This window comes from Nyctibius grandis, chromosome 5 (assembly GCF_013368605.1).
Source record: "Nyctibius grandis isolate bNycGra1 chromosome 5, bNycGra1.pri, whole genome shotgun sequence".
NCBI lineage: Eukaryota > Metazoa > Chordata > Aves > Nyctibiiformes > Nyctibiidae > Nyctibius > Nyctibius grandis.
Window position 1 is genome coordinate 41929766 of NC_090662.1, and position 72089 is coordinate 42001854.

The 72089-nt window shown below is 41.9% G+C and overlaps 2 protein-coding genes across 4 annotated transcripts; both read right to left on the bottom strand.

Moving 5' to 3' along the window:
- Window positions 1-5507: 5507 nt before the first annotated feature.
- On the bottom strand, window positions 5508-7608 carry IL22 (interleukin 22). Its single transcript, XM_068402334.1, has 5 exons — window positions 7408-7608; window positions 6569-6634; window positions 6329-6472; window positions 6042-6107; window positions 5508-5621 (listed from the first exon to the last, which is right to left on the bottom strand). Exons 1-5 carry the CDS (start codon window positions 7606-7608, stop codon window positions 5508-5510), a joined length of 591 nt encoding a protein of 196 aa, XP_068258435.1.
- Window positions 7609-23638: 16030 nt separating this feature from the next.
- On the bottom strand, window positions 23639-49918 carry MDM1 (Mdm1 nuclear protein). 3 transcript variants are annotated; one of them, XM_068400830.1, is made up of 15 exons: window positions 49828-49918; window positions 49160-49265; window positions 46437-46798; window positions 45867-46001; window positions 43634-43774; window positions 40681-40814; window positions 38882-38981; window positions 34036-34074; window positions 33496-33671; window positions 31792-32070; window positions 29892-30040; window positions 29640-29770; window positions 28443-28701; window positions 27231-27299; window positions 23639-24981 (listed from the first exon to the last, which is right to left on the bottom strand). In XM_068400830.1, the coding sequence occupies exons 1-15, from the start codon at window positions 49843-49845 to the stop codon at window positions 24875-24877; spliced, it is 2205 nt and encodes a 734-aa protein (XP_068256931.1). In that variant the 5' UTR covers window positions 49846-49918; the 3' UTR covers window positions 23639-24874. The 3 variants fall into 3 exon arrangements, with proteins under 3 accessions (XP_068256931.1, XP_068256929.1, XP_068256932.1); XM_068400828.1 differs by having other exon boundaries at window positions 43622-43774; XM_068400831.1 differs by lacking the exon at window positions 28443-28701 and having other exon boundaries at window positions 43622-43774.
- Between the last annotated feature and the right edge of the window lie 22171 nt (window positions 49919-72089).

A 72089-nucleotide genomic window follows, 5' to 3' on the forward strand; every position in this document is an offset into this window, starting at 1 on the left:
CTGGATACTTTTAGACCAACAAAAGGTCACCACGATGACAAGCAGTGTCTAATCTTTATTTTGGAATCTGCTTCCAAATCTATTCCAGTGTCAATACATCGGATTTTCTGGAACAAGCCTTTCATCAGAGCAGTCCAATTCATCTCTTCCATCTTAACATCTGTGTCAAAATCTTCCATCTTTTCTTTGTAATATTGACTTGATATATGTACAAACTACAAGCCTGACCTTATATACTTCGAAGCCATTAGGAGTTTTCTTTCTGTCTTCTGTGGAGCAGGATGAGATACATGATGAGCTAATGCATTGGGGAGCTCCTATGTCTCAAGGCCAAACGCAAAAGACAAATCAGAAAGTCAATCCTAACGACTGTATAGCTTTTAGACTTTACCACAGATACATGATTGCCCCATTACTTTCACAGTTTAACGAACGTCATCATCACTCCTTCAACGTGCTGTAAGAGTCAGAAGCGACTCTCTTTTGGAAAACTATAGGACAAAATAAAATTTAATCAGTGAAATTTTGCAGGTTTTGGGAAACAATATCATTTTGCATTCAGTCATTTGAAACTAGGGCTACAATTTCCATTGAAGAACCTTACTGGTTCTTACAGAAACAACCATACCACAGTTTCAAGTCAGCTAGTAAAAGACACATTTTTCAGTCTGTTTTTTCAAAATATTTCAATTCATGTTGCCCTGAGCAAAACAGAAAATGTTTTTAGTTTAGAAGATTTGCCCTTTCTCTTTACTCAATACTAGAGAAGAAAAATGGCCTGATCTTGGAAATATTTAATGCTGTGTCTTAATCCTTCATACTCAAAAAATGTTTACATTTGGGTCTCATGAGTTAATTTGCTGGACAGTTCTCAAAATAATTTTTTTTAATTTCTCCTTAGAAGAGGAAAGATGTAGAAATATCTTCTTTTCTAAACCATTCATCAGTGAATTCCAGACTAAATTATAGCAATTGATATCTGTGAATTTGGCCAGGGATTTGGAATTTAAAGGTTAAACAGAGAGAGTGGTTTCCTAGACTTCAGAAGAAATCTTTTCACTTACATAGTTGTTTAACACTTTTTCTTGTGGTGAAATTCATACAGTTCATCTGATAAGGTCTGCAGCTGCATGTTAACCAAGAAAAAAGTGTTACAAATTGATATGTGTTAAGAAGCACGTGTAGCCCCAGAAATGCCATCAACCTTAGCATGGTTTATATTGTGTAATTTTCTTCACCCAAATAAGACTTCCTGACAAATTCTTGAACAGTATAGGATCCTGGTCTGGATCCCCAAAAGGCTGTATTACTTTTCATCCTAAATATGTTGTTTTATGTAACATGTCATTGAGTAGTGGACTGCCAAAAATACCCTGGGACCCACAGAACCGCATTGTAGGTTTTCCTACTTTCCATGGTCATTTTCTTCTTCCTGGCAACATCATTCATAAGCCTGAGAGTGACTGTAATGTCTCTGCCAATTCTGCTTCACATTAGCAGGCCAGTTTTGCTCCAGGTTACACCAGTTTTACAAACATCCATTGGGTACTGATGATAGCTGTGACTGAAAAGGTTGTCAGGCATTTACTGTTGTTCAGTGCAGTCCACACCTTCTTCAAAGCAGCTAATTGTTTAGCTAATTGTGCTTTAAAGCACAGGCTGACATAAACACATGCCACTGGTTTACCAACAGGATAGCTTCAGCTCTTTGCATTGTCTAGAATATACTTTCAGCAGCAAATTGGAAATATCAACGCTTTATTATTCTAGGTCACTTAAAGAGTATATATTCAGAAATTGAATATGTATATCTCATAACTGAGTAACATTCCATGCAATGCATTTAAGAGACGTTTCTTAAACTGTCACCAATACTTACTCAGCAGGATGTGGAAACTTCTGTTCATTCTTTGGGTTCCCCTGCCTTCACAATATGAAGTTTCAGAGGTAGTTTAAATGTTTTATAATTTTCTATGTAGCAAAAAAAAAAGCGCCTGTTCTGGTCACCTAATGTTATCGAAGGGGAGGAAGAGCCAATGAAATGCAAATTTGGCAGTAGGCAGCTCTGTCAATTTTTGCTCAGGAAGAGGTCCTCCAGCCTCTATAATGGACGTGTCCTTGATGAAGGATGTGGAGTAGGTGCCTTCCCTAACAGCACTAGGTCGAGGACCTCTGGGAATTACAAGTAGTCCATGACTTGAAGGTGAGGTGAGGAAAGGAAAATAGGGCAACGGAAATTAGAATTACATGAACAAGAGGGTTTCCCTTTGGTGACACAACTGAAAAATTAAACCAAAAAAATCCATTTTGGGTCAGCCCAAAGCTCTTTTCCAACTCAAAATGAAACAGCTTGTTTTGCTTTCAAATCTCTTTTCAAGCTTTGAAAGAAAATGTACATAAAATTCTAAACCAAAACACTGTTTTGAAGTGTAAAACTGAAATATTTTATTTAGAAAATGTCAGAACAAAACATTTCAGCATTATTTTCTTTTTTTGATCTGTAACTATTGATTGAATTGAAATCTTGTGTGCCTGACTGAAAGTATGTCTTTATTTTATTTTTGTCAATAATTGATTGTCCCAGACATTTCCCCTGGTTGTAAGGGAAACTTCCTCAGACTTCTACTTCCTTTGTCTGTTCAAAAGTGACCATCATCCGTCATCCTTCACACACCCACAAGTCACACATACCCTGCAAGAAAACCCATGAAGGAAATTCTGCAAAATGTGCTGTGCGGCATTTCCAGGGCTCCAGTTCACGAGGTTTCCATGGCATAGTCCTCCAGCTGGTGGTTTTCAAGGTTGGAGGAGTTAATATTTGACTTTGGTTTTACATTTTTATGGACAGATGGGTTTTTATCTGGGTTTAGCCCCAGCGTGGAAAGTTTGAGAGATTTATTTCACCTTTCTGGGTGGGGCAGTTCAACAAGGACAATGTGGAAGAGGCCTAAACGACATAGAAAAAGGAAATAAGTTAATTATCCATTTGTGAAGAAATGATATCAACGAGGAACAGCATGTGTGTGGTTCATGGTCTACTCTCTATTTATAATCAAGGAAGAAAACAGGTATTTTTAGGGCAAAGTCATGTTATTCTGTCCAAAGGCACAATCTTTATAAACCTCTGATGCAGATCAGATGAATGGCACCTGGATAATTCTTATTACCCTCCATTGACTATAAAGGGAGCTGGGTATAGCTTGGGGATAGACTGCATCTGTCCAAGGTCAGTGAGATGAATTACTTATTTGGTGCTTAACCTCCCTCCCTTTGCTGTGAGCTGTCACAAGTTTGAGTGATAAGAGAAAGGATGTCAGCCAACAGCTCTTGACAGCATCATTGCTTAACCCACAAGAAAGAAAAGAAGTATCCTACTGAATATAGTAAAAGGTTAAACCCCAACACTGTAATGTGGTACCAAAGCCTGTCTGGCTGTCACTGTTGGGTCACTTCTGCCTTGACTGTGAACAGGCATGTAATTCATATGTTGTGAGATGCAAATGAGAGTGTGAAGCAGAATAAACCATGTTGTTTGCATCTAGTTTGACAGGTAACAGGCATCCATCACCCAGATCGATCTGTCTAGTCTGTATGTTCTCTGTGATAGTCCAGTATGTGAGTTCCCACAAGAAAGTGTTATAATTTCAGTTCACATAAACCTCATTCAAATTAGGTATGGATGGACACTTTTATCTCAAAATCCCTCCCTCTGGTTCAGGAGCAACATGGGACAGTTTAGTCCCACTTCAGTGCCATCTAACTTCAACAGCTGATGTAAGACATGTTGAAATTAACTATTTTTGGACTAACTTTGATTTCTTTTTGAATTTAATTGATGAAGCTACCAAGGCAGATCAAGGTAGATTTCCTGCCAACATTTTTCACATATTACAGTACCTCTTCATGGGATGTCTTCTAGATATCCTTTTAGCAAGCATTTTTGCATATGAATGTCCCTGATATGCTGTGTTTGCAAAACTTCTCCCCCCTTCTCTGCACTGCAACCCCGAGTCTTTTATTTGAGGACTTTCATGCCTGTTGCCCTGATGAACAAATGGTAAAGCCTTGCTCAATAAGTTTTCACCAGTTGCTGACAATCCACTATTACATATTTCCTCTGGCTTTCTCACTATTTGGATGCTTTTCACCTCTTTAACCTTGGTCCAGCCACCGATGTCCCTGGCTGCACCAGAGCAGCTCCTCTGTCTTTGCCCAGGAGACATTGCTGAAGGACATGATAACGATGGATTAAACTGCTCCACAGTGACTTGTTTTTTTTTCTGTCTGGGAGCTTGCATCGAGAGTAGGCACCAAGCACTTCTCTTCTGAAGCTGCAGAAATGATGCTGCAGCTCAAATCCCTGATGCTGCAGAACACCGTTTGTGCTCAGCATGCCTATGGGGCAGTGAGAACACAGAGCTCTGAGTTTTCAGGAGCAACTGCTGCTGAACTGTTTGTTGCCATCTCATCTGACCCAGGGGGGACAGTTTGGGTCTTTTGACCAGCAGCTATTCAAGATGGGATCCTGTCTACAGGCGTACTGAGACAGAATCAATGCACCAAACCAATGACTCTCATGAGTGATGCTATTTTTCTTACCTGCCCCCTGCAAGAAATGCTAATCCACAAGCTGCCCACTAAGCCCTGGCTTGTCATAAATTGAAATTGTAGCCTTATGGTGAAGAAGCATGTTCCCAGACCAAGCCTGCATCCTTTCTGGATACAAGAATACAGCCACTGGCCCAGAAGCCCCACAGGCACAATATGTGTTATCTCCCATGCGTTTGAGGAGTAAAAGAGAAAAGCTCTGTAAATAGCCATATTTGAGGATCAAGATATTTATTATAATAAATTAAAGAGTAAGCATTTGTAACACAATCCATCTGATATAAATATCACACAGCAGTTTTAATTTCATAGTTCACTTAAAAGCCTCTAGTACAGCTTCATAAATACATTTCCTTGGATATTTTTAATTAATCTTTATAAATAAAAGTACTGTATAATTATTACCTTAAAATAAGTTACCATTAAATATGAATGACAAAAATAATTTCTGAATTAGTCTGAAATACCAACTTCTCAGGTCAATGTCAGAAGGGGGCAACATATGCAAGAGAGATTTCCAGGTAAAAGGCTCAAAACATCCTGGCTACATATCCCTGCCTACCTTGACCAAAGCTGATTCACAGTTGTCAAATCTCAGCACATAAAATACAGAAACAGTTGCCTTATTCCTATGAAGATGAGGAGGACAGGAGCGTGCCTTCGAAAATAACTAATGCCCTGCGTTGAAATGGAGCTGCAAACTCTGTCCTGGAGTTTTCATTTTCAAAGGCGGCAGCAATATGCATCCTGTCTGTGCCCACTGAGTTTGCTAGTTTTGGCACAGGTGAAAAATATACTGCATCCATGGGTCGGGGGTATTTTTTCCACAATAGTTAATCAATTTGAGTAATAGTCAGAGTTTTTTGGCGACATCTCTTCAAGCCTGATCTGAAATTCTTTCAGTTTTTCTTCTTGTTCCCTCCTTTCTTTGGGGCATCAGTACAGGCATTTTCTATGTAGTCAAACAGTAAATCCAGTTCTCCAATGGCTTTAGTCTTTCCATTCTCTCCTAACTAGAAAAGAGCAGAATGTAAGTTTCAGCATCTTGTTATTTCTCAGAAGATTGAAATTAGGCTTCTCACAGAAACTGAACCAAGAATTTACTCTCCTTTTTCTTTCAAGTAGTTCTATTAGACTCATCATACCGTAATGGTCTAATAAACTGGCTCATTCAAATCCAGACTAGCATAGACAGTTACCTGCAACCTGACTTCTGGAGGACAATTTTAAATAACCATAACACGTGCACAGAGTTAGCAGGAGGAGTGAAGGAGCGCTGGAAGTGGAAACATCACTAATCTCCTCTTTAATGGCCCTTCAGGCTTCACCTCCTAAATAATCTCCAGAGTTTGTTTCATAATTAGGTCAGCCTTAATCCAACCAAACAACTGGGGTTTGGAACTGCTCTTTTTAAGTGTTGGGAAAAAATGTACCTTTTCCATTTTGCTCTTCATTTCTTCCAGGTTCTTTTCAATGTGCTCTCTGTGTCCTGAGAATTTCTAAAAATGGAAAACATCCAGACATAATATTGACAGCTGTATGCAACAATGTGCTTTTTTTTTCTTTTTCACACCTTTCTATCAACCTTGAGTTTGATATCTTTGATCTGGAGTTTCCTTTCATATCACTGCCTTCTGCTGCTGTTTGCAGCACTCTGAGATTCAGGAGCACTGACAAGAGTCACAACTCAGAGAAGGGAAAGAAACTCCAAGCTACTCACACATCTGCTCAGTTCCGAGGTCAAGGATGCCAAGAACTGTGCCACCTCCTCAGCGTATGGGTACTGGTCCTTGGCCTCGGTGAGGAGGACATCTTTCACTACAATCTCCGCAATCCTCTTCATCATGTAGCAGCGGTTGTTTTCCTATGTATGCAAGTAAGAGGTCACGCTAAATCACAGCAAGAGATCAATGAGGACTGCAGAAGGATGAAAAGAGCAACCTCCTGGTGTAAGGCTTACCTTGATGTTAACATAGAGCTGCTGCCCAATGAGCCTGTTGTCTGTGTCATGGTCTGAGACCCTGGCCTGAGAGTTAAAAAAATGAAATGTCAGCTGGGGATGGGAACCTTACTTAAAAATTAATAATAAACCCTCAGGTTTTCATCAATAATAGTGCAGGTGAAACGAGGGAATGGACACCATAGACAGCCTGTTACAGGTGGATAAGCTTGGACATTGTGTCTGTTTCTTCCCCTAACTGGATGAAATTCAAGGTCAGTATCACCGGAAAATAAATAAGCAGAAGTCTGAATTCCTGTCGCCCTCTTAAATGTCAGATGTCGTAGTGGTTACGATGACTAAACCAGATGCCACAGGTGGCCAACCTCACGGTGGCCCACAGCACTGCTTGGAGGTGCTGCAGCACCCGATGGCATACACCAGGAGGGACCCACCCATGGTAAGAGCAGCCAAGAAACCTGCCCAAGCAGAGAACTGTAAGATGCATGTGGAGCTGCCTGGCCATGGCTGGAGTCACAGACAGGCCCAGATCCGAATGGACTGGGCAAACAGAGAAATTTAACCTCATGTTTCACAATTGTCCCAGTCTAGCAGCAGCCACTTGAGAGAAGGAACTGTGTTGTGCCAGGGGCTGCCTTTCCCTTGGGGAGCAGGAGGAGGTGAGGCAGCAGCTTCCCCTGGCTACACAACCAGTGGACAACAGACCCCCTCCACATGCCCAAGCTCTGCCTTACTGCAAATACATGTTTTTTCTGGAGAAAGGCATGAGAAAGAGAGAGAGAACTGGCAGAGGAGAAGGTCCTCAGATCCTGACATGAATGACACGTGGGTTACCGTACCATTTTAGCCAAGGTGTAGGTGCGATTCCTGATGTAGGGCTGCTGGAAGTTGGTCTTCCTGAGCCTGCAGGCATGATAGGTGGTAGAAGCCACCCCTGCCCCTTTTGGAGGCAGAGGGCTGGTGAGAAGAGGGAGACAGAAACAGCAGCAGCAGAAGACCCATCCTGAGAAGCTCTTGGTCAAGGTTTGTAGGGAGGCCATGGCTCACGGTCCAAAGTTGTCCGCCCCAGCAGGTTGCAGCTACAACACTCAGCACTGATGAGAGACAGTAGTGTTAGCATCAAGGAGAGTGGACAAGGCAAAGTGAGAGAGGCACAAAGGCTGCAAGCCTTACCTTTGCTGTGATTCTTGATGTGCTCTGCAGGAGGTGAGGTGCACCTTATATAGTGCCACCAACATCTCTCAGCTTTTTTTTTTTTTTGAGTACTGGTGGTGAATTAAAAATGACATCAGCAAGTCTCTTACTTTCCGGTATCCTCTTCTGAGAACTGCCTAACCACTATAAAACCCACAAATACAACTTCAAGGCCATAGTAATCTTTAGTTTCTTATAAAATAAACCAGATTTTAATGCGGGGCAAAGGAGGGGCTTTTACTGGGGCAGGAATCCTGGATTCTTTTTGCATAAAAATATTTGAGAAGTTTATGGGTTTGTGCCTTCTGTCCTGATTGTACACACTAATTGGACTGGCAATTTGATTGCAGATAATGTAATTTAGATAATTTTTTGTTCGTCTTCTGTGGTAAAAGACTGGTGCTCCACTGGTGCTGACTGGTATAGACAGAATCACAGAATCAATCAGGTTGGAAGAGACCTCTGGGATCATCGAGTCCAACCATTGCCCTGACACCACCATGTCAATAAATGGTCAGAGACTGCACCAGACCCAAGGCATTGACCACCCTGCAAATGTTCCTACCCTGCAAATACCCTTTCCCACTCAGTGGCACACTGGAGTCACCGGCCATCTGCCCATCATTGTGCAATCCTCTCTGAGAGATCAGTAACTGGGTAGAATCAATACTGCATTTATCACATCCCTGATCTCCAGATTCCCATTTTCTAAAAAATTGTCCATGTTCCAGGCTGTAACCGGGTGTAATGACCACAGCTGTGGTCATGCACTTACTTATCCAGGTGATTTCCGAGTTCCTGAACCCATTCTGCTAACGTAAAGCAGTGCTGCACCTTCAGCCTGAAATATTATGCAGGGTGCTAAAGGGAAACTGTGCTCTCTTTAGAGAGTAATTTGCAACCCAGCTGAGATGGTAATGCATGGGGACACAGAACTGGAACAAATGCAAACTCCTCGTTGTCTAATGCCACAGGGCACACAGGTGACCAATGCAAGAAATCTGACCTGGAAGACCAAGGCTTCAGCTCTGCCTCTGAGAGTGAACAGGGGCAACCCTGGGGCTGGGCTTCACCCCTCGTGGATGAGGCTCTCGGGGCAAAAGCCATAATCAGCTTTACCTTGCGGGCTGAAATGCCCAGCTCTTTTGCTTATGCAAATGGAAAGGAAGCAGTTAAAGACTGGCTGGCACCAGGTTTATGCTTTAGCCTCCCCTGAGGCATCCGCGGCATGAATTCATCTCTCCATGCCTCAGTCCTTATTCAGTTGCCCTCAGATACCTGCCACATCAGCTCTGCACAGCTCTGTGCCCTTGAAGCTGCACTCTCACCCTGAAGCCATCATCACCACATCCCTTTCCATGCCCCTCTCAGAGTATCCCACCCCTTCCCGTGACCAGCCTCCAACAGCATCCTGACTGCAGCGGGCAGCAGAAAGCAAGTCTGGACCCAGGATGTCGACAACCTAGTTCACACCTCAAATGTACCACAAAGTTGTTCAAGAACATGTTTATAAACTCTTTTCCGTAAATTTTTCATTTGCCAGGCTAATAGGCCCAGTGGGGGAGCAGGTTAATGAGAAGATGGGAGTTATACTTAGCCAGAAGACAGACATTAAAGACCAAACTGAGAGAAATCCGGACAGAGAGGCTGTTTTGAAGGATTGGCCTCCCCTGAAGTGTAATCCCATGAACTTCTCTCTGGGTGTTAAACACAGTCTGATAACCAAAGTCTGCGTCTAATTGAGGTTTCTCGCACTTCTCCACCAGCTCATCCAGCAGAAGTCCCGATCTCAGAACAAAAGCTGTGAATGGGCATTCAGACCCTCCCTGAGGAGGGATCTCAGCCCCCCCTCCTGGTCCAGACCCCTGTCCACCTGCCCTTCCATATCCCACCTCTCTGTCCCTTTGGTCACTTACTCTTGTCAGACACAGATCCAGCTTGCTTGACCTCTTCTTGTGGCTCTGATCCCATGGAAAGGGTTCATGACCTGGGTAAGCAGGTGCAGTGCCACTTGCATCTGTTCAAACGGCTGCAAGGAGCCCACCCGGTCCCAAGCTTCCCACAACTTCCTGACGGGTATTTAAACAACTTCAGGCAGAGAGATGAGAAATTAGATGCTGAATCTTTCTTCTGCTCTCTTCTATGCAGTGATTGCAGGATCTCTTCTCTCCTTCTCTAGTATTAGAAACTGGGACATACCTATTTTCACAGAAAACTTTGTTAGTCTCGATAAGGATCTCTTTCTCCCATCTATGTTGTTGGCCACCTCTCTCAGTCATACTACTTTTTGTCTGTGCCATGATGTTCCCCTTCTGAAGCTTTAAAAAAGCTTGATTTCACTTTAGTTTACCTCCCTGCCTCTGGTATGACATTGAAATGCTGAAATGCCTGTTGTAAGTTTGTTAATTCATATTTCACAAATTCCCTTTTTCTGACATTCCTAAAGCTTTCACATTATTTAACCTTTTGTTTGCAGTTGTGACTTATAACCATCTATCTTCCATCCCTCTAGCTTGGTGTGAGTATGGTCCAGCCCAAAAATGAATGCTCAAAATCTTGCTGGACATTAATTTTAGCAGACTGTATGGTTCCCCTGCTTATCAGTCTGCTCCTGGCCTCTTCCCAACCACCTTCCACCAGATGACTTCTGGTCCTGGATGTACCACTGAGGTACAGTGTAGCTACAGTTGTGGCTGCAGTTATTCCCTGTAACATGTCAAGAGAATTTCTTTGGAAGTGGAGATCACAGAATCACAGAATCACAGAATCACAGAATGTTAGGGATTGGAAGGGACCTCGAAAGATCATCTAGTCCAATCCCCCTGCCGGAGCAGGATTGCCTAGACCATATCACACAGGAACACGTCCAGGCGGGTTTTGAATATCTCCAGAGAAAGAGACTCCACAACCTCTCTGGGCAGCCTGTTCCAGTGTTCGGTCACCCTCACCGTAAAGAAGTTTTTCCTCATATTTATGTGGAACCTCCTGTGTTCCAGCTTGCACCCATTGCCCCTTGTCCTGTCAAGGGATGTCACTGAGAAGAGCCTGGATCCATCCTCATGACACTTGCCCTTTACATATTTATAAACATTAATGAGGTCACCCCTCAGTCTCCTCTTCTCTAAGCTAAAGAGACCCAGCTCCCTCAGCCTCTCCTCATAAGGGAGATGTTCCACTCCCTTCATCATCTTCGTGGCTCTGCGCTGGACTCTCTCTAGCAGTTCCCTGTCCTTCTTGAACCGAGGGGCCCAGAACTGGACACAATATTCCAGATGGGGCCTCACCAGGGCAGAGTAGAGGGGGAGGAGAACCTCTCTTGACCTGCTAACCACACCCCTTCTAATCCACCCCAGGATGCCATCGGCCTTCTTGGCCACAAGGGCACACTGCTGGCTCATGGTCATCCTGCTGTCCACTAGGACCCCCAGGTCCCTTTCCCCTACGCTGCTCTCCAACAGGTCTGCCCCCAACTTGTACTGGTACATGGAGTTGTTCTTGCCCAGATGCAGGACTCTACACTTGCCCTTGTTATATTTCATTAAATTTCTCCCCGCCCAACTCTCCAGCCTGTCCAGGTCCCTCTGAATGGCTGCGCAGCCTTCCGTTGTGTCAGCCATTCCTCCCAGTTTTGTGTCATCAGCGAACTTGCTGACAATGCACTCTATTCCCTCATCCAAGTCATTAATGAATATATTGAATAGAACTGGTCCCAGTACCGACCCTTGAGGGACTCCGCTAGACACAGGCCTCCAACTGGACTCTGTCCCATTGACCACCACTCTCTGGCTTCTTTCCTTCAGCCAGTTCACAATCCACCTCACTACCCGATCATCCAGACCACGCTTCCTCAGTTTAGCTGCGAGGATGCTGTGGGAGACCGTGTCAAACGCTTTACTGAAATCAAGATAGACCACATCCACAGCTTTACCATCATCTATCCACCAGGTTATGTCCTCATAAAAGGCTATCAAGTTGGTTGAGCATGACTTCCCCTTGGTGAAGCCATGCTGAGTGCCCCTAATGATCCCCCTATCCTTGATGTGCCTAGAGACAGCACCAAGGACAAGTTGTTCCATCACCTTTCCGGGGATGGAGGTGAGGCTGACTGCTCTATAGTTACCCGGGTCCTCCTTCTTGCCCTTTTTGAAGACTGGAGTGACATTCGCTTTTCTCCAGTCCTCAGGCACCTCTCCCTTTCCCCACGACTTAGTAAAGATGATGGAGAGTGGCCTAGCAATGACTTCCGCCAGCTCCCTCAGCACCCGCGGGTGCATCCCATCAGGGCCCATGGATTTATGGACGTCCAGATTGCTTAATTGGTCCCTGACCCAGCCCTCATCTACCAAGACAGATTCCTCCTCTATCCTGACTTCTTCTGGGGCCTCAGGGGTCCGGGGCTCCTCAGGACAGCCTCCAGCAGTATAGACAGAGGCAAAGAAGGCATTCAGTAACTCCGCCTTCTTTTTTATCCTCTGTCTCCAGGGCCCCCACCTCATTCATCAGTGGGCCTACATTGCCTCTAGTGTTGGCTTTACCTGCAATGTATTTGAAGAAGCCCTTTCTGTTGTCCTTGACCTCTCTTGCAAGGTTTAATTCCAAGGAGGCCTTAGCTTTCCTAGTTGCCTCCCTACATCCTCTGACAACAGACTTATATTCCTCCCAAGTGGCCAGCCCCTCCTTCCACGATCTGTACACCCTCTTCTTCCACTTGAGTTTGCCCAGCACTTCCCTGTTTAACCATGCAGGTCTCCTGGTACCCTTCCTTGACTTCCTACCTGCTGGGATGCTCTGATCTTGAGCTCGGAAGAAGCAGTCCTTGAATGCTAACCAACTATCTTGGGCCCCCTTACCTTCTAGTACCCTGTCCCATGGGATTTCCCCTAGCAATTGCTTGAAAAGGCCAAAGTTGGCCCTCCTGAAGGCCAGGGTTGTGATTCTGCTAGCTATTCTGGTCCTGCCACATGAGATCCTGAACTCTACCATCTCATGGTCACTACAACCAAGGCTGCCCTCAACCTTCACCTCTTCAACCAGACCCTCCTTGTTAGTGAGGATAAGATCCAGCAGCGCTCCTCTCCTAGTTGGCTCATCCACCATTTGCATCAGAAAGTTATCATCAATGCACTGGAGGAACCTCCTGGACTGAGGATGGCTGGCTGAGTAGGCCTCCCAGCAAATATCAGGGTAGTTGAAATCCCCCACAACAACCAGGCCCTGTAATTGCGAGACTGCTCTCAGCTGCCTGTAGAAGGCCTCATCACCCTCCTCATCCTGATCTGGTGGCCTGTAATAGACACCCACAACAGTATCACCCCTGCCAGCCTGCCCCTTAATTCGCACCCACAAACCCTCAACTCGCTCCTGATCCGCCCCTGGACAGAACTCAATACATTCTAGCTGCTCACTCACATAAAGAGCAACTCCACCACCTCTCCTTAGTGGCCTGTCTTTTCTGAACAGGACATAGCCATCCATGACCACATTCCAGTCATGCGAGGCGTCCCACCAAGTCTCTGTAATTGCCACTAGATCATAGCCCCCTGACCGAACACGGATTTCCAACTCCTCCTGTTTATTCCCCATGCTGCGTGCATTGGTGTACAGGCATTTCAGGGAGCAAGCTGAGCACACCGATTTCACCCCAGGGGGATGGGAGGCCTCCTGGTCTACCTCAACACTAGAGCGTTGCCCCAGTGGTGCAAGCCCAGCTACTACCCCATCCCCCTTCGAATCTAGTTTAAAGCTCTCCGAATGAGCCCTGCTAATTCCTGTCCCAGAACCCTTTTGCCCCTACGACATAAACCTTTCCCATGTATTACCATCACGCCTGGTGTCTTATAAAACCAGACATTATCAAAGAACCCAAAGCCCTGCCTGTAGCACCAGTCTCGTAGCCAGGCATTAATAGAGAGAATCCTACTATTCCATCCCATGTCATCACCTGAAAATGGAAGGAGGGAGGAGAAAACAACTTGTGCCCCAGACTCTTTCACCAACCGTCCTAGGGCCTTGTAGTCTTTCTTCATCCCCCTCAGACTACGGGATGCAGCTTCTTCCCCACCTGTCTGGAAGATCAGCAGGGGGTAGTAGTCTGTGGCCTTCAACAGGTTGGGGAGTTGCCTGGTGATATCCCTGATTCGGGCTCCAGGCAGGCTGCAGACCTCCCTGTGATGGGGGTCAGCTCTGCATATTGGGCCCTCAGATCCCTTTAGGAAGGAGTCTCCAACCACTAAAACTCTTCTCTTCTTCCTTGTGGAGGAGGTAGCTATACGCCTGTCAGGTTTTTCTGACTGTGGTGGGACCTCTGATATAGGTTGTTTCTCCACCACATCCCCATTGGACTGGCTGTATTCCACTAGGGCTTCATATCTATTGCTCAGAGGCACCTACGGAGGCAAAGTAGGCAAGGAGGGCACTCGTCTTTTGCCACGGCCATAGACTTGCCTCCACTCACTCCTCTCCTCTAAGTTACTGTTTTCCACCTGGGAGGGGCAGAGTACAGTTGTCCCTCAATCCTGGGAGCTCTCCGGCAGGTGCTCCCGTTTTTGTTGCAGGGAGGGCAAAGCCTGGCTCCACCAGTCTATCTCCATTTCAGCCTCCCGAATGCTCGTAAGCCTTTCTACTTCGGCTTGAAGCCTTTCAACCTGGCTTTGCAGCTGTGCCGCTCGGCCGAGCAGATCATCTACCTGCTCACAGTGCACACAGCCCCCTGACACCACAGAGACACTGTAGCATTCCCTGCAGCCGGCAATCTGCACCATCGCCTCCTTCCGTGGGAGCTCTGTCTGGGTTCCCACATCCATTTTGGTCTTCTTCCGCTGGGTAGATACCATTGTTCTTTCACTGAGCTGGGAAATACCTGATGGTGACACCCCTGGTTCACAGCTCCTTGGCACCTTCCTCACCTTGTGCACTGGGAGGGAGTCAGCGCCCTCCCCAACGAGCTGCAAACGACTGCAGCCTCTCCTGCCCTGGGACACACCCAGTCACTGCTGACTCACACAGTCACTGCTGACTCTCCCTCTCCCCCCTGGCCAGGGACTAGGCTGTGCCCTCCAGGAGACTTTTTATCACCCAATCAATCAATCAGTCACCCAATCAGGAGGGGGTGGTGCGTTTAAATCGCTCAAATCGCCCGCGGTGCCTCCGGCAACGCCTTCTCCTTTCCTGATTTGTTGCTGGGAACCTCCGGGTCCGGGGTGGGAGGGAAGCAGCTCGGGGCTGCTGCTCCCGAGATACGCCTCCCATTCCCAGGGTCTGCTATTTCTGTTACGAGATTGCATTGAACAAGGATGTGGCTAGTCACTACTATCACCTCTTACTAGCTCACCACACACTGGATGGGAGATACATGTCTGGCATTACACCCTACAGAAAGATGGGGCTGAAAACCTGCACTACCACTGGATCTTAGTCCTCAGCTGAAGTCCGGAGGGAGAGGAAGGAATCAGAGGCTTTTCTGCTGTAGTTGAGAAGAATTTCTTCTTGTTTGAGGAGGAAATACAAGCCTTTAAAAAATAAGGGCTTGAGCCAGCACTGAAGGTGAACCTCAGGGAAATTTCTTACCTAGACACCCCTCCCCAAACAGCCTGCTCTGAATAGTAGAGTTGGCAGAAGAGATCAGTGGAAGGAAAGCTGCAGTTAATTTAAAATGTGGTACCCTAGCTGAAACCATCACTGGCAGGTCCTACTTTGGGGAAAAAGAATAAAGTGGAAAAAAAGTGTCTGAAGAACATGTCTTAAAAGAGCAGCCTTTCTTGCTAATTCTTTCCTATGTTAACATGGTCAAGTATTCTAGCAAGCAGTATGGGAACTGGTAATTTGCCTCTGAGCCTGAACTGCTGATGTCTTACAATACATGATAGTGCCAAGCTTTTCTTTATAAAACAATGTACTCTTGGAAAAAGAGAAGAAAATAAAAAAACAAAAACCAAACAAAAACCCAACCCAAAACAAAAAAGATTTCTCCAAGTTCAGGGGGTAAAGAAGAGGGGAAGGAGAAAAAGTAATTTTCCTTTTTAATTTTACAACTTTTTCTAGGTTTAATGTTATTTTTAATGTTTGATGCTATTAACACTGTTTAAAATACAAAATTCTTACAAGAAAACATACCTACTATACTTTTATTTTAATTAAAAACTACCAAAGACCTCTGAACACTGCATTGTTTTTTAAGTATAATTAATTTTAAAAATTACTTTGAAATTGTTCACAGACTGTATTTTCTCCCTGGTGCTGTCCCAAGAGTTAAACGTCTATCCTGTCCCCGACCTCAGCAATAAACTTTTAAAGTGTAATTACATGGAGTTTCCCTAATTCATTAAGAAACTATAGCGGTTGAATATTCTCGACAATGACTTCTTGACCCATATTGAAGACAGAGGATTTTTTGAGGAGGACTGGAACTCTACATCACGTCTGCCTCAAAAGCCACAGACGCTTCCTTCTTACTTTGAATGAGGCCACAGGTGAATAACCAATACTGTACTTTGATGTTCATCTGTTGTGTACCATCACCAGCACGCTGGCATGCAGGAATTTTCTTGAACTTTAATACGTTTTCAGTCAGCTAGGTTTATATTGCATTATTAGAAACATCTTCAGGATTGGACACTGGGCTAGAAACGTTGTCAAGAGTAGGCATGTAGAAAAGCGAGCCTGTGTGTCCTCCTCTTGGGTCTTTTACCTGGTGATGGAATTCTCCCCCCCTTAAACAAACATCTGTATGAATGAACACATAGTGCCTAAAACTGAACAGGCAGTCTATCTGGAGACATCCTCAACTTCCAGGTCACCCTCATCCCCTTCACTTTGTTCCAGCTCATTTGTGAGCTAGTTCATTGTGCTTTATCTCAGTTCTTCTCTGCTTCTGCCTAGGCTTTCAAGCTTGAAAAGATTAAAGCAGGTTTAAAACATGTTTCAGCTCAAGCTCCAGCAGAGCCTTATTTTAGTCAGCTCTCTGCCTAGCAATGAAAACATCAGTAATGAAAGTTGATTCTTCTTTACAAAACTTGGAAATAAGCTTTTCTGTAATTCAGCTATTCATTATGGAAACATCCTAGTACAGAGACAAGTGTCTTCTGGGCATAATTTTAGGAACAGCAGAAGGGATTAATTGTCTATGGAGGAAATTATATCAACACCGATATTGGGAGAGAACTTATAGCATTTGACAGTTATATTTTGGGGTTTTTTATGGTAGGTTTGATATTGTGTAAGACACTGTGAATCTTTTGGAAGAAGAAGTAGTATTACTATTAAAATTGCTTAGCCTGGGAGTGTTAGGTGAGTTTAGAAAAGACCCTTGTGTCAGTCTCAGTACAGACAGTGCTGACTCAGACTTTTTGCAGAGGATGTGCAATTCACCTACCTCCCCTGAGAGTAACACTTTTGTTACACAGCGAGTAACACATTTCCTCTGACGGTAACACTTTTGCTTATTTATCTGATATTTCCTCAAACATCTTTGTTTCTGACCTTCACTTGATTCTGTTACATAATTTCTGGGTCTCCTAAGCGTAAGAAGCTATATAATAAACTTCATAAAATTGGTATTTCTTATCATAAAAAATCTAAGTGGAAGGGAACTAATAGTTCATTGTGGTCTCAATTTTAAATTACATTCCGGGACAAAAAAAAAGCTTGGTTTAAGTAACTTTAAGTAACTTTATTCTCACCTCAGAAACATTCATGCAGTGAAGCTCCAAGACAAAGCCACTCAGAGACACATTGAGACAACATTATACAGCTGCTACCAACGCTACTGTTACCACAGGACCACTGATGGGGTAACTTTTATTGCAGTGTCAGGAGGATTCTGTGATTAATATGAAAACAAAAAAAAAAACCAAACCCCAAAACAAAAAGCACACGCAAAACCAGTGTCAATGGAAATGCAATAGAGGTTAGTCCAGTGGTTCTGCCTCTGCAGACTGCTGCCAACATCAGTAAAGCATAAACAAAAGTTTTAATAAGACTTGCCAATAGGAGCCATCATTTAGCTCACACAGAGGGGAGAAAAGATAATTCAGACCATCTCAGTGCATGCAGCCTCATGCCACCAAAGGCACCACTATTAACCCTTCCACCAGACGGCTAGTTCTTTTAATTCAGAGTATAAAATCACGTATGCATTACGAGACTCCGTCACTTTATATAGTGACCTACATATATCCCACTATGTCTAGTGAACAGTCAGATCAGGTGAACTGAAACTTCTGTGCTTCCTGTTAATGTGGTGTGGTTGCACAGCAGTGACTCAGTGACATGGCAAAGTGGAATTACTGACATAGTGTATCTTAAAGAAAACCACTCTAACTGGGAACAGAATTTTGCAAGCTGGCTTACAATCCAAAATTCAGTGACAAACAGTTACTCGGTAAGAAATAACACCACCATTATGCACCTTGATTTACCATCAGTTTTATCATGTAATAAATCCACACCATCTTGAGTAACTAAATAAAGCCCTTTTGAAGGGAAGTAACATTATTTAAGGTGAAGTACTTGTGCCCAGAAACTGCCCACACACCAGCACTTCCACTGGGGCTCTGAGCTCAGTGTCATCTCCTGAAGGTGAGCCCCTGGCCGCTCAGTTATCCTCTATAACAGGGCTGCTAGAGAAAGAGGTGGCAGTTCCCGTGTTGTTAACTGTAGTCTTCTAGTTAGTATCTGTCCCTAGGAAGTCAACAGCCCATGCCCCAGCCCTTCCCCAGCCCGAGGTTATGCTATTGCCCATCTCCCAGGAGAGCCTCTGAGTCAGCCAGTTTCCTGTTGGAGTGGGACTATTGTCAAGAATGTGAGATTTATGGGGCCAAAAGGAGACCAAACAAAATAGCAACAGCCTAGCAATTAGGATGCTGTTTTCCTGGGTTATCTGTTTTTAGCCACATGTCGTGTAAGCTAAAATACATAAACAGGTTGGAGCCAGCTTCCCACTGGAAACACAAAGAGCGCACTCCTCACGAGAGCACTGTCCTGGGAACTCACGGACCCACTAAAGCCAGGGGGGACTGAGCCTCGGCAGCTTTCCCCCGTCTGCAACAAGAGACCTCAGGGCGAGACCTGGGCACCCAGCTCTCCAGAACAGGGTGCATCCACCTGTGCCTGTACATGTGTGGCACATGAACCCAGCAACTAGAAAGGGAACTAGGAAGGGAGAAATCCAGAAGTACAGACTTTCTGGATCCCATCAGCCATTCCTGTTCTACTTCAGGTCTTAAAGTAGGTGCTTTGGAGACACCCCAGCACATGACAGTACCAAAAAAAGTCACCTTGAGCAAAAAAAAAAAATTTATATACACACACATACATATATACACACATATATAGAGACACATACAATATGTGTGTATAGCAGATACAAACACAGTTAAAAGGAAAAGCTTTGAGGCCCACTTGAAACCATCACAGGTCACTGCCTTGGTTACCTCAGGAAAGGAAAAAAGGGAATAAGAAATGTTCAAGACCAGGTTGGATGGGGCTTTGAGCAACCTGGTCTAGTGGAAAGGTGTCCCTGCCCATGGCAGGGGGGTTGGAACTAGATGATCTTTAAGGTCCCTTCCAAATCAAACCATTCTATGGTTCTATGATTCTACAAATGTAAATCAGTCACATTTACAAAGCTGACGTACTTTACCAGAAGACCTTATCAAGACCTTTGAAGAAAGTGGGGAGTAAGAAGCTTCAGTTGTCCTTTTCCCCTCCACTGAAGAACTGCCTGCACTAATGAGGATTTGCTGCCATGACTGTACCATCAAACTCTCCCTGCAAAGAGTAAGCTCACAGCAGCAAATGAGTGCTTTTGCTCTTACACTTTTAATCCAGCCCCATGAATGGAACAAACGATTCAACAAAAGGCGTGTAAGCTGTAAACGCTATCAGGCCTTGCTCGCTTTTCCAAAGGACTGCCAGTCTCCAGGTGAACCTTCTGCAGTTCTCAGTCCTCCACCCTAACAAGACACTGCAGGACCACCAAGCACTGTCCTTCAGTTTCTCAGGACTCTTCTCATGCACAGCATGGTCACCACGCTGAGCTGAGATCTGCTAGACAGGGCTCAGTCACTCCACAAGGTTCTCTAGAACACAGCCTGCGAAACACAAACCTCACAAGGTCAGCTCACATCTGACACAGACGAACTGTAGTAAAAAACAGAATATTTAGGAATCTCATTCACATTTTAACATGGAACTCCAGATGTCTTTCTTTAAGGCAATATTAAACTCAGATCAAAAAGCAAAACAAAACTTGGATTTCTATGAAACTGGAGTTTTCTGGCTACCTACCATCCACTGTCTGCTCTCCAGGTTTTGCTTTCAGTGTGATCACTGCTGTGTGATTAACATTTTCCCACCGGGTTTCGGTGCAGAGCAAAGCCAAACAACTGACTGTGCCCCAAAGAGTTAACCACAGCGCCATCATCCTCCCCTCTCTTCCGGAGGCTCCTGTCTGCAGGTTTGAATAACTGCTGGAATCAGGACCGTTCGGCTTGTTTTCTTTATCATACAGTTGTGTGCATCTGGGTAATAGAACAATTTTGCTTCAGGCTATACTAAAAATTGGTCAATGAGGGCATAGCAGAACTCCCACTTGCATCAGATGGTGATGGGGCTCTTGCTGACAAATTTTACAGACCTCTGTAAGTCTACAGCTCTGATACCAGAACATTAAGTGCCAGCTCAGCCCTGCAGGAACGGGCAGATGTAATGAAGCAATATGACATTATGCAAATAAGCACACACTAAATTGTTCAAAGAAGCTGTGCTTCCTGCCCCATCTTCAAGTACTACAAATTTGCTCATTGAGTATTATGGATAGTATTTCGAAATCCCTTTTTCCTCCGCTGCTACCTGCCAGAAAGCGATGACACTAAGAGTCAGATAATGAAAACATCTTAGTACCTGGACTGGAAGAATTTGTAAGTGAAGGAGAATGTTGGTGGCCAGTAAGTAACTTCGCTTCCTTTCACCTTTCTGCAACATACACTGGGTTTCAGACTGTGGCCCTTAGGTGCAGGGGGAACTCAGACTACCTGCAAGGCATCAGTGAAGGCAAACCGGGTTTCAGGAGGTTGTTACTCACTACATGGGGATACACATGAACAATACAGAAGACATATGGATCTATTCATTGAAAAAGGCTGAAAAATCCCTATACAACAACATACCCATAGTGACTTAAGTATCACTGGAAGAGCACTGGGCAGCCTTGGGACTTAATCCAGACTGTATGTCCCAAAAACATGCCTTGTTGCCTACACCTTCCTTAAAAGCAATCTAGCTCTGATGGCTAAAGAAACTTGACTGCTTACATTTGTAAGGTTAACGACATTTATATATTTCACATTATGTTTCAGAACTCACCTCGGTAAGGTATTAAAATTTGAAAGTAACAATAAAATATTATTGCAAAACTAACGCATTTTAGCAGGATTTTTTAACTGGAGGGGATCATCCACAGTCCCAGATGTTCTCCCAAACTTCCCTGAAGAGCTGGAAAACCCGAACTGATTCTTCTCAAACCGTTCAATCCAGGGTTTCAGCATTTTAGGTACAGAAGACTGATGCATCATGAAAGGCACTGGAAATTGAGACTCTGAAAAGAAACGGAAGCCCAGAGCCATAAAAGGGTGCAAGTGCCTAAATACTATCTCACTGCTACTGTAAGCATTTAGCTAAATCCTCAAAACTCTCCTCCTGCCCAGGGGCATCCAAACTTCCCTGAAGGAACCACCTGAGTGCTGATAAAGGTGTTTCATCCCTCCCGCTGAAGTCATTCCATGAGTGGTTTGGCCAGAGAGAAGAGCAGGAGGATGCTAGAGTGAGCACAGCTTTGGGAATAGGTTGGACTTTATGATCTTAAAGGTCCTTTCCAACCAAAACAATTCTATGATTCTATGATCTTTGTTCCAACCCCTAGGCCACCAACCATTTTTATCCAAAAAAAGATTCAGTAGAAGAATCTGAGAGTTCGCTTCTCATTCCCACAGACTGGCAAGAGGCTTCTTATCTGGCAAGATGGGAAGTTTTTGAGAAGTGACAGACTGGAATCAAGTCTGCTTTTTGTGGGCTTGCTGGCGGAACGCTGCTTTATTGGCAGGAATACTGGGTACAGGAAGGCCTTTTCCCAGCTGGCACCGGTCAGTGAGGAAGAGCTGGCTTGTTTACTGGTACAGGTGGTTGAGAGCTGTGAACCTCCAGCAGCGAGATCCACCCAGCAGCTCTACCCAACTTGGGAACAGCAGCTGAAGACATTCCATTCAACACTTATGGTCTGGGTCCATTATTAATGTGCTGGTTTTGTAAATCTTGACCTTAAGTCGACAAGCTCCCAAAGCTGTTTATTCCTTAGATGTATCTCCTATTGGCAACTGCCTTCCTCCTTGTTTATCATCTACTTGGTCTCTCCACTTCAAGGCTTCTACGATTTCCTTGACAGAAAACAATACACACTCACTGTACAGCACGCACTTGTAATTATTAATAAAGGGTGCACTTTTGAACCTTTTTTCCATGTTCAGGTTACTGGAAAACACAACAGGAAACATGTTTGAAGGTTGGTCTGAAACATTCAGAAAAACAAAACAAAACGCCCTCTTGAACTAGATAAACAACAATAGCAGAAAGCAGGCATAAAGAATTTTACGTCTGCCTTGGACTACAGAAGAGCACCCTTCAGAAGCTTTGCACTAGCATTACTCAAAAAAGGTATTTTGTCTATATTTCCCTTAAATACTTCTGTCCAAAAGTAAATTCAAGTAGAACATTTCACGCAAAAGCTGAAATTTGTTCAGGTGGGAAATAGTGACATGGTGATGTGTGGGACACCAGGGGCTTCCATTCTCATCTCTAATTTGGGTTTTTTCCCCCCATGCAACAAAAACATCTCCCTCGTTTACCACATCTATTGTCTCCCCAGCAGAAATCAACATACGCGCACCATACAGCACACATCTAACAAACTCAGAGATACCCAGATGCACCAGACTCATGGTGCAATGCTGTAAGCAAAATTGGCACATACGCTGTTATAGTATCTACGACTTAACAGGCCTCAAAATCAGGCCTGCACAAAAACGCTGATAGAGCTGTCAGATAGCCAGGAATCCCTGGCAAAAGCTAGAAAAAACAAAAATAAAAGATTTAAAAAGAGGACACTGTTCATAAAACTCAAACTACAAGTACCTCAGAGAAGAAGTAATGGATGAAGAGAGCTCTTGGCCATAAGAACCATGCGAACATGTTGAACCATATGAAGAATGTGGACAGAAGACACCCAAATTAACCCACCAACAATACATTGCAGCAACATACCCTTCCAAACAAAAATATTTCCATCTTTAGCCACTAAGTTTTCCACTACAAAACTACAATTTTAGAGGAAAACCAGCAATTTTCATAAAGGTTCTTGCACACAAATACAGTTTCCCTTTCAGAAACTTTCTGACCAACTATAACTGATGTATTAAGTGCATGCCACAAAATAATCCCCAAAGGCCTTGAGATAAAATAAAATACCTTGATTTGTTTCAAACAACTCCACCGGTAGGAAGCTACTGCAATGCACAATTTCTGGAAGAAGTGGACTGTTTTCTAACACGATCAGTGCTGGATAGCACTCTTTAAATCAACACCTCATTTGTTGGGGACATGCCCTTTGGGCATTGCAGCCTTCCAGCTTGTGTAGCACCCATCTGCTCTGGGTCACAATTCCAAGTATCTGTAGCCAGTCACGATTCCAAGTATCAACACATCTAGCTTGGTTAACTTATTCTTTCTGAAGATCAGTTCTGAGGTAACATCTTGTCTTTCAAAAGTCCACAGATGTTCCAGCTGAACAGGCGAAACAGAGAACTAAACAGAGAAGTGCCAACATAATAGGCTCGACCAATTTATCTGGCATAACTTGAACAGAAACAAATCAAACAACCTTTTTTATTTTCAGTAATATGTGTACATAATTGCATACAAAATTGAAATGTAAGCAAATGTGTACAAAATTCAAATTGTTCTTGCATAAAACTTCCAAATGAAGTAATATTAAAACTTGAAGCCACACAAGAAGAACCAAACTGCCTGCTAGCCACTGATTTCCTCTACTTCATGTTAACTTGCTTGCATCGCTTGGAAAGATTAAACAAGCTGTCAGCATAAACCACAAACATTTTTTACTGTGACAATCGTAACAGTATGCCAGTCTCCCAGAAACAGGCAAGTAGGAGGAGAGGTAATTAAAATTTCAAAGTCAAGAAAAAACATTCTTCTGAGTTTACTTTAAGAGATCAACTACTTACTCCTAAATACCTGAGTTTGAAGTGAGGCTGGGGAAGGCCACTGTTTAAGGTAGCTGAGGTTGCTTTTTCTAGAGAAATTGAAATTAACACTAAACATGGGTCTTCCCACAAAAAGCAAATGTTCACATCGGTACATCTGACAAACTGCAGTACTGTACACACTAAACTCTTTAATAGTCATGTTGGCCAAAAAACTGGACAGCGAACAAACCCTAAAGCTTAATGTCCTTTTCTGAAACTTCTGTATGTTCCATGTTAGCTTCATTAAGAAATAAGAATTTTTTGGTAACAGGTTAAAAGAAGTAAGTAGAAAAAGTAACTTTTTTTTACTGCAATGTGTTGTACTGACAATTCATACAGTAACATAAACAAATATACCACAATTGCCTTTAAAATAGCTGGTTACAATCAAGCAGCTGAGGTGTTTGGTGAATAATGGTATTGCCCCTGTATACTGTCCCAGGTCACACTCATGACCGCAGCAGAATACCTTGAAAAGTAACACACAGATTGCATAAAAAAATAATCGTCTCCGTTTCAAAAGGTGCCACTGTAAACAAAAAAATAAAACCCCACATGGCTGTTGTGACATAGTGAATTAAGACATAACTCCTGGATATAAAGGACCTACATTTTCAACACTGGTTTAAATACTGACATTTTAAATTGGGATGGCAAGTTGTAAAATTTGGGCCATATTAGTGATAAGTGAAAGGATGCTGCATGGTATCTACAATCACAATTTTTTTAAATGTACACTACAAACTATAAAAAAATAAATCATTTTACAGAACAGTTTCTATACAACAGGTGGGAGAGATTATGTCTTGCCCCAGAAATCCTTCCTCTTCTGAGCTCGTTCCAGTATCTGAGATGCAAGCGAACTAGATGCTGCCGAGCGAGCAGAAATCTGAGACAACCTGTCATCTGTGGGGAAAGCAACAAGGGACAAACTAAATAGGAAGATTAAATATACACTTTAAAACACAGTTGACATTCATGGCAAACTTTGAAAGTACAAATATTTTTATGCCCTCTTTCACAGTGGATGCTAAAATAGTGCCACAATACACTTTAATTCTATTACTTGGTAACTGACATGCTGGAGAAGAATCTCACTAGAAAGCTACTGGGATGCTAGGTAAGTTTGAGAGCTACATGCCCAACTCAACAAACTCCAGAATGAGATCCCTGCTGTCACCTGGGAATTGCCCAATTCTCCAAGTCATCTTTACACTTATTTTCCTGTGTCAGAAGACCTCAGAAATTGTTCCTCTGCCACTGAACTCTGTATAGACTAGACTCTCATAATAACATATTCATGAAAGCAACCCACCGCTTCAAGCAAAGCAGACAACCTTAGAATAACACAACTAAAATATCAGAACCTATGTTGCTGAAAGAGCTCTTCTGTGCCAAAACCAGCTAGTGTGCCACAAGCTGTTAAAAGAAATGTGTCTTCTGAAGAAAACAGGATGTTTAACACAAAGACAACAAGAAGCATGCTTTAAAAATGTACTTTTGAAAGGTCTTCCTTTTGAATACAGGATCCACTTCACACCCAGCAGAACTCTCAAAATTAAGCAGCCTGGATGCTGCTCCTCTGATAAAGCACAACATTATACTTCTTTAACATCATTATTAAAATGTTGCTACAGCTCTGTCAAGATGCTCTCTATGAAAAGTGACCTTAATTACACCCATTCTCCTGCAATGAATTAAGAACTGTACCGCTACTTTCCAGCCCCTCCTACCAACAAAAAAACAACAAAAAGTTCCACAACTCAATCCTAACAGGACCTGTACTTTGTCAGTGTTTCAATTAACTTTTCAGCAGCATTTCTAAATTCTTGAAACACAGTGACCCGAACAGCCTGTAAAAGGATCACACACTAGACGTAACAACTATATTCCCATGCATGAGAAAACTGCTAACTGCACTTCTGCAAATAGACATGTCATGGAGTAACTCCCAGGTTTGTATGTTCATGCACAAATATGGACATATGAAATATCTGTGAGCTGGCACACTGCACCTGTTTCTGAAAGCTCATACATCATCCCTCAGCTCATAGGAAAAAAAAGAAACAGCAGTTACAGCATTTAATCTGTGTGCAGCAAGCTTGTGGGGAGCTGCAGAGTACTATAGGATTTTGCATGTTTTGTGTAGATACACAGATGCTTGGCCGAGCCATCTGCACAACCCACACATTTTCCAGACAACTGCAATGAGTAAAACAGAGAATCAGCCTGAACCTTGGTTAAAACCAAGGAGCAAACAAGCGTAAGGGGTATACAGAAAAAAACTTCTGGTTGCTCTGGGCTATATCTATAAATAAACTACAGTCAGATATAAGCTTGCTCTGCCCATACTCTAATCTGAACTAAACACAGGTGATTGCGACTAGCACAGCACCACACCAAGCTCAACCTCATACACCATGCTAAGAAACAACATATAGCAGCTCAAGCTAATGAGGCTACAGTGCCTCTGGATGACTCACATTACTGAACCAGTTTATTTGTGTCTGCTCACAAAAGGGCCAAGAAGATGCACTGGTGGGCTGTGCACTGGCTGCTCCCCCAGATTAACTTTACATTAAACACAAAAAAAGGCCAAAACAGCTATCAGAATAACAGGATGCCCTAAGTACCCCTAATACACTGAGCAGAGGAACAGGTGAGAAAATTAAAGCCAGAGGAATCATTTTATGCTGCATATCTGGTGCTGAATTCTCACAAGCAAAATCTTAAGATTTTTGGTACCTTTTAAGTTGCATTCAAAGTTACTGCAACTGCAACCTGAGCTGTGATCATTTTGCAGTTTGCTTCTGTTGCTATCAACATAAAGGCTTAAAAAATGTGTGGGGAGGAAACTACTTTAGGCAGGGAACTGAGCAAGCTATAGTAACCTTATTGAGCCACAATGGTCTATTTAATTTTTAGCCGCATTTAATGGTTTATTCATACTAGAATATAGCTTCGTATTCATACTTTTGATTACCAGGATAAACATTTTCAAATTATTTTGATGAAACAGTACAGTAGTTACTCACGCAAACACATAAACCAGTATCAGTTACTGCATTCAGAAACCTCTCACATTAGTGCAAAAGTTAAAATTAATCTAGGTAATATACACATGATATACAATAGTACTTTGGGACAAGAAATACCTTCATCATTATAGTTTCTTTCCTGAAGGGGTAACTGGAAAGATCGCATTTTTGGATTGCCAACAGTCCCTAAGACAAAAAGTCAAAGGCACAGTTTTGAATTATTTCAAAATAGACAAAGGATAATATTTCACTTTAGAACATTTAAAAATGTTACAACATTCTTTCCAAAACATGAGTCTTATAAATAGCAAACATGCCAAGAACTCCACCAGACTCCTTTACTCTAAGCTGAGGTAAAACAAACTTACCCCACTGTATTCTTCTCAAGGCACCTATCTTTGGCAGATGCTACAAGTTACTTAGTGAATTGCACTCGAGGCGCAGAGCTAGAACACAGCACCAATTCTAACCTCTTTCCGAAGAAATGTTTGGATTTCACCATCCCACTTAACTGACAACTACTTGTTCCATTCTAGAATGGAAATACTACTTTAGTTTAGCTAATCTTTATAATAAAAGGACCAAGAATTATGGGACCTTAAGCAGCTACAGAAAGTCTTTCTGGAATGGAGACTTAAGCACATAAACTTTATTTTGACTAAATAAATCCTTCACCTTCCTTTAGGTGAAGGATTCTTTTCTTTATCAAATTTATGCCCTCAGTACCCCTAAACATTGTTAAAAATCTTTGAAATGCTCCAGCACAAAAATCTTTGAAATGCTCCAGCACAAAAATCTTTGAAATGCTCCAGCATAAATTCCTCCTCAGCCAAGAAAAGGCATTTCTCAATATCCAATAAATCTTTTATAGATGGCTTTTTTGTTTCCATATCCTGCAGAAATATTTAAGGAACTTATCTCTCAGAAATCCACAACTCCTGCAAAACAATACCACACTATAAAGGTCCCCAGTTACACACCACTGTTGCTAATTCCAGCTGGAAAAGTCTCACAGCATCCAGTTGTAGCCTAAAGATTAAAAATTACAACTGTTTATGCTCAACCAAATTATTCTCATTATGAGTAAGTACTTATTGAAATTAATAAGGCAAAATCAGACAACAGACCACTAGAATACAATGATATTAGTGGAATCTGAAACTAAGGTGGGGAGTTGGGTACATTTCCTCAGCAAGACTAAAGGTATAGTAGAAAAGCTTTTGTTTACAAACAACACATTCTTTGCAGAGTCTGTAACGCAGCATGCTCAGCACTCTCTTGGCCTGAACTGCAGCACTCTAACACAGTCAGTTAATTCAAAAACCCCACCATTATGCTGGAATTCTGGATCCTTGAGAGTCCCCTGAATACGACGAGAGGGACTCCAGAAAGGCACAGAGCAGCTTTTGGCTGACTTCAGCACAGGAGGTGTAGAGGAATGCTCTTGATGGGCTGAAGCACAAGGAACTTGCTCATCAGAAATACTGTTAGGAGGCCACTGATCCTGCCTAAGTGGCAGAGGATCCAAAGTTCCCAGCCCAGCAGGCGAAGAGGTAAGGAGTGAAACAGCTTCCACTTCCACATCACGCTAAAACACAAGAAAAAAAAAACAAAAACAAAACCCACAAAAACACAACATCTCATATAAAGCCTTCCAGTACAGATACTCACATATGCAGCAAATGTTGACTTTACACTGTTACACTTCTCATAAGGGTATTGGAAGAACAAGCATTTCAAGCTTGTGAGACAACTTAAAGAAAATATATTCCTAATAACAAGTGTTTAAGATGGTCTAAAAGTAATCTAGTCAGGTCAAACCAAAAGCTTATTTTCTTCACAGCAAAAAACTGTGATCTTAGATTTTAAACCAACACAACCAACTTCTCATGCAATTTTGTCTGCTTCTATTACAGAACTTACTGCAAAGGATGAGTGTAGTGAAATGTTAGCTGTCTTTGTAGAACACAGACTAAGCACAACTTGGCAAAAAAATCACAATTTTGAGAGGAAGACATATAAACAACTCCTAAATGTTTCTATTTCTCTATTAGTAACTGTGCAAGCTGCAAAGTAAAAGAAGCACAAAAGAAAAGGGAGAACGAAACCGTTATGGCACGTTTACCTATCTTGTATACAGGCACACAACCTCTCCTTCTTAAATTTCTTTCAAGTCAAGGAATCTGGAGCTGTGCCCTATGTCAGCAGCAAGGTACAGTAATGTTACTGGGGAAATCAACAGCTCCTAATGGCAACTTTTTTTTTTCCCCCAAAAACAGAACCTGTGCATTTAGCAGAAAAAGCCAAAATGGACCTCATCCAACCTCACTCCAATAGTCTCAACTCCTTTGCTTGATACCCCAAAAAATTATTTATTCAGACATTGGTCTTTTTTAGTCACAGATGCTGAAAATTTTAGAATAGTAAATGGCAACTCAAGAAAAATAATTATTAAATAAATTATTCACAATTACTTAAAAAGTACATTCCTAAAATACATAATGGTAAGTCTCTTTTCTGGCTCACCTGGAAGGACCTTCTTTTGGAAGCTTCTCTTGCACCTCGCTTAGCTGAAGAATGGTCTGTTCCTAAACCTCGTGTTCTCTGCTGTGAAGATGAAGACTTGAATTTAGGAGGAGACACTAGAACCGCACCTCCTATTGTAGTGGAGAAGATGAAAAATGCTTTATTACCTTAAATAACCTACTAAATTAATTCATACATGTCTTTTTTTTTCTTTAGTTCTTGAAATACTGCTTTGCATTTAAAAGTTTTTACCAACAGCTGGGGTAGTGAGATCATGATGAGTCCTCTGAGCTCCACCAAGTGCTCTCAGCTTCGGAGTAGGAAGCCTGCCACCTGTCCTCGAGGATACTGAAGAAGAATCTGACACAGCTGCAGAAGAATTCAATACTAAGGGATTCTCACTGCAAAAAGTGAGAAATTATTAAAGGATTAGCTAAGGACTCAGGAGTCTTGCACTCAAGTTTTTTTGTTTCTAATGCATTCCTACAACGAAGTCTAAGGCAAGACAGCTAGGTCCATAAAACAGCAACAGCCCGTAGCGAAAACATCTGCTTGCAATGGGGAGTCCTGGATTCCAGCCCCTGAGCCTCAGTTTCTGTATTTTTTTTTAATGTAACTGGATAAAATACGTAAATAGTCTCAAGCTGCAAATTCAGGCTCCCTCTGTCCCAATAAACCTTGAATGTATTGCTGCACAGTAGCGGAAACTCAACAGGAGGGCTGGAAAGAGTATTCACCCAGAAAAACTTCAAACCTGGTTGCCACCTTAGAGGTGGGAATGTGGGTTTGACTCTTTTCAGTCAATGTGGTGGAAGTGAAACCAAGTATCCCACATTTATGTAACCACTCTAGCCCCCAGGTTATTAATCAGCACTACCACTTCTGTCTTGTTTCTCCAGATGCGTTTCAAAAGGAGGTGGTGGCATACCCACACTGTGCAAGGAACCCGATCCTATCAGTGCACACTAGGCAGGCTCTGAAGACATCTAGGCAAAGGATGCCTCAGTTCTAGCTCGCAAGCAGGCTTAGATAACATGCTCAGCTCAAGTGTTAAGCTGCTCTGCATGGCCAAGTCCAGAGCAGATCTCAGCACACACAGCGCCACATTACAGGAAGACAGAAAATCTTCAATGTCAATCAGAGACACATCTATGAACTAGATAATCTCTAGAGTCAGACAGAAACTTAAGAAGGTTTTCAGGATGACAGTTTCGAAAGCCTGCATTTAATTTCTATTTGAGTCTAACATCTCAACCTTTCTTTGCCTGGGTTTTGCATACAGGCTATTATCCCCAAAAGAGACAGTTACAATTCCTAACCTTAGATTCATGCTGCAACACCAAAGGTAAAACCCAATGAGGAATACAAAATGCTCAGATGGTATAGTAACAGGGGCAAAGTTATTCAGATTTAAATATGTATCAAACTAAAATATTGTTCTACCAAAAAAGTATGCAAAACTTGCACAGTAAAAAAAGCCACAGACTTCTGTAACTAGATATAATTTGGATCTTTCAACTGTCAAATACAGTACTATGCACTGTACTATGCACATACTGAATTGATCTCATTATTTCTAAACACTTCTCCACCTTTTTCCCACCTGTGCTCAGTAACATAATCACTGGTAATTACTGGATGCTAGGGGTTTTTTTTTCTCCTAAGTAAGTCCTTTATCTTTGCCCATGAATTTTTTTAAGAAAAACAGATGCTTAAGCACAAGATTAGCATGTATTCTATCCTTTCAGTCCTATCAATCCTATGTTGTCAATTTGAAGCAAATTGTGAGCTTTAATTTTCACTACCTTTCGCTGCTGCATAATGAACAGTCTGCTCTGAGAGGGCCCATACTGCAAATTTTAAAGTTTTGGAAAAAAACATTAGAATTGTTCATGCTTCTACAAACTTCCGTCTTGCAAGTTAGGAATCCAGTATTCTTAATGATAGATCCATATCCATCAACCAGTTCAATATCTTGAACTTTCTCATTCCTTATCATACTGTTAAAAACAAAAGTAGTGTCACACTAACTTAAGAGGCTATCCTCTTAAGTAAATCTGATTTAAAAACAAAAATTAGTTAACCTACAAATTTCTGAGATGTTAAAGGAAAAAATTATATGTATATACATCACAAAAATGGTCAGTTTTACCCTTTAATTTTCTTATCTTCATTGGCATCCTTATTGTTTTCTTCTAACTGCTGAGCCACAACTGTGGTCTGTGCATCTTGTTTCTCATCCTCTTCTGTCGATTGCCGATTCTCCCTTTCTTCAGGATCTTCTTGTTCACCCCAAACTAAACGCCTTTTGACTGGAACAGTTAAAGCATCTGACATGTCTGTCTTCTCAGTCCTGTCCTGGTGTGCCTGTTCTCTGGAGTCAGGTTGCTGCAGCATTTTAGGGCTTGGTGCAGTCTCTTTTTCAGAAACTCTAGGTAACACAGAAAGCAGCATTTCATACCACTGATTTGCATGATACACGTGTGTCTATGTAGAACATGTTCACCCAGTTCCATCCTTTGCCAAATGTACAGCTCAGATATTAAAAAGTGGTATAGTTGACACAATGAATGGTTAAATTTCCACGGAAGTTTTAACTAATGTTTAAGCACAACCCATTTTCAAAGTAGATTCTATGAAAACTCTTTCTGGATTACCATTTCCAAAAATGTAATGTTAAATCAGGGCTCTATTTCCAATTTAAACAACAAGTTAGATTATCAGAGGTGCTCAAAAAATAACTAGTTCTATGCATAGGGACTGTCTGATGGCACAATTTTGAAAGCCAAGCAGTTTAGAAGACTCCTCTTTAGGTACAACTTTTGAAAGTCTTAAATTATCAACTGCTCACACGAATCAGTACAAATTAGCCCAGTGCACAGAAATGAAATCAGTAAGAGGATCCGTATTTCACAGGCAAAAAAACAAACCTACCAGTAGATCAAAAAATTCACACCATACTTATTATCACACATTATAGTGTAATAAATACTTTTTTATACTTCATCCCTCAAGCCTTAGTACAGCTACAGTCATGCAAATGGGTAGATCTCTCCCCCCATACACAATGCAAGTGGTGCACATATAGCAGTCTAAGCGGGCTGCAGAAAGAGGCATCCAAGGCACTGTTTTTAAACATCAGATCTCAGAAAAGACACAAATGGCTTTTTTTTTTCCTCCTTGCTTCAGCAATAGCTGTCTGTACATACTACTAAAATACTAATTCTGAATTTTCCTAACAAGGGATTTAATATCTGTGAATTCTGATGGCCTTCAAAGAAAGGAGAAAATGGATGTACTCATTCCAGTTCCTAAGTCTCCGTCTCAGAACTAAACAGTGTCTAAGACTCAACCACAAGATTAATTAATACTGACAAGAACATTGATAACATCTGAGTAGGCAAAACGTATTTCATAGAATTCCAGTGGAAAGAAGAATATTACTTCAGCATGACTCAGTGCGAAATTCCTCCAGACTTGATGAGACTAAGACTGTGACACTAAATATGCATTTGTGGAGGATCATAAAGGAGTAACTTTCTCTTCTTTCAGAAGACCGGACTGTGCCTCGCTTGGAATTTGAGCACAGATCAACTGATGCATCTGTGAAAAGGTAAACGCCCTCATCTGTTCTAGAGAATTTATGTATCACGGAATCGTAGAACAGCCCAGGTTGGAAGGGTCCTCAAAAGTCCATCTAGTCCAAAGGGAGCCTAGATGAGGTTATTGAGCACCCTGTCCAATCGCATCTTGAATGCAGTCAAACATTCAAGATCTCACAGCTATGCTAAGCCCATGTTCAGCATTTTGCTCTGTTTCAAAACTGCAGAATAAGAGGCAGGAATGACAAACTTACCCCGCAAGATCTAGTGCTCTGATGTTGTTGCTGATGCCTTCTTCTGAACTGGAATTTGAGGACACATCCCAAAGACTGTTATTATCAGACAGGATCTGGTTGAGATGGTATCGGGAGAAGTGTGTTCCCTCTACTCGTTGCCTGTAAGCCTTTGCTCTTTCTCGAAGTTCTCTCACCTGCACATCAAGGTTCCATAAGCTGCATGTCTGTTTAAAGTTCACTAATAGGCTATTATAAAGTATTTGCATTAGCTAATGGCAGCTAAAGGAGAAAGGCGAGTTACTCAGAATACAGGGCCACCCACAGCACAAACATTGCATGCCGCAGTAAATGCAACAAAAGGAAAGCAAAAATAACAAAAGTGTGTACTTAGTAAGCATGTTTGAGCCACAAAGCCAAAGTAAAATTGTCAATTACTCATTCAAGGAGCAGCAAAGTTATGAAGCAGCTATGAATAAGTTTAGTGCTGGATTCTACTTTTCCATCAGCACTGAGACACAGTGCTCCACACATTGAAACAGGAACTTAGATGCAACCAACCTCCATATACCACATGGAATTTAGGGTGTTTTGAGATGCCTAAGGAGAGGAATACAAAATTATTTTTAAATTTCTTATTTTTCTCTCAACACTGTATTATCACCCTTGTAACTTTATTTCGGTCTAAGTAAGGAATTAAATACTAAAAACCTGTCAACATAGCTCTATGCTGCCTCCCTGAGATTCTGTAAAAAGCTGTAAAACAAATACATCAGCACTGGTATTTCACCAGTTTTTGCCAAGCTTGAGGAAATTAATTTAGACTTCTAAGCCTTAACACTCAAAAATATATTCACCACACACTAATTCATGATTACTTGAAGTCAACAGATCCATGTGCATGTGTAATACTGAGTTTGTATGCTGTGAACACTGCAACTGTCTCTAGCTGCATTAATCCTATCTCAGTGAAGAGCTGACAATTACATGAGAACTCTTGGTGCTACAGTATGTAAGACATAATATCAAAATCATTCCTTCTAGGCTATCAGTAACTGTAAGAATAGATGTCAGGTTTAGTCTTAAAAAAATAAAAGTGACAAGCCCTCTCTTTAGACATTACACTGCTAATTTTACACTATCATTTTTATGGTTGAAACTATTTCAACACCCACACTGTTCTGTGTCCTTCACTCAAACACAATTAAAGTGCAGAAAGAAAAAGCAACAACAAAATTCTTATGTTTATATGATTAAAAATAACTTTGTGATATTGTTGTGTGAATTCTGGCTCCCTAAAAACTGGTTCACAGGAAATAAGTATTTCGTCAAAGAGCAGGAAAGTAATACCAACACTTCCTCTAGCACATTTTCATAGCTTTTCTTATTTATTCTTCTTTCATGATAGACTTCACATAGTTCTTCCTGCAAGGAACAGAGTTAAGTGGGCCAAATTCCACTAAAACCACTAAAAGTAACAGGATGCAGAAGATGGAAATCCACTTAGCCCACACCAGCTAACATCCCACAATTTGATCCACTAAACTTCCAAAGAATAGCCCATTAAAAATATATACTTGTCATTTTAAGAAGAGAGTTTGAAGCCTGAGGTGCAAGTGATCTACTGGGTTATTTACTTTAAGTAGAAGAATGAAAAATTAATTATGATAGCCACAACAGAAGGAATATAAATCCAGAGCAACAGGACACTGCAGGGGGAGGAAGAATACTGTGTCTCCAGTGAATTGTGAAGAAGTACAAAGGACAACCGTCTCCTTCAGTGACCCAGCAGGCAGCATTATCTCAGCAGGGCACAGGCCCCATAGATTCCTACTGTGATCATGAATTGCCCGCATTAATTTTTCAAAAGCATAATTCTAAGAGATTTTTTCATTCAAATTGATTTTTTAATTGCTGAAAAGAAACCCTTAATAATATATTGTAGAGCAGCAGTCTAGGAGTAATCACTATGGCTAAGGTCATACTAGGATTCTATTAAGGTCTTTGCCTGTTCGGGTTCAGAACTTTAGAAAGTCTGCTTTGGACCTAAAGTTATCCATGTGCGGTACCAACTAAGGGGGAAAACAGACTGAATCAGTCAGAGCTTATCATCTAATCACTTATGCTAAGTGAGAGATGTTCTGTAGGCACCTGCAGCAGAGGTGAGTCTCAACGATCAACCAGAGGTAGAGATTAGGTACAGCTTTGCAGAACATTTCTCTTCATGACAGTGAAAAATATTGGGAACAGGTATGAAATCATTTAGAAACAAAAAGGACTGTTGGGCAGCCTATATTGTGAATGGCCAAAGTGCCTTTGTTGCTTTATAATAAAATCGATGTGCTTGACACTACTTTGAAGTTATGCATACTTACATTAATCTGCTGTTAACATATTTCTCAAATGGCTAGATTCTTTCTTATGTCTCAACCGTGAATGAAATATTTTATTCAGTCCTACTATTTTAGCCATGCTGGATCCCATTCTGTAGTTCTTATAACAAAAATATTGATGGATGCTACAAAAAAAAAAAACAAAAGCCTGGCCAAGAATCAGGTCAATCAGAATTTTTTTATTGTATTAACAGAGGTTTTAAGAATTAACCTGGCTTTCTTCCAACCTGTCTGGAAGACCAGAAAGGTCCAAGCTTTAACCTTGCTCTTTGCTTTCACCATATCCACAAAAAGCTTCTTTTTAAGAATTATAACCCTCAGGACAACAGTAAATTAAAAAAACTCCATATAGAAAAAATCCCACACCGTAACACATTTACACGAGCTAAACATAATTCTTTGTCTACCAGCAAAACTAGTTTGATATGCTGTAATGGTTTTGGCTGGGACAGAATTAAATTTCTTTATAGTAGCTCCTGTGGTGCTATGTTTTGGATTTGTGCTGAAAACAGAGCTGATAACAAAGGGGTATTTTAGCTATTGCTGAACAGTGCTTACAGTGTCAAGGCCTTTTCTGTTTCTCATACTGACGTGCCAGCAACTAGGCTGGGGATGCACAAGCTGGGAGGGGTCACAGCTGGGACAGCTGACCCCAACTGGCCAAAGGCATATTTCATACCATACAATGTTGTGCTCAGCAATAAAGGCTGGGGGAAGAAGGGGACATTTGGAGTGATGGCGTTTGTCTTCCCGAGTAACCATTATGTGTGATGAAGCCCTGCTTTCCCGGCGATGGCTGAACACCTGCCTGCCGACGGGAAGTAGTGAATGAATTCCTTGTTTTGCTTTGCTTGCATGCGTGGCTTTTGCTTTACCTATTAAACTGTCCTTATCTCAACCCATGAGTTTTCTCACTTTTACCCTTCCAATTTTCTTGTCCATCCCACTGAGAGGGAGTGAGAGGCTGTGTGGGGCTCAGCTGCCTACTGGGGTTAAACCGAAACATATGCTCACAGGCACGTGATTTAAAGTCTAACAGAGAGGGGAGAAATTCAGTAACTCCAGTTATAAAAGTTTCTTCCATATGAACTCATATAAGGATCTAACGTAGGTATGCATATATAAAAACGTATATGTAATGTAAGCACATTTGTCATTAATAAAACATTTATTATAGTCTTGAAATTAATTTGGCTCTTTCAGCTACCCAGAACAACTCCTTCATTTAGAAGGCCCTTAAAATCCTAGCAATTCTTTTTTTAATTTTTCATGCCTACTCCCAAGTGACTTCTTTCTACTTTCCTCTGCAATTCCCTTGTCAGCAAGAAAATCTCCATGGAAAAGTCAGACACATCCAAAACACATACCTACGGTGTGGGAATTTCTTGATTTCTCACACACTCTAATTAATTGCCATGTGTACTTACTTCCTACGTCTCTCATACCCAACCCAAAAAGGATTCTGCCTGGTAAAGCAGAACACCCATCCTCCACTTGCAGTCTCCTCAATCTTTCCCTTGACTGTACTGCAATGACTCCTCCCAGCTGGCTGTACCACAAACACAATATGCTCCAAGGCAATGCGTCCCTTTCCCTTTACTTGCCTACCAGTCAGCTGCTCTAAAAGCTGAGCACAGCTCCTCACTGTTTTGAATGTTACTGATGCAACAACCAGTCTCCAAATGAAAGTCTTACATGCCAGAAAAATGACATAATAGTCTACAGAAACATTCTGTATACCACTTAGTCAGGCTGCATGCAATAGTTCAGAATATTCTACAGCCTTAGTTACAGTAAATCTAATGCATATACCAATACATATCAAAAATAAAAATACTGCTTGCTTTTAGTCCTCTAACATCCTCATGAGGATGTTTTCACAGAATGGACTACCTCATGCATGCATACACAAAATCTGGTTAAAAATCATCACATACTGTGATATACTTTAAACTCTGAGACCTATTTCTCATTATTTTGTATATATTCAATATATATATTTCTTTTTGCCTAAAAAGAAGATGACTTGCTACATTAAGTCCAGTGAGAAAACCCAGAATTGAATGCTACCACACTCCTCCTGCAATTCTCAGAGAATGTTATTTTCACAATCTCTAGCCCAACACCCTAGAGCCATCTGCTCCAGTTCTACCTTCCACATCAGCTTGGTCCCAACTCATGAGGAAACTCACACTTCCAAGTATTTGCCATGCATTCAGCAGCACACAGTGTCTCACAAAGGCTCCCTCTATCAGCTGGGAGAAGCCTAAGTCAATTCAGTGAAATCTGACAGTTCCAGAAGTAGCTCCAGCAGTTTCTTAGCACACTGCTAATGGTTTTGATTTACTTGACTAATTCAGGAAATCGTACTCAATAATCCTGCTAAGAAATCCTATGGTCCTGAAGCTGTTCAGCATTTTCAGAGTTCTGTCAAATTAGTTCCTATACAGTATAATATAGTAATACAAGAAAATACTTAGATCGGCTGAAACTTGCAAGAGAAATTCTCAATTTTATGTTGTGTATGACTGAATTCAGCTGACTGCTTTGAATGGATTCAGCATGGCAAGCTAACAAACTAAGCCTGACTATCAAGCTGACCTAGGCTGACACATATGTTGGCCTTTTCCTTTTATTCCCTTGGAATCTCCTATCATCCAATTCTACATTTTGAAAACTTCTGCTTGTTACAACTGGGCTGAACATCAACACTGAGATTATCTGCTCCAAGGGACTCTGTTCTAAATGATTCTGATTCTAAGGGAAACAAAACTCCTCCCTCACTTCAAATGTCACATTAATATATCCTTTAAGTCACATCAACTCTTATTTTTTCTTGCTATATATTATACTGACTTGTCAGAACCTAATCGTCTTTGTACACTCACCTTTGGGAGCCAGAGTCATTAGCATTACAATCTCAAAACTGTATCTCATAAACACCACAATTCAAAGTTTTTAGCATTTAAAAATCAAAATACAAAGCAGGCTTCAGATTTTTTAAGAATACTCACCTGGTTGGGAACTTTACTCCTAATACGAGACCAAGCTCCATTTTTGTAGAAATACTGGGCTGGAGACAAAAATTTTGACCTATATTCTGTGTTCATCTTCCTAAGAAAACAAGAATAAGGAGAGGAAAAAAAGACAGAAAGAGTAAAGACTGATATCCAGAATACTCCTTAAGAGCACTTTTAAAGTTATATCAACAATCATTAAGTATACTTGCACCTAAATGCCAGGGCTGAGATGTGAAAGACACATGCTTTGAAACACAGCTCATCCATACCAACACAACTAGGAAAGCTGTGAAAAAGCTCATTCACAGTTGGTGGCTCTTCAAGTAGTTTCATGTTGGATTTTCCTCACAACCCTTCTGCCAGAAGCTTTTGCCCTGACAGCCAGATCAGTAGAACATAATACACACATAAGCCTCAATTACTTTGATGTAAAGTGGAGCATCTTGGTTTAAGTCACTGATGAAAGTGCATTTAAGTAAAAACGCCTGGTTTGGCACTAATGTGTCCGAGACATTTCCTTCTATGAAGTCCACTCTAAAGGTACTCTGCATATGGGTGGGGGGAACTGCTGGGGCTAGAAACATCTGCCTACTAGAACAATGGTCAGTGTAATTAATCTATGTCCTGCTGGCTTTGATCTTCAAAAGGCCTCAGTACTTGAAAAGATGGATTAATTTTCCCTTCTGCCACACACATACATACACAGAAAAATTAACGTCATCTAACCTATAGCAGGCAATAAGCAATACTTCAAGCCCTTAAGCACTGAACTGTGGTTTTATCAGTTTAAATCTAAAGAGGTTTTTGTTTTTAAACTTGCTTCAGAACATTACTAACTTTATTTTAATATATTCACCATTGGGTGAAAAAGCCCTCTTTTTCAGTTCTTCTTCAGAAATAGATCATAAAAGCCTGAAGTCAGAGAATAAAATGCACCTTGTAAAAAGAAAAATACCAAGGCAAAAAAACCCTTTATATTCAAATTCTTTCCATATGTCTGTTTCTTTGAAGCTGACAGAATTCCTTCAGTTTTGGTTGCAAAACTAATGGATTAGCTCAAAAAACACATCACTGCTCTGCCTTGATCCCAGCCGTTCTGCTGCAAAAGCAGGCCATGCAATGCAGCTTGCATAAAAAATGACAGTCCTGACTGCACATTGAGAACCTGCACATTTTGACAGCTAGTTGCCCAGTGACTGTTTTGGAAACTTTTGTCTTGTGCTACCACATTGAAGGTATAAGATGCATAAATTTGTTCTTAAATGAAAAAAGTCATTGCAAATAATCAAGAATTTTACACACTACTCACTGCAAAATTGACTACAATCTACTATGTCAGAGAGCTACAAAAACCAGAGTTAAAGGTTTTAACTACACTATATCCACTCACTGTTTCATAAAGCAATTTTATTTCATAGAATTTTGGGTGATCACTTTGTGATTATCTCCCAATATCCAACGGCATTCAGACCTAGGTAAGTCTCCTCTCCTATCTTTAATCAAATCCCTTAACACTGCAAGAAAGTCATGTGAATGAAAGCAATCACTGGGACATACATTAAGCACAAAGCAGCAGAGATGGATTAATTTATGCATTTTAAAACCTACATCTGTTCTGGGCTTCTATTTCTCTTGGCATCTCAGATGTGTAGAAAACGGAAACATGAGTTCAGTTCCTGCAATGCAGGTATGTGGCAGAAGAAAAAGATACTTTGAGAGTGCTCAGTAACATTCTAAATATTAGGCTGCCATATGCCTATTCACTAGGCTAGGTTTTCCTATTTTATACATACCCATGACTTGTATGTAAAGAGAGGGGCTTTGGACTGATATGTTGCTTATTTTTTTGTTTAGGATGTTTCTGTTCTGATTTCCCTTGTTTTGCTGCATCTTCTGTTGGCTTTTGAAAAGGTTCTTCCCTCTTACTCTGAGGTAAAGATAATTTTAAAAATACCACATTAGCTAACAATCTGAAAACCTTCATATTCCTTTTGACATCAAGCTTTTGCAAAAAGTTAATTTTATTTTAGTGTTAGCTGTTTTGCATATTTAATACAAACAAGAATATTACATTGTTAATACAAAAATAAACTAGCAAAATGCCAAAGCTAAGATTCTGAGTGCAACATTCAGTTAGATGATCCATTTTGTACTCTTTACACAATGAATTTAACGTGAAACACAGAAATACAATAATACAATACCTGTGCATTCTAACCTGAGTTGTATCAGACTTAACATGTGTATTTCTGGAATTCATAATAAATAAAAAAATAAAAAACTCTTAGCTTTATAGTCAAGCAATACAAACCAATCTATAATAAACCAAAAGGCAAATTTTTAATTTGCTGCCATTATGGTTTATAAAGGGTCAGATTGACTTGTTCAGTTTTCATATCAAAGATATTTTTTTTTCTGCTTATTTTATCCTCTCGGAAGTCTCATGTGTGATTTCTGATTCTGCTAGAGAACTTCACAGGTGTTGTTCAAATTCAAGAAAAAAAAAAAGGAAATAAAAAAAAAAAAGCCCACCAAAATCCCCCAAAACTTTTTCAAGATATTCATCAGAGAAGAGATATCAGTGTAAACAAAAAGTGTTTTAAGACACTTCTACCAAAATTTCACCCTTCTCTTCCTGCACTTTATTAGCTCTCCTGGGAAAACATAACCTGAATTTCCAATATTAAAAACAAAGAAATGCTTCCAGAAAGCCTCATGCCTTTCAACCTTTCTTCACATCTGCTAAAAGAAGCAAAATGGGACATAAAATTCCTCATTCCCAGATGAGATTTAAAGCACTGGGCAGGTCTGAGTTATAAATGATAAAGCCTCCAAGCCAACAATCATCTTTAAGAACCTCAAAAGTATTTTGGCTTAAACTGAGCCACAGGCACTCCGTGTTAAATATGTGTTTTGCTCAGCAATGGTCCTACTGTATATGTTGTCTGACAATGGCTCTTTCTGTTTTATCAAGGAACAGAGATGGGTACTGAAGAGACTCCTGGGTGGTCCTTCCACCTGAAGGAAGGATGATTAGCTAACCTGCAGGAATTTAGAGAACAATACAAGAACAACCCCATGTACCAGTACAAGTTGGGGACAGACCTGTTGGAGAGCAGCGTAGGGGAAAGGGACCTGGGGGTCCTAGTGGACAACAGGATGACCATGAGCCAGCAGTGTGCCCTTGTGGCCAAGAAGGCCAATGGCATCCTGGGGTGGATTAGAAGGGGTGTGGTCAGCAGGTCAAGAGGGGTTCTCCTCCCCCTCTACTCTGCCCTGGTGAGGCCGCATCTGGAATATTGTGTCCAGTTCTGGGCCCCTCAGTTCAAGAAGGACAGGGAACTGCTAGAGAGAGTCCAGCGCAGAGCCACGAAGATGATGAAGGGAGTGGAACATCTCCCTTATGAGGAGAGGCTGAGGGAGCTGGGTCTCTTTAGCTTAGAGAAGAGGAGACTGAGGGGTGACCTCATTAATGTTTATAAATATGGAAAGGGCAAGTGTCATGAGGATGGAGCCAGGCTCTTCTCAGTGACATCCCTTGACAGGACAAGGGGCAATGGGTGTAAGCTGGAACACAGGAGGTTCCACATAAATATGAGGAAAAACTTCTTTACGGTGAGGGTGACCGAACACTGGAACAGGCTGCCCAGAGAGGTTGTGGAGTCTCTTTCTCTGGAGACATTCAAAACCCGCCTGGACGTGTTCCTGTGTGATATGGTCTAGGCAATCCTGCTCCGGCAGGGGGATTGGACTAGATGATCTTTCGAGGTCCCTTCCAATCCCTAACATTCTGTGATTCTGTGATTCTGTAATACACTCGGCAGCTTGCTACAAAACTAGACATTCATATGTCCACCTTGCAAAATAGGCTAGCTGTCAAGCAGTCTAAATTGCTCTCACCTACTTTTAGGTCTCAGTCTGAAACAATTCCTTTTCACTAAATGTATCTGGTAAAACAGCCATAGCCATGTTTCCTAAAAGTCCACTTAAGTTGGTCCAAGCCAACAGCAAGACAAGGAAATGCAAGGCCTCAGATAGCTGAATTATTTTCATAAAAGACATTTTAATATTTTGAACTGAGTAACAGAGCCTACGTAGGCTACACAATGTCCTGCTATAGCCCTATGCTAAATACAACTACTTACCTTTCAACTTATCAAGGCAAAGGCAAACCCTTCCTCCATCTTTCTTCAAATTACAACTATTGGGTGAAAATCAGTTCCAACTGTGGCATCTTCCTTACATCAATATATTTTTTTTAAATTCACACTATGTCTGATTTATAAGATGCAAAAAATTCCAGACCTCCCATCCAGCCCTCGTGCATACCAAGAGACTACACTGGTACCAATGAGAGCATAAATCAGAGATTTAGATTTCAGAATCTATCCTAATGACTAAAAACAAAGTTTCAATTCTAAAAAAAAAAAAAGAACCCATTTGAAAACTCATAAATTAAGGTGACAGGAAAAACACACTTAAAATGTCATTGTAAACTGAACAAATGCACTACAGAAACTACAGAACCCACTACAGAAACCCCTAAGAGCAACCAGAACTGTAGAGTGTTATTTTCAGTTTTTTATAGCAAAACTACTACTAAGTCCAGTGTCATTAGCAACAGCTATAAAATGTAACTGAAACATTTCAAAATAAACCCACCCCTGCATTATAGAAAAGAACAATCAAAATTATAGAAGTATACTAATGCCTTTCCTTTAGGGAAATATTTACTTGTTCACAAACCGGAAATTCTTTCTCTTCTGAATCGCCTCTCTCTTGTGGATCCTTAACAGATGACCTTTTGAAATTTGTCTCATATGCATTTTCAGAAGCAATTGCAGGAGATTTAAATGGAGGTATGGATTTACTTGTGTTGCAAATAACCTTTGGGGAAAGAAAACAAACAAACAAACAGTGTGATCTGCTTACCTTAAGGCTAAATTTTCAAAATCAGTTAACGAATTCATGCAAATACAGTGACATATGAGCAGAGAGATGGTCATGTGTACAAATACAGCACGTGCAGACTAATTAACTTCTAGGACAAACTGAAGAGAAACTTAACCTAATAAAAATACATTTAAAAGTGATGAAGTCAGACACAGTTAAATCTGTGGCCAAACACTGTTCTTACTGAAGTTCACTAACAGAGGTTTTCGTTATTTGGGAAGACAGTTTACCTTCAGAGCTGTGTGTAGGATCATATTTTTAAAACATATGCCATAAAACTTCCCCGTGAGTCCTCAATATACATCCAGTCCATAAGTAACAGAAAACTGTTCTGCATTTTAGAACTGGATGCCTAGGGCTCGGTAATTTGAGCTATCCGCTGTTTTCCCATCAATACGGTATTATAAACCAAGGCAGAGAATTTGCCTAATATGTGGTCAGGTATCATCTCCTCAGGGGGTGCTGAATTAAAAGACCATGCAATATGTCACAAGTATACATTTTCCCCGGCTTTGCTATGAGAGTTTAGGTCTGACTTATAACCTAACTTGAGTAACTTTGATATTCTCACAGAATCTCTTTAAGGAAAAGGTATTGTCATTATTCTGTATTCAGGCATATTCTCCATCATATCAATAGCAACCAAAAGAATATCAGTTTGTTAATATGTCTAATTTTTATCATGAAACTCTAATCTTAAGTTTAGAACCTGCAAACATTTATACATATTTAAATTTTATCTAAGTTCTATTTATGTAAAGATTTATAGTGCCTACAGATTTATTCTTATGGCTTCTTATTCTGTACAAGCTGTGCAAAAAAAAAGTTTGATATTTTAGATTCCACAGTCTTTCTTCTGAAATAGCACAATGTTCACAAGCATCAATAATGAAATTATCAAACTAATTTCTAATAGAATCAAATGGAATTTTCTATTAAATTTTCTATAAGTTGATGTTCTGGGACCTGCCTCTTTCTCAGATGGTTCTTTGGCTTCTATATTATTCTCATGCATTTCAGTGAGTTTTCCTTGGATAAGGGACTGCTGGGAAATGGGTATCTCAAAGTAAGTCCACCTGTTTAGCATTCCAACAAGAAAAAGACAGGAACGGTTTGTACAGTGATTGATCCTAGTTACCAACATTTATTGCCTCTGAAAGCTGTTACTGAACAAATCTGCTGCCTGTGGGTAAAAACAGAGAGCACACCATCTGCAATAATCCCATTCATGTATATGCTCCTAGTGAAGAAACAGAAGACAAAATAAAAGCGGAAGTGCCTATCTTATACTGTAAAATGACCAAAAGATGGACTGAGTCTCCTAAGTCCTGATCCCAGTAACAAATTTAAAACACAAAGCAGTCTCACTATCAGAGTTACTCTTTGTGGTCGGATTAGAAATCGCAGCCTTTCCATTCCTACAAAGTCCTAAAACTCGTTATACATATCAAAATGCCACAAAAGTGTCTTAAAATCAGAAGATTCCACTTTTAAATATAAGCAGTTCTCATAAAGGAAAACACACTTAAAAGATGAACTTCAGGGCCTAGAAGTGTACATACACAGAGACTGAAAATAAGAAACTGGCAACCCATAAAAGACCATGAGAATAAATAGTGAAACCTGAATGATTTCAGTGGCAAGACATGTTATCACAATTCAGAACACCTGAACGTTCATCTGTTGATTAGTTATATAACATTAAAATGATAAAAATGAAGGGTAAAATTAAGTAGGATCTTAGAGCTCCTAAAGTAAATTAATGCAAACAGAAGAAAACGGTCCTGCTAGAAAGGATGGAACACAACCAGGGAGAACAAGAACAAGTAATTAGAATCACAGGGAAACAAATCTAACTATACTGCACTTTTGTATATTGGAAGGAAAAAAAAAATACCATGTAACAGCATTCAAGTTTGGATCCCCTCTGCCCATCAAAGAGGACGAAAGGAAATCTTGGAAAGCAAGCAACTTTGCTGATAAATAAAAGGAAGTATTCATTTACTTTTTGTTTCTTTAAAGTTACCTGTTCAGCTGCAAGTATTGGTGACTTTTCATGAGGACTCTTCCAAACAAATTGGCTTTGATATTCAGAATTTCTGGGGAAAGTATCCAAATGTGAAATATTCATGCCTGTTTTCCTCTGAAGTACTCTGTGAAGCTGACAACATAAAAAAGAAAAAAAATTAACACCAATTGTTCCCTTTCCTACAATGTTTTGCAAGTCAAGTATCCTTCAATGCACACTTTCAAACCAATGGTTTAGTTTTTGGTTTTATGAACTAAATGAATGCAAAGTACATTTTCTCATTATAGCCAACAACCCCAAAAAGTCTATATATTATCGGCTAAATCCTTGTTTAGCTGAAATCAACACGGAAGGCGTATGAAGGGCAAAACTCCTGTTGACCAAAGTGGAACCAAAATCTGGTCTCAAAAGTACTGTTCTCCCAACAGAGAAGCTACAACATAGAACAACATGAAAATACAGAACTAAGGAGAGAGTCAGACAACAGAGACTGGTATATGTGTACTACTGTAAATATCAGATTAGCAATTTTTATACTGGTCAATTAAAAAAAAAATCTTCCCTTACCCTATTACCCATTTTTTCTAATTCCTTTTTTGGAGATGCAAATGTTTCATTTTGATTTGGCGGAGCTGCAGAGGGTGATCTCTTCATGTTGTTTTCTGCAAGGGCAAGAGCTGTTTCACCTCTAGAATCTACCAAATGTGACTGAACTTTTGGGGGGAGTCTGGGTCCTTCTGGCGTTTCAGTTTTTTCCTGATTCACATCATTGTTGTTGTGGTCTGTGTGCAACTCTGCAGTCCTAAGAGCCTCAGTTTCAAGTGGGTCATTCAAATCACAATCTGCTGTCCATTCAAGGGACTTTGAAATCTGTGGATTATGATAAGGTACCCTTCTCTTGGAAATGAAGTTTGGTTCTCTTGTGATTCCTGAAAAAGACATATTAGGTTTAACAAAAACATTCTACTGAAGACAAAATATCCCTCTATTACAAGAACAAACTGAAAGTTTATTATACAACTGATTATTAGAAAAACTGTTTTAGTATCTTGGAACAATGACAGCCTATGAATTATGGGCACGGCTGTGAAATTCTGTCTTCTTTCCTATCTGCGAATGCTCTTCCCTTCCGCTGAAGAGATATGGGAACATGGTGTTCCAGGACCATGTTGTAAAAAACCCTATAAAGCAAATATGGCCACAGGACAGCCTTTTGCAACTTGATTCTGGGAGTTGAACAACAAAAAAATTAACACAGCCAGTGAAAAGAACGTGGTTAACACAGATACAGAATAACGAACCTGCAGTGATAAAGAATGACACAAACACTTCTCTTTACACATGCACAATAAACCTTGCTGAACAGGTTCTCACCGATTGTGACAGGACAGTGACAGATCCCAATCCATTTAATACAACTGTGATTTAAAACCATCTCAGACAGCTGGTGGCTTTTTACAGTATGAACACAAAAACATTTCCAACATTGTAAAAAGACTCTGTAACAAAACTAGGTATCAAGTTGTTTTAAAGAATTGCTGGCCTTTACACATACAGATGAAAATAAAATTACCCCACCATTGTAAGAAGAGGATTGAATAACTGAACACATTTAAAGCAGGAAATCATAATCCAACTGCAAAGCGCTCAACTGCAACAGAATAATAAGTGAAGGCCCCTAACTGGCTGAAAGAAACACTTTCCAGGAGAGAGAGAGAAACTCCTATCTCATGAAAAAGCAATGTGGAAAGAGAAAAACCTACGGTGAAAGGTATACAAAATGTCTGTATGTCCGACTACACATACAGGTGGTAGGAAATAATTCCAGTGGAATAACACCGGGAAAGTAGCAGAAAGGAACTCGGAGCAACTGCAGCTGTTAACTTTTTGTGGTGATGTTCCAAGTCATTCTTAAACTGCCAACTATGTGTTTCAACAGGAAGAACCATAAGTGAATTATCAATAACGATCTGCAAGTCCTATGAGGTGTCAAGAGTGTCATTTGAAGATGTAGATGCTTAAATGGCCAGAAAAGAAGTGGGAGTGAAAATGACGAAGATGTAGGAAAACTACACCAAGTATGCACAAAAACACCACTACAACATGAGGAGGAGGAGAAACTGCTGTACTGCTAACTCATGACTTTATTGCAAGTCTTGTAAAATTCGCAGTTTAGTTCAACTGGAAAAGAAGCATAGATTATAATTTTTAAAATAATTTAATGCGTTTGGATGTTCGAGTGTTTCAGAATTCGTGGAAGTTATACTCTTCAATACAGGTACGCATACACAGAGCCATGTGCTACGGAAAGCAAGGTTAGAGAAATATATATTTTGCAGTAATGGAAGAAAGCAGTAATATATATAAAGCATAATCTTTCGCAAGATTAAATTATTTATTAAAATGTCTAGCATCTCAACCAAAAACAAACCCTACTCCCAGAGGTCAGTTCTTAATTACTTGGCCATAATTTAGAACACTTATCATATTGCAGGAATGAATATATTGGACTCTAATTACAGACTGCACAGTGCTGTTGCACTGAATTGCATAATTTTGTTAATCTGTCTTGTGCCACTACAATAATTCCTATTTTTTACTGCTCCTTTTCAAAGCACTGCTGTTGTCATCACTCTCCAGCTTACTCCTATTCCTCAACTCCCTACCGGCCTTCCAATCCAGATGCTATTTCCTTTGTCTTCTACTTCCCAACCCCCATTTTCCTGCCATGATAATGTCTACAACCCCTAACTCCTAGACTACAGCAACACAAGCTTTTCTATTTAATGCTCATCTTTTTTTTTCAGTTAGCTGTCTCTGTTAAGTCTTCACAGCAATTTTACTTTGTATCAAACTTTGCCCCAAGTTAGTCTCCTCTTAAATATGGACTTTTACTTACTGTTTCCATGCACCACATGTAACCCAACGCCTCCTTCTACACATCGGGTATGAGTTAACAGTGCATCTGTGCTTCACGCTGGGGACTCATGCTGCATGTCAGAAACCATGTATTTTTCAGGTTTTATATAAATAGCACTAACATTAAAAGAAAGTTTCAATGTAGCCAGAAAGAACAGGGCATTCAAAAACATATTATAAATGACAACCAGGAATATACTTTTAAGTGTATAAAGCGTTCAAACTGCAAACACTACCACTTCACTGTGGTCATGCACTCAAATCACAGCAAACCTCTCCAGACCTCCTGCAGCCCAGGCTCATCCTTACCAGAGCCGGCTTGGACAGAGCTAGGGTTTGCAAACAAGGGGGCAGCTTTCAGGGGCGCTTACCAAACTGATCCGACCGAAGTCCTGCCCACAAGGATTTCTGCTGTTGGGACGGGCTACAAAACTCTGGGGTTTTCCATTTGAAGTTCCTCTTATATTCACTCAGTCCCTGCAGGAAACAGAGCGGTGTCTGTCAAGTGACCTGTAGGTATCCTGCCTCGCTGCTTCTGCTCCTAACAGATCTCCATGGGGAAAAACACCAACAAGGCCACGGCAGGATTCAGCTCTGCATCTGCCACCCCCATCAAAGAGCAAGAACTACCTGCTTGCTCTCCGAATAGCAGGAAACAGCATCCAGTAATTTCATGCACCAAAAAGTACGCAAAAACTTATTTATATCTTTAAGTTAATAAAATTTCAGGAACAAATACAGCCTGAACCCTCTGTCACCCACACGACTGAGCTCCTTCTGTCTTTATTAGCCACCTCAGCGCAAGGGTCTCCCTTTTCCCGCTTCGCCGGTGGCAACCCAGAAACGGCTGTACCCCCTCCTGCTGCCGGCTGCACCCTCCCCTTATGCCGGCTGCCGGGGCCCGCCGCCCCCAGGCCCGGGGCCCGCCCGGCCGCCCGCGCCGCGCACGGCCCGCCGGGGAGCGCACACACCGCACCGCACCCGCCGCCGCCGCCGCCGCCGCCACGGCCGCCGCCCGCGTAGCCCCGCGCCGCCTCACCTTGAAGCGCACAGGCATGGCGGGGCGCGGTCGGCCGGGCCGCGGCCGTCAACACCGCCGTTCCCCTGGCAAAGCCGCCGTGCCGCCCCGGCCCGCCTCGCCTCGCCGGGCGCCTGCGCGGCGACCGCCCAACGGAGGCGGGGAGCACCGCGGACCGCTCCCGCCATCGCCGCGTTGCCTCACGGCGCTGCCCTCGGGGGCCATGTTGGCCCGGTGCGGCCGCCCCCCACCTTCACGGCGCTGCTCTCGGGGGCCGTGTTGGCCCGGTGTGGCCGCCCCCCGCCCCCGCCGCCACCACGGCTCTGCCGTCGGGGGACGTGTTTGCCGGGTGCGGCCGCCGTGTTATGCATATTAAGAGCCTTTTCCCGTGCCTGTGGCAGGATAACGGCGCTATATCGCCAGTACAGTGTATCTGGAGGACGGCGGGGAGGCGTGTGCGCCCGCCAGCGTGTCAGTCAGTAGTGTGGGGTGCTTGGTTCTAGTGCAGCACAAGGCCAGGAGGATATTGGGCGCATGGTTAAAAAAAATCACAAGCCCGTGCTCGCAGCATTATGTTGGTACAGAAATAGAGTTTAGAGAAAGGAAAAATAAGTTCTCTTACCTTTCTGGAGCCTGTGCTATGGCGTGCCAGCTGCCGATCCTCCTTGGCCACCTCACCCGACCTCACTGCGCGGTCAGGAGGTCCTAATCCACCTTCATGTTCAGATCTTCCCTCGGGGCTCACTTTTTTGATTGCCTTCCCACTGCTAATCTCCATCCTGACCCTCTTTGACTGTATCAAACTAAAAAGAACTGAGAGGGTGGTAAAAAAAGGGGTAAGATAAGATATACTAAGCAAAATGGCTTAGGCAACCTGCGCTCCCTCTGCCTGTGGCTGCTGACCTCCCTGTCTTCTTAGTAGGGCCTGTTGCTGGTCACTGATGCCTTTAGTGCAGTGTAAGCTTCTTGAGCAAGGGCTTTGTCACCTCTGTGTCTGCAAAGCACCCTGCCAGACATGGGAAGAATGATTCAGTGCCAGTCCCACTGACTTAAGCGGAGTTTAGGTCCAGTCGGACGCTGTATAAAAGGTGAGCAACAATTTTTTACTGTTGATGCAAGGGAGGAGAGAGCACCAATCTGTAATGAAAGGCTTGCGAGCGAAGTAAAATGTTCTTCTGCAGTGTAAGCAGCAGGAAAAAAAAAAAAAGGAAGAAATGTGCTGCATTGATAGTGTTTCCAAGTTTCACACATCTTTATTAATAAATTTCAAGATCAAGACAATAATTTTGTTATAATTTGCTTGCTGATTACACTTGAAACTGCTAGGTCCACCAAATAAAGTAGTTTGTTTTGCTATTACAATGGTTTCTTTCGTAATGTTCAGTCAGGCATAGTTCAGTACCTTTTCTAAAGTAATGCATAAACTTGTTACAGAATGTGAAAAGCCAGCTGGCAAACTCCTTGTTCAAAATACAGATTCCAGGTTTGCCAGGAATCTCTCCTCTTTGATATGTATGGAAGCCAGGCCAAACATAATTTCAGTATGGTTTATGGGTGTTTTCCAATTAACCAAACTATAATAATGCATTTATAGATGGTTTGGGGCTGTCTGGATTCAAAGATAGTTTTGATTCTTTAATGCAGAAACATAACATGACACCACACCATCCTGAAATGCAGGGTATTATATTTCTTAACAACGTCTTTCCCTTTTTCTAAGATAAAGCAAAATAAATTATCCTGAAACAATGGAATTCACATTCCTCTATATGCACTGATTGATTTAAATTGCATTTTAAATATTCTCCTTATAGCTAAGAGATAGGAATAGCTGATGTGGAGGAAGCACTTTAGTAAATGTGTTGACCAGTGAGCTACTAGGACCTTCACCTCATGCTCTTTATCACTGCTGATGTATACTAGCTACTTCAATGTATATGCATTACTGAACACACAGTTATTCAAGGTAATATGATGTAGGAATGCTAAAATGCTTAGGCTCATAAGAATATTTTCAAATGAGTGCTGAATAAATAATGAAATGATAAAAATGGATCCATGTGTAGAAGAAGTTACAGTGCATTCACAAACTCATGATCCTGAAAAGAAGGAAAAGATTGTTTCCAGTTTTCTGGAAAATAAATTAGCTGCGACTGATGTAAATGTGCATCCCTTGGTAACTAGTCTGTGTTATTTATTGGATCCCACTGTTTAAAAAAAATAAGCATTTAAAGCTTGTGTTGCTACATAACACATTTAAATAGTTTTGAGTTCAAGTCACTTCACATTTCTGTAATGCCTGAGAGGTTGACCATCTTCCTCCTTTATTTCCTATAAAGCAAATATAAGTATTTTATTTTGCTGTACTGATACTTAGATTTAGATCTTCTTGTTGCTGTTCTTCAAACGAATCAACAGATGTGGTTTCTCTTGCTAAACCACATATGAAAATTCTTTTAATTTTTTATGTGTATAGTTTCAAATGGATAATTTGTGACCCATATATTTTCCTTTTCACATCGTTTTGTTTGCCTGTTAGCTTCACTACATCTTGCTGCATATCCTGACCCTTATCTTTGATCTTCTCTGTCTCCTGACCCCAGCCCTCTTGAGTCCTGACTTCAAGTGCTTGATTAAGTTAGATTTTCCCTGAGCACCTTTCACTTGAACATCAGCCTGTGAATAGCTAACTGTGTATTACATCTAACTAAATGTGGACCTTTTTATGACCCATTTCTCACACTGCTTGTAAACTTGTATACCACAGGCAACCCTACCTTAAAGAGTCAGTAACCTAAAGTCTCTTTCTTTTCTTTTGCATTAACATTGATGGTCTCTCCTGCCAAAACTCAAAGCACGATGTGTCAGCAATCCTCCCTCCAGCCAAAGAATGCTAGACACAGCTTGCCATGGAGCCTGTCAACTCCACTCGGTGTGTCAGCCTGAGGGAATCAAAATGAGAGCAGTGAGACGTGCTTTCTACCTCCAGAGTCTGTAGCCTCTGGCACCTACTGTTACAGGAGCAAAGGAGGAGTGGTAGCACAGCTGGTCTGGCTCAAGTCCCATGGTTTTACTCTTAACAGCAAATGTTTCTTGTGCAGACTTGTCCCAGCTTATTTTACAACTAATTTAGAAACTGCAGTGTGAAAACTACTTCAATTTTAGTACTCATTTCAATCTCTTTTTCAAGTAACAGAGCTGATCCAGCAGTCATCCAGTGTTTTGTTGCTTACAGGGACCTGAATTCAAAGATATCCTGGCTTCATGCCTCAGTAATGGTTCTTAAGCTTGGCAAAAGCATTAACTGTTATCATCTTAAACTGGTCTATCCGTCTGATACAATTTCATTCTGAATTGCAGAGAAGCTTATGTAGTTCATCTTTCTAACCATAGAAGAGGTCATAAAGTGAACATGAAAGGTAGACAGGTCCAACTCTCAGCCCACCATCCACTTTTTTGTGCCTTGTGCGCTAGCTCTTAGAGCAAAACACTGTCAGACGTGACTGCTGCCTTTGAGAACTTCGTCTTTTATCCCCCCAAGGCCAGACACATACTGCAGAGCTTTCCATAACCGAGGACTGTCAGCCTCTGTGGCAACCCAGGATGATCTTGAAACTCCAGAGTGTCTCAGATAAGACCACTTTTGAAATCAGCATCCTTGGCCTTTCTGTCATTCCTACCTCTCTAAAGTGAGAATAAGAAGAGATTCCTAACCATAGTTTGGTATCTGCTAATCATGAGCTTATTTTTATTATAAAAGCACAAGATATTTTTTAAAAAGTGTAGAATTCAGGTTCAGAAACAGAACAAAGTATCTCAAATGTGTGTAGCTGATGCGAGGGCAGCAGTGGCTAACTTCATTTCTTACATTAGAAGAAAAAAGAAAGTAGAAGAGCATGTGTCATTTTGATCTAATGTTTGCCTGGAGAGCACAGTGAAACCACAGCTGCTCACCCTTTAGCAAAGAAGCGTACACCCAACTTGTAGCTATAAACAACAGTGATCTCTGTTTCTGCAGGAAGCACAGGGCGTTACTTTGTGATATTTGTGCAGCTCTACACACTCATTCGTTACCAGTCTACATGATTGTTCAAAATGTAGAAATAATCTTTCTGTTTTTAAAGGTGCATAAGATTTACACGCTGCAGTAGCAAAATTGTGCAATGCTGGCAGAAATAATCTGTTACGACAACCCCTCGGGGAGTAACTCCTGTTGGCAGGATGCGTGTAATGCCAGGATGGGCCAATGCGTTGGTAACTGCACCGTAACAATGGAAACACGAGCTTGGCCTTGGGTATCTCACAGCTCGGGTTGGCAGGCTCAGCTGTGTTGGCAAGTTAATGCACTTCAACTTAAAAAGGGAAGCAGAAAAGGCTAATAGTCACTGTAGAGGGCCAGCTGGTAGATGGCCAAAGCTCTCTATGACGTATTAAGAAAAGGTTTGTAAGAGACATGCTGAACTTTCTGTTAAATGAAACTTTTGTCATTTTTCTTTTCATTTCTTTCTTTGATCTGCATGCTGTCTGTAACAATAATCTGCTATCACACTATTGGTGCTATATACATACATCAATAACAAATCACACTTTCATGATGCTGACTCTAACAGACACATGGCCATTTTAGAAGGGCAGGCTCATTAAGGGAGTGGGAATTAGCCACGCTGTCCAAAGGCGATATTGTCCTTTACCTTTTGGAATCCAAATGTGAGCAGCTCTCCTTCTTTCCCTGGAACTCCCAGGAGTGTGCTTCAGGAGGTGGACAGACAGAAGTCTGTTTCAACAGCCCTGTAGGACAGCGTGAAAATGTTCAAACAAGTATGCCTAGGTCAACACACAGGCAGATTTTTTTCATCTGGCAACATTGTGGTAAAGGAACCTCTAAAAATTGTTCTTGCTCTGGTACTAATGATCTATCAGTGCAGTTTGGTACAGTGTCTGTCATCTGTGCTGTTATCTGTATCATCTTACCTGTTATCTATAAAAAGATGATAATGCAATAGAGTCATGTTTTGAAAAAAAGTATGTAAAACTGCTGTGTTTTATAGTACAAATACTGAGACATTTTTAATAGCTTGAAATACACTGTACCAGTAGCTGTAACAGTGTTGAGGACAGACTGGGAAGGGGACAATGTGATCAAAGGGGAAACAACTTCAGCACTCAGCTGCAGGAAAAGCAATTAGTGGTATTTGCATAGATCGTATATTCTCCCTCATTATCATGAACTCATTCAATGTAGGTACCAGGGGTAGCTGGCTCCAGACAGATAGCTTGTTACCCTCTTTCTCCCTTATTGGTGGGATCTGGAGAAGTTGCATATTCCTCTGTAGTATGCATCTGGCCTTCGCCAGTTTCTTGGGTTGCCACAGCGGTTTATGGCGATGGCTTTCTGTCACAGGAATGCACAGAATTATTTTTATGAAGTGGTAGTAGTTCTCAAGATTCTGAGTTGTATCAACTTTTTTACCTGCCATTTTATCCATTAACCCTCCAGTAACTGTAATGCGAATGTCCTTGTTATTCTTGTTTTCACTGATTGTTAAACAAAATACCAGCAGATGGCAAGCCTTCACTGGTAGAGCTTGATAATATACCTATACTAAACACAGACCAGACTAATTCTTCAGCCTTTTTCAATGGATGCTTCTTCCCTCCTGACTCCTACTAGCCCACAGGACTAAGAATAATGCTCCAGCAGTTACATATACAAACCTACATTTATCCACAAACTACAAAAATTGTTAGATATTGCTGTGCCAGCTACATTGTGTCTAGGAAAACTAGATTTGATGCACACAATTACTTGACTAGCTCCAGTGCCTTCTAATAAGGTGATTTGAAGGCACTGATTAGAGCAGTGTAGCAGTCAGGTTCCCAAATTGTGTTTATGCATTCTCCTCGAGTGTGTATACTTTGGAGCCAGGTATAGGACCTGCTGTCACTAGCAGTGGCCACCACCGCTGCTGCCACCGTTGTCCCTGCCAGTGATGGTACGTGGCTTTAAAAGTTTCTGAAAGCCAGATTTAGAAATTTGTCTCCCTTCAAAGTGTGCCAGTAAATATAGTTAGCAGGACATCTGAATGAGCCCAGCTCTGGCTGCCCTCAGTAGACAGCCCAACACAAATCTGCAAGTAGGCAGGATCTCGTAGTCCTGGACTACCGCCAGCCTGAATAGCTCCTTGTTCTCCTGACGTACCTAGCTGCACTAGGTATACACAGCAGCTGCTATAAATACGTCTCTTAGCTGTATTTAGGTATTGCAAGGAATCTGTTTGACTGTGTACCTGGTTTTGATGCATAGTTCTGGCCATTCACAAGGATGAGAGCTTTTGGATGCTCTGTATAAACTCTTGGTTGCTGCAGCTCAGCTTTTCAGTTGTGATTATGTTAGGCAGCACACAAGAATGTTTTAGGGCACTGAATACTGCACCAAAACACTGCAGCTTTATGGTGCAAAGTGCTGCAGGCACGTGATTTGAATGTGCTAAAAAAATGTCCCAGTTTATATTGGTTTGTGTATACTCTGTCCATACCATGCCAGCTTTATGCCAGACTAGGTATTGCCAGGTCCCCCCAGGCAATATAAAGCCAGTATAAATACCAAATTGTGTACTCTGGATAATACACCAGAATTGCCATCATTTGCTCCTGCCCCATCCATTTGGACTGGTAAGTGATCCAGTGCCACACAAATCAAATCTTAATGGTCTGGTCAGCACGTCCTTACTAAAACTGAGGTTCTTAATTGTCTCAGCCTCTCTTCTGTCTGGCATACATACGAGCACAAAGAAATCTAATATTTACCAGCGCAGCTGTTTTCTACCTCCTTCCCTGTCTGCAGGCCCCCGGGACACCATTCTAACAGAGTTTTGTATAAACAGCAGTTGGCAAAAAACCCTGAAGTCCCTTCTGAGGAAGATAAGACATCACTGTGACACACATATCTCAAGTTTCTTGAGAAAAGTATTTCCTCCAGATAATGCTCACCAGAGAAACTGAGCAAGCTGAGGGTGTTCCTAGAGGGCCTCATCCACCTCTGGCTGAAGATAGCATCAGTCTTTGGGCCGGCTGCATGGGGGGCAGGTGTGGAGCTACAGGCTGAGCCTGGCTCAACCCTATGGTCCTGGGAAAAGGCCCGGTGGTCCCTGTTGCTCTTTGTGGATTTGCTAAGTGGGATTTGCCAAATGCAAGACTTGTGCAGTTGATCCTGACTGCACTTTCCCAGCTAAAGTGAAGCCCCCACATGGGCATGGGCTGAGGCTGGGCATGGTGGGAGCTGTCACTTAGGTGGGGAGCAAGCCTCATCTGGAAGCAGCTCCCGAGGGCCAGGGGTGGGTCCCAGCTGCAGCCTCCCCACAGTGCTGCCTGGGGACCACTCCCCATGGACACCAATGGGAAGGGGCCACCCCTCCCTGCCTGCACAGGCTCGGCCTTGTCCCCAAGCCCTGACAGCCAGACCTCTCAGTGGGGGGATGCTCTCAAGGCCTTTACAAAATGGGCACAGTGGGCCTTGCCGTGTTTACAGCTGGTCTGCACAAACACGATGCTTTCTAGTATTTTCTTTCAATCTGTAGCAAAATCTAAAGTTCCCAATACTGTTGGAAAGGAAAATGCCACCCAACCAGCAATCTGGTCCTTATCGCAGCTGCTCAGTCTCAGTGCCCAAAAGTCAAGTTTCAATCAATTTAGTCTTGGATGCCTTTTCAATCTCAGATAAACCAGAGCCTTCAGTACTTAACAGTTTTTAGAAAATACATGCAATTAACTATGATATTTTGGATTCATTTCAAAATGCCTGACTTGCAGTGGTACACTTCCAAAGATAATTTCATTAGAGTTTTTCTTTCCATGACAGTACCTGGAACCAAATCCTGCAATTTTCTTCTCATAAGTAGCTCCCACTGAAATCAATGGAGTGACCTCAGAGTTATGGTCTGCTGGAGTTATCTATCTCTTGTCCGTCCACAGACCAGGTTAACTGCTTTGCAGGACAGATCTAGCCATAGGGTCATTGGTTGATCATCTCTGCTGAGATCTAAAAAGGATTATGTATTATAACCTTTTATTTTCTAGTCAGTGGCTTGAACTTGGTCTATGTGAGCAGTGGCTTGATGTCTTTCATGGGAGCACTCTGTATTTGTGAATTCTAGCAAAGCTTTTTCTCAAGTAAATAGGCTGTGCTAGGTAAAATCGGAATAAATTTTGTAGTTTTTAAATCTGAAATCGGGAATGGCAGCAAAAGGTTTTGTGATCAAAACGCATACCACCCCACCTGCATATGTGCTGGGTCTCACCATCATCAGTTGGAGCAAGCTGTCAAAATCCAACCCTTTATTACAATATCCGGTGAAGAGATGAAGTTGTAACTATCATGCCCAGAAAGTCCCACTGACGTAAGGAACAACATTCCTTATGACCTCCAGAGGAGGAAGAGCCATCCAGTTCTGAAGATAGGGATGGTGAAAACATAAATGTAAAGAGCAATATCATGGTGATTTAAAACCAACAGTGGTGGTACTTAACTGTTTTTAAAGGTTAGTTCAGGCAGGTGTTCCACCACTTCTGGTAGCATAACCGAGTTGAAATGCTCGCATCAGAACAAAGCAGTTCTTCAGCCCCACCGGGATGTAAAAGTTGCAGGAAAGAAGCTGTGTGAGTAGTAGGTAGAATTTTAAATATCAATTTTAAAATAGAAATGCATAGGAAAAAACTTATTCTTTTGGCTGACTTTTAATGCTGGAAGTTTCCATTTGATTTTGAATTTGCACGTACAAAAAAGTAGGGTTAACATTTTCAGAATATCCCATTGGTCCTCAGTTTTTTTTCATGTGTGACTGCCTCCCTGACTCCAGAATCTCCAGCGTAGCAGCATGGTAAAGACAGGCTGTTTGTGACTAATTAACACCCATTTGCAAAACTGTTGGGGCCACCAAGGCAAGCAGAAAACTATATCCCACCTTATATTTGGAGAAAAGTGTCCAGAGCAAAGCGTTGCTGAACAGTAGTAAATACTTCACTGCGTATCCACATGTAGCCTCCAGGGTGGCATTAACCTCCCACAGAGTATTTTCTCTGGTGGATACAACAGTATGTGGAAATAATTGGAAGTTAAATATTTTATGTGTGTGCTGGTTTTGACTGGGATAGAGTTAATTTTTTCCATAGTAGCTAGTATGGGCTATGTTTTGGTTTGTGCTGAAAACAGTGTTGATAATGCAGAGATGTTTTTGTTACTGCTGAGCAGTGCTTGCACGGAGTCAAGGTCTTTTCTGCTCCTCACACCACCCCACCAGCAAGTAGGCTGGGGGTGCACAAGAAGTTGGGAGGGGACACAGCTGGGACAGGTGACCCCAACTAACCCCAACTCATACCATATGACATCATGCTCAGCATATAAAGCCAGGGGAAGAAAAAGGAAGGGGGAGATGTTCACAGTTTCTCTTCCCAAGGAAACGTTACACATGATGGAGCCCTGCTTTCCTGGGGATGGCTGAACACCTGCCTGCCAATGGGAAGTAGTGAATGAATTCCTTGTTTTGCTTTGCTTGCATGCGCGGCTTTTGCTTTACCTATTAAACTGTCTTTATCTCCACCCACAACTTTTCTCGCTTTTACTCTTGTGATTCTCTACCCAGTCCCACCAGAGGGGAGTGAGCGAGCGGCTGTGTGGGGCTTAGTTGCCAGCTGGGGTTAAACCACGACAATGTGCAGTCACCTGATGAGAAAAAAATCTAAATTCTCCAATTGAAAAGATTCAGATTTTCCAAAATCTTTACTTTTTTGTTGAGGAAAAAAATAAAAGAAATAGTAGAGTCTCAGTCTCCTCTGGTTTTATCAGAAATTAGACTTTGTAGAAATAATATCAGAAAGAAGTTTGAAAATCATTTGACTTGTTAATTGAACAGTAGCAACAGGATCCAAGAAGGCAATCCAGCCTGATTGCATTATCACAGCTGGTGTATTGTTGAGAAAATGGGTAATTTTTGTTTTCTCTCCATTTTGGATCTCTCCTTTAAGCATGTGTCATGCTGGCAGTTTCTGTAAAGTTGTTGCCTTTTCAAATTTAGCAAAATTATTTGAGAGTTAATGTTTGATATTTTTTTCTGCTCACAGCATTATCTCCCTCCCAAACATAGTCATCATCAAATAAACAATTTGCTGTTAAAGAAGATGTTACATTGGTTACTGTCATAACATGCTGTGTCTGTCCTTACTTTAACTTGAAAATGTAACTCTAATGCAGCAGCTTTTCCAAGTGATGTTCCTCCTAATCTTTTTACATCTGCATTTTTTCCACCCCTGACACTCATGGAACACTGAAATCATGGTATTAAGACAGCTTTAAGAAGACATATATTTCTCACATTTCTTCTGTCTATACAATATTTAATCCTCAATAAATGATGCTTTTCTAATCCATTTTTTACATTCATTGAGAGCCATGGCTCATCTCTCAGACATACTTCTCGTTGTGTTTTGAATTGATTATTTAAGAAGCACTGATAAAATGCCTGAAAGCCTTTATTGTCACAGTATCACTTCTGTTAGACTCAGAAGTTGTATTTGCTTCTTGGCACTTTGGCTAATCCCAGTGGCAGAAAGGCTTGCTGGAAGAAGAATGCACGGCAGAAAAAGAGACTGGGGACCACACATCACACAGGGAGCAGGACCAGCTGCTGAGGTGCTGGAGTAAAGGTGACTTGTTAACAAGAGCTTTTATCAATAGTTTTTATCAGAAGAACTCATAGTGGATCCCAGTGTTAATTTAAAGCTAATCTCCTTACAGTGTCCAGAAAAGAGTGGCAGAAGCACTGTATTTTTCTGTGCTCCTGGGGAGTGACTTGTGAAGCAGCTCAGGGTTTCACATTGCTTCCTACTTCCTCACCAGGGCAAGTCAAATCTTCGATCTCTGAATGGGGACAATGCAGGTTTTATGGCACGACAGTTTCTCTGAAGACTTGAGTGCTGACTTTCTTTTCAGTATTGGCCTGAATCCATTGAACTGCACATGAATGCACAGTACTAGAAATTTTCCACTGCAATCTATTCATTAAAACTGCAGTCCGTTCTGTGGCTTGCCTAGTGCCGAAAGATTGAAGTCAACAATTTCTTCTCTTGTGCTTTGGTCAATAAATCTGCTGGTCCAGATTCATTCCTGGTACAACTCCAATGCTGCAATGTAGATAGATGTTGTCTTTTTTCTCCTTCCCTGAATTAAATTGTCCAACCAAAAAGATGACAACTCTTCAAAAGTAGTTTGCTTAAGTGAGGCTGAAAATGTCAGGGAACAAAGAGAAATGGAGAAATTTTAATTTAAAATTTACTGAAGGTTTGCTGACAACTGGTGGTTAAGCCAATTTATTCCAGGTTAAGTTTAGACAATAATCGTAAATCAAAGTGAGGTACAAGATAAGTTAAATAAAGCTATTTAGAAACATTTATTTTTTAAGATATACCTTTCAGAGCTTCCAGGCAATGCATGGACTGTTGACAACTATATGATGACTTGGGCAGATGAAGAAGTGGCAATGAGTGAGAACTGCCTGAGTGAAGCATTTCTCTGTTCTTCTGTTTTATTACCGCATTGCCTCTAGCTTCAAGACCCAGGCAGGGACCAGCTGGAGTGGGCTGGCAAATTTACAGACCTTAACGCTTGCCTTTGGCGTTTTCTTTCACCAAGGTCCAGGATATCATCTGCAGTCTTCTGAGGGCTGATGTGCCGTTTGAAGGTGAAAGACAAAACTTACAGGAGCATCCAGGGTACCGATTAATAACCTAGGACATTGTGCTTTATCATTGGAAAGTATAATCTGATTATTATTGTTTGTCACAAAGAGATATGAAAACCACCATCTGCGTTACGGTTGGGACGGGACACGGTGGGACTGTCACCACTAGGTGGCACGAACCTGATGCAGCAGAAAACAGGTCTGAAAAATACTGAAACATTTAATGCTTTGCTGAACAGCTGCCATCCAGTAAGTGAAAAGACTACCACCACCACGCTAGCCATCAGCACAGGGCTCGGCTGGAAAGTCCACTTCATTCTGGTTTGCACAACAGTCTTTTAGATAACGGGGGAAAGAGGGTGTGTTTGGAACAGAACTGCTGTGTTGCCGCCTCCCCCAGGGCAAAATGAACATCCACTGCTAGTAATAAGGGTTTTTTTCTGTATTTCTGCAGCCAGGTATTTAAAGCACAGACTTTTTTTTCCCACTTGGAGCTACAGTGATGTGGACAGCTAAGACCGCATCATAAAAATGAGGCTAGCTGGCTGCCATTGCTGTCCCATTCCCTCTGGCCATGGCCACACAGCTCACTCAATGCAACCTTGCTTTTAGACCTCAAGGTTGTAAATGGAAGTGTCTCAGCACGGCTCTGCCTCCAGGCCAGCGCTGATGCTGCACTGCAGGTGGAGGGAGAGCTGCTCTCACCATGTCCTCTGAGAGGGATGTCAGTTTGGAAGCCCTGGATGGCTCTCCAAGTAGGTATTAGAGATCCCAAGATACTTCTGGTTAAAGCAAGTGATCCTCAGGCTTTCTTTAGGGATATGCACTCTAATATACTGCTGATTTTTTATTCAGATTTGCTAATGTCTAATCCATTACTTTAAACAGCATTTTTAGATAATTATTATAACTGATCTCTCTTAAAATACAGGAAAGCTGGCCTCGCTGTTTATGACAAAGGAGACTGAGAGCTACAGAAATATGTTCTAGTTAGGCTTGCAACTCTTGGTTAAGCTTTTGTAACAATTTTTTATTTCTACAGCATCATAGATGTGGAAAGCACTTTAAAGAGAGATAATATGTGCTTTAAATGTGGTATCATATGCAGAAGGCACTCAAAATAAAGAAAATGGAAGGTCCTTGTACTAAAGCACCTATGCTTTAAATGAGATTAAGTGCAGGATAAGATGACAATAAACAAAGGGCTGGATGAAAGGCTGGCAATGGTGAACAGTCAAACTTAATAATATGACCATATCTTATTTCCTCCTCAGATTTTTTTAATACAGTAAATTTATTGTAATAGGATTTCTGGACAGCATCCACTTTGAAAGCCTGTGCAGAGATTAGCAATAGAAGACTGGCTGAAAAAAATTGAAGCACGTCAAAGGATTTTAAGGGAGTCTGAGGTTTCAGGGAGCAAAAGATCAGAGACTACTTCTTTAAAAATACTTTTAACAATTCCCATTTCTTATACAGACAGCATGTTTTGATACATTACTTTTATACAAGTTCCTCAGTCATTCGTGTCAAATGTGAATTTGCTTTGGTTTCCTGGAAGTCTGATGCTACACCCAGACACTACAGTGACAGAGGTTATACACAAGAAGCCAGTCAGAAACTGTGTGCAGGGGTATCAAAGAGCTTCCTTACAGGAAACTTGATTTTTTGGCAGAAAATTAAGTAAGTTCTCAATTTTGGCCAATGAGTTAAAAAAAGGGGGAAATGTTCTTTTTTATATAACATAGAGTAAAAAAGCAAACTATTTCTGAGAAAATCTTCATTTTGCCAAAACCCAATTTTTCATCAGCACAAGTTTCAGTCAACAATTCTCAAAACACTTCTAAAGCATGGATGTGAATTCTCGCACTCTAAGTCCCTTGCCTGAGAAGGACTGCAATTTACATGCACTTGTCAATTATATGCAATTTAGCTATGGATTTATTGTGGACAGTGCTTAGAAATACATGATAATAGCCACAGAAGCCCTGAAGCTTGAAGCTTGCACAGGGGCAGGAGCTTGTTCGAAGGTCTTTGCTTGGAGCGGGCTTTCCGCTCAGGCAGAGGTGCTTCACCATCCTTTTCCCCTGTTCTATGGAGCCAGAGCTTGGTCTCACCCTATTTCCCATTGGCAGCGCCTGGCTCTTGTGAGGCACCGTCCTCCCACGGCCCCACAGCTGTTCCAGGGGCACAGCTGATGCAGGGAAACAGCCCAGGGAGCAAATCTTGAAACAGTACGTGAAAAGGCAGAGACTGAATTATTGGGTCTGAGTATTCGCTAAATAAAACCAGAATGAGCCTACCCGCTTGCATCAGGGATGTACGATCAAAACTCTGCAAATTCAAAACATCTAGTATCCATGCTCCTTCTTTCTAAAGAGAGGCTGGAATTTGGGCTATTTCGCAGCCAATCAGTGTGTGCTATTTCAGAGGCCAAAAGAGTCAGGGAGAAGCACTCATCATTGCAGCTACAGCCCAAAAAACGCGGCCATGGACTTCCTCATAAAAATCTGCTTTGCCCCTTTCCAGCCCAGCCCTTCATGTGCCCCCAGCCAGAGTGCAAAAAGAGACAGCATTTCTTTTCTGCACAGCTTTCCTGAGCAGAAGAGCTTGTTTGTTAGTGATGGGCCTATTGCATTTTGATCTGTGTTACAGTCAAAGGAACTCATTTTGACCTGGGAGAATCTCCCAGCTTATTAGATCTTTTTCTCTAATGTCTGTTCCTTCTAAAAATGTATCTAGAGATCAGCAACTGGAAATCTGTTCTCCTAGTAGCAGCAGTTGAATTATTGGTATTTTATTTTCCTGAAGGAAAGTGTTTTCTTATGTCAAAACATTGCACAATAGTGCTGTCTGAGGTGCTACACAAAACATCTGTACTTGTTTCCATTAACTGCTAGTACGCTGGATCAATATTCAAAGGTGGTCATTTGTTCTCTGCGAGACCACCAGGCATCTAAAATCTGTCTCTAAAAAGTGCGTGGTTAATGTGAACCAGTCATTTTTAAATAGATCAGCCAGCCCACCCATGATTATAAGCCTGAGCACTGGGAACATGTTTTACAAGGTCAAGTCCAATTAAAGCTCCTCTCCCAACCCAAATATCTTTAATCTCCAAAGACTACTTGTATGCATCGTTTCACTTATGTGAGTCTGTTTTGTGATTACTTCCAATTTCTTCCCTGCCCACGTAGCTTTCTCATCCTCATCCACCACGGTTAACAAATACACACGTAAAGATGAAACGGGCCCTAGAATACTACAGCTGCTTTCCTCGGCTGCTTTTTTGTAGGGCAGCCTTCGCATTGTGATTTAATACTTGGGAACAAGCCGGCACGTGGGGGAAGGGGAAAGAACTGCTCAGATGATGATGCTTAGTAGATCATGTTCCTGCTAATTTAGTTACTAGTTTTACTTTTTTACTCTACAGTTTATACACAAGCATAAAGTTGCAAAGATGCTAAAAAGAGCACAGGAGAGTGTTTTTTGATAGCAGAAGTAGAATGAAATTCTAGTCTTAAACATGGATCAGAGTCAAAACTCCTGATCTAAACTGGAGGCAGGCTCAAATGTCAAGGGCAGATTTTGATCTTAATTCTCTGCATGGAAACGTGAAGAAGCACCACACTTTGTCAAATGTAGCGTTTTGTTGGAAACCTCACTGAGAGCACAGTTTGAATCAAAGTGTGTGTATTTAGTCTTCAATGTTTTGATTTGGGTTGCGAAAGAAACCCACTTGTGAACTCTGGCGCAATCCAGGACGGAGAACGGAAATTTGTTCCAGTCCATTCTGATTAAAAAATAAGTTTTAGAAATGTTAATATTGCAAAGGCCAATCAGGACACAGACCATTGTATTATTTTAACAGAGTAGAAAGGCATCTTTCTCCAAACTCTACAAAATACACTGGTTTCTTTCTTACTTTTCAACAGGCGTAAGAAACGATGGGATTCTGCAACTCTTTAATGCCAGGAAAGGGGATTCCGTCTGATTCAATATTTGCTTCCCTGCTTTGCATCATCCTGGTTGTACAAAGGGAGGTGGGAAACAGCTGGTCTCCTGAGCTGGCTGCCCTCTCCCCAGGGAGCTCCCCGCCAGCACCAAGCTGTCACGTACCCCTCGGTGCACGGGAAGAGGAAAGGCGGGGAGGGAGGTGGCTGAGCCTGTGGTGCTCCCACCCCGTGCCATCCCCAGCTGCCGTCCAGTCTGGAGCGACACCGGCTCCTTGGGAGAGCGGAGCAGTCTTCGGGCTATAACTGGCTTTTCCAAGATACCTCTTCGCAGCTTGGGTGTGCCAGCAAAACAGGCCCAGTGGAGTTACACCAGTATGCGTGAGAGCAAATTAAGGCCCTGGCTCTTTAGTTTCATTGTTTAGTGTTGATGATGCAATATGACTAATTTGTTAAGAATAATAATGCTGCACTCAAATATGCCCCTCTCAGAAACAGCTTCCCTGCAGGCTCATTAAGAGTAACCTTTTTAAAAAAACAAATGCATTTGCCTTAGTTCCTGAGAGCAGAATGGCTCTTTAAAGTCACAAAGACTCCTTTCAAGCTATACCATCTTGCTGAGGTACTATATAAAAGTATTAGGTGGCACCATGCTGCATTTGAATGGTGCTTTTGGACTGGCTGTTTCTCCATCCCCTCAAAAAAATACATCTAAAAACATATTTTTTAACAGAAATGGTCTCCTTTCTACATTCCCTCCAGTACCAAGGCTTGGGGTTTGCTGGTGTGGGACTGTCACGGCACAGTGTGCTGGTAGTGCCAAGACCTTGAATTAAAGGTCTGAATTAAAGCAGATATTTAACTGAAAGAAGATCCCAAGCATACACAGGACATTTCTAATCAGTGTCCATAAATACAACTGATGGTGAAGGAATCTTGCCTTTGAACTGATTGCTCCAATCAGGTTTGGTTTTAATTGAGTTCAGATGTAAACGGTTTTTAAAAAGGAAGCAGTACTGTAGAAATAGTTGGGGTTTGTGTTCTTCCAGTTGGGATCGGCGGTGAATTTTCAAGTTCCTCTTCTTCTTCTCTCTGATGATTGTGTCAAGTATGTGAATTTCTAGCATATTTTTCTTTCTTTGGTGTAGGAAGATGAGAATATCTGTATTAATCCACCTCACCCAAAACACAAGGGGACAGAAAGGCTTTACAGGAGTGTCCTCCTACAGGTTCAAGTCTCCATGATTTCTGCAGGTCTAGTAAATCTATCCCCAAGTGTTAAGCGTGGGATTCCTAGGAAAACTGGTGGATGGATGAACATGAATAAAAATGGCATAAAATGGCAAATGTTCTGGTACAATATCAGCTTCAAGACAAAAGGAATTCCTTTGAACATGGAAATATTTGGGAATGCCTGAGAAATTTTCCATTGCCCTCATAACAGTTAATCTGCCTCTCTGATTCCCACCATATTTCAATTTGAAAAATTTATAAGGTCATATTAGAAGACAAGAGGTACTAGGAAATATACTCTATTAAATTGGTATATTCTATTCTATTCTATTCTATTCTATTCTATTTATTACATATACCTACACAAAGAGTTTAAGTTTTGAGGAGAAAAAGAACAAATATATACATTTGAATGAAGCGGTATAGCATACATTTTTCAGCAAAATTAGCTGCAGTAAGCATATATTTTCTACTTCTTAGAAGATCTCCCAGACAGGTCTGATCTTTGCAGAACTTGCTATAATAAGTGGGTTAGCAGGCAAACTGTACCTGAAATGTTATTCCCAATAAGCACACTTGATTGGAGAGTATATCTGTGCTCACTTTCTGCAGGAGCTGCACGTGTTGTGAGGAGTCAGGAGTTACACCTGCTTTGACTAAGGTAGACCTTTGGAGCAGATGTTGTATTGATCAGATTTCTAGGACACACATCACTGTAGAGTCCAAGTCACCTTAGGCAGCATATTTCAGAGCTATGTATAAAGAATATTGATTTTTGGTTGCCTATTTCTAAATAGAGAAAATGCAACATCTGCATCTTTCTTCTCCCTGAACTTGCACCTGCTATTTCCAACTCTTTCAGTGCAGACTGGCTGTAAAGCGCTTCCTTGTATCATCCCTTCTGCATGTTTCTAATACCTAATCCCACTGAAGTCAACAGCAGCCATCTTCATGCGGACAAGATCAAACTTTGAAGATGTAGATTAAGACCAAGGTGAAGGAGAGAGGCATACACTACTTCTGCATCACAGTTTCACACTGAAAGGCCCTTTCCACAAGTCAACTGTATATAGTGCTTTGTTCAGATAAAAATACTTTGGAAGAAGCCATGCTGTTTGCAAAGGATCGGACAGCAAACATCTGCCCTTCACCCGTTACCCCTACCAGCTCATTCTTAACTGATTCCCAGATTAGGAAGTGGGGCATCATCATAGAAATAGAGAACACAATGAAACAAAATAATGGTCCTTTGAGAAGAAAGGAGATGTCTCACAGCCCAATCACTTAGATCCCAAGGCAGAAGCAAAGGGTTACTCTATTATTGGTACCCTTGTCACCTTGGCCACCAATATTCAAGAAGACCTGCCTGAAAATTATTTTCTTCATACATTTTTGCAAGTGCAACTTGCCAGTGCGATGAAAAACATGACCACAGAATACATTTAGGTTTAAGTTAACAATAACTCTTGCGGAGTGGAGGCTGTTGTTACGTGATGGTGCTCAGTGACTCTTGTGAATTAAGATGGTCCCGGCAGGGAGAAAACATTGCACATGGCCATGTGTAACACATCGTGCTCTGCTTCTTTGAGCAACATAGGCATGGCCAGACTCTCTAATAAGTCCAAAGAGTGGGCCCAGCTCACCGCTCAGAGGCATATAGCATATTTAAACTTAGGTCTCAAATTTTCATCCAGTGCTGAGAACTTTAGACAAGCTGCTCTTGTAAGCTACACTGATAGATACAGGGGACTTGTATTAAAATCTTGGCCTTGTTGACAAATATCGGCTATTAAAAAAGTCTTGCATTAGTAGCACTGGAGTTAGATGATACATGACTAAGTCAAGTGATTATGGAGAGAGAGACAGTCTTTATACTAATTGATTGGTTATGTTCTCTGTTAATGTAGGGAGCTCATCCACTATGCTTTAGCTAGACCTATGGAAGGTTTGAAAAGTGCCTTTGGCGTTAGAAGCTAATATGAAATATATTGCAACATAAAGTTCTTTTAGAAAATTTAGCCCTGTTTATCACAGTGAGTTTAGGAAGTCAGTAAGGATTATTTTTGTGAGCAAAAGGTGCAGAATTTGGCCTAATTTTTTATACACTGCCTGAATGGATCTATGCAATTGCTGCTGCATTTATTTCTGTTTGTAACTAAAAGCAAGTTGCTTTCTGTGGGAATTTGAATTGTGCCCTGTGTATTGTTTACATGTGTTGAAAGAAGCATTGATGTACGATAGGAGCCAGTATGAGACTGTAGCAGGGGAAAGCTATTAAAACATATACACACTGAACTCATTAGCTAAATTTATCTTGTATTATTTTTAGTAAAAGTCCAGATGACTCTGTGTCCCCGTTACATTTCCCTGGGCTTGTATATGATCTATTTGTTAAAAAAAAAAAAAAAAGAAAAGGCTTAATACAAATTTATCCACAGAATCACACAGAATCACAGAATCACAGAATGTTAGGGATTGGAAGGGACCTCGAAAGATCATCTAGTCCAATCCCCCTGCCGCAGCAGGATTGCCTAGACCATATCACACAGGAACGCGTCCAGGCGGGTTTTGAATGTCTCCAGAGAAGGAGACTCCACAACCTCTCTGGGCAGCCTGTTCCAGTGTTCGGTCACCCTCACTGTAAAGAAGTTTTTCCTCATATTTATGTGGAACCTCCTGTGTTCCAGCTTACACCCATTGCCCCTTGTCCTGTCAAGGGATGTCACTGAGAAGAGCCTGGATCCATCCTCATGACACTTGCCCTTTACATATTTATAAACATTAATGAGGTCACCCCTCAGTCTCCTCTTCTCTAAGCTAGAGACCCAGCTCCCTCAGCCTCTCCTCATAAGGGAGATGTTCCACTCCCTTAATCATCTTCGTGGCTCTGTGCTGGACTCTCTCTAGCACTTCCCTGTCCTTCTTGAACCGAGGGGCCCAGAACTGGACACAATATTCCAGATGCGGCCTCACCAGGGCAGAGTAGAGGGGGAGGAGAACCTCTCTCGACCTGCTAACCACACCCCTTCTAATACACCCCAGGATGCCATTGGCCTTCTTGGCCATAAGGGCACACTGCTGGCTCATGGTCATCCTGCTGTCCACTAGGACCCCCAGGTCCCTTTCCCCTACGCTGCTCTCCAACAGGTCTGCCCCCAACTTGTACTGGTACATGGGGTTGTTCTTGCCCAGATGCAGGACTCTACACTTGCCCTTGTTATATTTCATTAAATTTCTCCCCGCCCAACTCTCCAGCCTGTCCAGGTCCCTCTGAATGGCTGCGCAGCCTTCCGTTGTGTCAGCCATTCCTCCCAGTTTTGTGTCATCAGCGAACTTGCTGACAGTGCACTCTATTCCCTCATCCAAGTCATTAATGAATATATTGAATAGAACTGGTCCCAGTACCGACCCTTGAGGGACTCCGCTAGACACAGGCCTCCAACTGGACTCTGTCCCATTGACCACCACTCTCTGGCTTCTTTCCTTCAGCCAGTTCACAATCCACCTCACTACCCGATCATCCAGACCACACTTCCTCAGTTTAGCTGCGAGGATGCTGTGGGAGACCGTGTCAAACGCTTTACTGAAATCGAGATAGACCACATCCACAGCTTTACCATCATCTATCCACCTGGTTACGTCCTCATAAAAGGCTATCAAGTTGGTTAAGCATGACTTCCCCTTGGTGAAGCCATGCTGAGTGCCCCTAATGATCCCCCTATCCTTGATGTGCCTAGAGACAGCACCAAGGACAAGTAGTTCCATCACCTTTCCAGGGATGGAGGTGAGGCTGACCGGTCTATAGTTACCCGGGTCCTCCTTCTTGCCCTTTTTGAAGACTGGAGTGACATTCGCTTTTCTCCAGTCCTCAGGCACCTCTCCCGTTGCCCACGACTTAGCAAAGATGATGGAGAGTGGCCTAGCAATGACTTCCGCCAGCTCCCTCAGCACCCGCGGGTGCATCCCATCAGGGCCCATGGATTTATGGACGTCCAGATTATTTAATTGGTCCCTGACCCAGCCCTCATCTACCAAGACAGATTCCTCCTCTATCCTGGCTTCTTCTGAGGCCGCAGGGGTCCGGGGCTCCTCAGGACAGCCTCCAGCAGTATAGACAGAGGTAAAGAAGGCATTCAGTAACTCCGCCTTCTTTTCATCCTCTGTCTCCAGGGCCCCCACCTCATTCATCAGTGGGCCTACATTGCCTCTAGTGTTGGCTTTACCTGCAACGTATTTGAAGAAGCCCTTTGTGTTGTCCTTGACCTCTCTTGCAAGGTTTAATTCCAAGGAGGCCTTAGCTTTCCTAGTTGCCTCCCTACATCCTCTGACAACAGACTTATATTCCTCCCAAGTGGCCAGCCCCTCCTTCCATGATCTCTACACCCTCTTCTTCCACTTGAGTTTGCCCAGCACTTCCCTGTTTAACCATGCAGGTCTCCTGGTACCCTTCCTTGACTTCCTACCTGCTGGGATGCTCTGATCTTGAGCTCGGAAGAAGCAGTCCTTGAATGCTAACCAACTATCTTGGGCCCCCTTACCTTCTAGTACCCTGTCCCATGGGATTTCCCCTAGCAATTGCTTGAAAAGGCCAAAGTTGGCCCTCCTGAAGGCCAGGGTTGTGATTCTGCTAGCTATTCTGGTCCTGCCACATGAGATCCTGAACTCTACCATCTCATGGTCACTACAACCAAGGCTGCCCTCAACCTTCACCTCTTCAACCAGACCCTCCTTGTTAGTGAGGATAAGATCCAGCAGCGCTCCTCTCCTAGTTGGCTCATCCACCATTTGCATCAGAAAGTTATCATCAATGCACTGGAGGAACCTCCTGGACTGAGGATGGCTGGCTGAGTAGGCCTCCCAGCAAATATCAGGGTAGTTGAAATCCCCCATGACAACCAGACCCTGTAATTGCGAGACTGCTCTCAGCTGCCTGTAGAAGGCCTCATCACCCTCCTCATCCTGATCCGGTGGCCTGTAATAGACACCCACAACAGTATCACCCCTGCCAGCCTGCCCCTTAATTCGCACCCACAAACCCTCAACTCGCTCCTGATCCGCCCCTGGACAGAACTCAATACATTCTAGCTGCTCACTCACATAAAGAGCAACTCCACCACCTCTCCTTAGTGGCCTGTCTTTCCTGAACAAGACATAGCCATCCATGACCACATTCCAGTCATGCGAGGCGTCCCACCAAGTCTCTGTAATTGCCACTAGATCATAGCCCACCGACCGAACACGGATTTCCAACTCCTCCTGTTTATTCCCCATGCTGCGTGCATTGGTGTACAGGCATTTCAGGGAGCGAGCTGAGCACACCGATTTCACCCCAGGGGGATGGGAGGCCTCCTGGTCTACCTCAACACTA

What these genes read in the sequence shown, in the direction of transcription:
- IL22 (XM_068402334.1), bottom strand. Translation starts at nt 7,608, where the DNA reads ATGGCCTCCCTACAAACCTTGACCAAGAGCTTCTCAGGATGGGTCTTC. An exon ending in CCTACACCTTGGCTAAAATG is followed by an intron (nt 6,635 to 7,407) that starts GTACGGTAACCC and finishes TTTAACTCTCAG; the next exon opens with GCCAGGGTCTCAGACCATGA. An exon ending in AGCTCTATGTTAACATCAAG is followed by an intron (nt 6,473 to 6,568) that starts GTAAGCCTTACA and finishes TTGCATACATAG; the next exon opens with GAAAACAACCGCTGCTACAT.
- MDM1 (XM_068400828.1), bottom strand. An exon ending in ACTTCGGTCGGATCAGTTTG is followed by an intron (nt 46,799 to 49,159) that starts GTAAGCGCCCCT and finishes TGTCTTTTTCAG; the next exon opens with GAATCACAAGAGAACCAAAC. An exon ending in TCTTTACATACAAGTCATGG is followed by an intron (nt 38,982 to 40,680) that starts GTATGTATAAAA and finishes TTGTTTTCTTAG; the next exon opens with GAAGATGAACACAGAATATA.